The sequence below is a fragment of the Mya arenaria genome, chromosome 1 (assembly GCF_026914265.1).
Source record: "Mya arenaria isolate MELC-2E11 chromosome 1, ASM2691426v1".
NCBI lineage: Eukaryota > Metazoa > Mollusca > Bivalvia > Myida > Myidae > Mya > Mya arenaria.
In genome coordinates this window covers 44,174,502-44,246,590 of record NC_069122.1, presented here as the reverse complement: position 1 = coordinate 44,246,590, position 72,089 = coordinate 44,174,502, and the positions used below count along the sequence as shown (strand labels likewise).

Genomic DNA, 72,089 nt, shown 5'->3' with positions numbered 1-72,089 from the left:
CTTTTATAGACATGACTCCATTACGAAGTATACAATGAACAAATAAATTAAAAAAAAAATGAAATATGTGATGCTGCAGATACATGTTAACATTTCTTAAGGCTTAAATCAGTTGTTAAAACAAATAAATAATAAAGTAGGAATTTATCGGTAATTAATCGATCACCCAATAGGTATTGTGTGTAAATAATACAAGTAATCCAATAAATTTCCAAAACAAAACACTTTCCAAACGAATGAACACTGCGAAAAATGGCGTCGAAACAAAAACGAAACTGCCGAGTAATGTAGCTGCCATTATCGAGCTTAAAAATGAAAAACATTTTCAATGACATCACTCGTGACGTCACAGCTTACCTGTTATGGAAGTTATTTTGAACTGTTTGAACTATTTGTGCATGTTCGTGATATTAAACAGCTTTTTTTTAAACACAAACCTTTCTCATGGTGTATATTTTATGCAAAAAAAAACGGTAATTTACCCTTTTTTCGGTCCGAGCTACCATCTGCAAAGGCCCTTAAAATAGTTTAAAACCCTCGTGCTAAGCACACGGGCTGTAAACCATTTTACGGGCCTTTACAGATGGTAACGACCTTAAAAAAGTTTATTAACTCTATATTCACACTCTTTCCTTATATGCGCGCTAACATGGTATTTCTGTTGTATCAATATACCATTTTCACATATAAAATGTGAAACGAAAAACACATTCAATATTTTAGAAATGCGGTTCATGTGTGTATAAATACATTGTCAATGCTCAGATAATCGCGAAGCCGGAACCTCACTTAAATTGAAATGAAAAAAATGTTTTCATGCTACGCAAAGCCGTATAATTCTTCTGTCTGTAGTGGTAATAGTAATAAAAATAAATAACGAATGTTAATTTCCTACTTCTGTTTCTTTTGGTGATGGTTTCGTTTCGAGCATAAAACAACCTATAGGTTAGTTTTCGGATAACTTCATTTACTAATAAGTTAAATTAAAAAACTAGTTACTTACAACTCTAATAAACAACTTAATTGATAAAAAAGCGTTTTTCCTTTGCTCTATATTACTATAAATCGGACGTGCCATTTTTACCAGTTAAGAAGGCCTAGGAGGAGAAAGTAACGTGTTTGTGAAACGATTTACAGTATAATGTCTACATATACTTGCTGTAGATTAAAATCCCATTACAATGATACCATTTTAGGGGTCACTAGTCATCCAGAATCCGCGTATTTTTGTCTCGTATCCCTTAAGAAATTACATTCATAGTGAAAACATAATGTCATGTTGCTATGTATAGAAACTAGGAAGTATTCTATAATTTAAGGTGGGACAATAGATATTACCGTCCATGAAGTGTTGCAGTCGATGGAGGTAAAGGAACTGTACAAGGCGAGCGGCGGTGCTTGGGGTGGAACTAAGGTCGACGAAGCCTTCAAAGGGTTTATCAATGACATTGCAGGTAACATAATTAATGGTCATTAAACAACGCATATGGATTTTTTAACATACATTTATACTGAACATGCATAAATCATCGTCAGGGATTCAAAAGAAAGGTACTATTGAGTATAGTATGGTAATTCATTTTTTTGTATTTACGTATTATGGTTTCATATTACCTCAAGAAGACATCCTAAAAGTCTTAATACATGTGGTCAGTCCGTCTCGGAGAAATGTTGATTTTTATTTGACTGAACATAGTTGAAGATTGGCGTTATTGTTAATGAAAAATCGCTTTAAGAAATACTTTCCAAGAATAAATTCAAAAGGTTTCAACTCTAAACCCAAATTATATTTCTTGCCATTGGAATTGTGATCAAGTTTGATAAAGGTAAGACAATTTTGATGGCATTTCAATAAACATGAATAGAAAAATTCTTAACATATTTGTTCTACAGATCGTGAAACATACAATAGATATGTATTTGTATGTGCAGGGTTCGACGCCATGGCCGATTTAAAGCGTAAACACCTCGACGATTACATCGAATTGTTTCGTCGATTCGAAAACAAGAAGCGGTCCATTTCACCAGACATAGACAGCAAAACGGTTATTCCCCTTCCTCAGTCCCTGTGCTCCTTGATAGAGAAACGACAGGGACGAGCCTTGTGTGACCTCATCAAGAACACGTCTTATGCCAATTTGGTAAAATATTTCTACTTGTTCTACTGTTACATGGTATCTACTAATATATTTCGTCGGAAAATGAATGTTTAAGAATGGTTTGTTCTTTTAATTATGTATATATATGCAAGTCGTTATCATTCACGATCAGGCAATACATAGATATACCAATAAAAAAAAAATACAGTTTGCAATACTTACCAATACTTTATTTTAGAAGTCTCTGATTTCTTTACTCATAAATAGAAATAAATATACAAGACATCAACATCAACATCAAAATGGCATATACGTTCATTATGTTATACTATGATTTTTTTTAATAAGACAAGAAAACAATCACCGCATATAAATATCCTTAAACAAAATACCATAAACCTGAAAATCATGCATTTCCAGTAATATATAACATAGGCGATGTCTAGTCAATTAATGAAATAAGATTTGTTTTAAAATCCGTTTTACTGTTAATAGGTGTCAATGAAAAACGAGAAGGTTAACATCGACGCTAGCGTTGCTAGACAGTTTTTCGATACATCTGTTTCAAGCACAGTTGAGCACTTGAAGAACATTCTAAGCTTGCCAGTAAACAGGGGTGTAGAAGCTATTTTGATGGTAGGTGGATTTTCAGAGTCACCTATGCTTCAACACGCCGTTAGCACGGAGTTCGGAGCTGTGAAAAGAATTGTTCCACGGGAAGCAAGCCTGGCAGTACTGAAAGGGGCTGTAATATTTGGGCACAACACAAAAGCTATCAAAGAACGTATTAGCCAACGTACTTACGGTGTTGAAACGACTTCTCATTTCGATGCAACCAAACACGATGTGACCAAAAAGAAATATTATGAAGGAAAAGCCCGATGCCGCAATGTGTTTGAAAAACATGTAGAAATCGGACAGAAACTTACTGTTGGCAAAGCACAATCTAACATGATATATTATCCTCTATATGCTCACCAAACTTTTATCCGCCTGCCAATTTTCACAACGTGCGATAAGAATCCCATGTACACGACAGACCCGGGGTGTATTCAGGTTGGGAACCTTGAAATACCAATATGTGGCAGCGGAACAAACAGATGGGTAAACGTACGATTCATTTCTGGAGGGACGGAAATCGATGTCGAGGCAACAGAGAAAGCAACAGGAAAGGTTCACCACTTGAAGATAGACTTTCTGACATAAACTGGCCCTGGCAAAGAATGTATTTAGATTGGTCGCACAATTATGGATTGTTTTAAATAAAACAAGGTGTAAAGAGCATTTCATTACAGAAAAGAACATTGACATATTAATTTGTTAATGGTGCAGTGCTGTACTTTATTGTATGTATTCAATAATTATGATTTTCGACCCAAAGTGGCTTTCTGCCCCACAACTATTTTATTATTTTTTACATTTTGTATAACCAAGTCAAAATGCCTTCTCTAGTACTCAATATTTCTATGCCCAAAACTTAAAGAAACTGAGCAATATATAACTGCCCTAGTCCTTCCGTCTGTCTGTCCGTTCATCCGTACCGTCCAATCTATTGGTGAGTATGTTATACATGTAATATTATATTATCACTTATCAGATTTTAATTAAAAGAAACAAGGTTTGTCAGAAAGAAACTTTTGTTTTAAAGTTTGTGCAATTGTGTATGTTTTGTTGTGAACATTGTGTTCATGTTGGTTATAAATGCATTGTATATTGATAACTGATTTTACTAATTCATATTTACATTCACCAGTACTCTTCTTTTCATACTAAACCTTCATTTACTTTTTCCCTTACCGGCGTAATAATATCGATCGTTGAACAGAACTACTTGTCTTACTTTAACATTGAAATGTAAAAACCGCGCTTCATGGAAATCGACAGTTTGACCTAGGGCACTTAAGATCGCATAGATGCCCCCTAAATGAATTTCAACATTTAAATAGTTGTTCATATACCTTAAAAATAAAATGTATAAGCATATTTTATCCGAAATGAATGGTCAGTGAATAGGGATATCACAAATTAAAATAAGTTATAATAGAGAGACGGACTTTATAAACTGAATAGTGTATACATAGACAAATTTAGTTACATGTACATACATTACTGGTCAAAACAATGTTATTATCTGATTTGTACTTTGGACCGAGGGACTTGTTGCCCAAAACAAATGATTTGTTTATGTAATTAGTGATACAACACATACATATACAAGTGAACTATGATTGTATATGAATATAATAAATTGATTATCACATTTCTTATCAGATTATATCAGAGTTAGTCATCCGGTTACGGTTTACTTGAGAAAAAATTTAACATTCAAGTTTCAATCCAGGGCAAATTCATGTGATTTCGTTGACTGATCCTAGACGGAAACACAACAATAAATATTTTGATCAAGAATTTATTGGTACAATGCTTGTATTTACACCAACGAATGTATTTTTGTTCCTGTTCTCTATGTTTAGATATTCCAGTATTTACAATGAAAACTTCAGCGACGTTTTTTAAACCACTTTCTACTACAAAATTGTACAATGTAACATATTCAAGAAAAGATTTTGCTGATTAGAGACTGATGTCAATTGACTAGCAAAATGTATAGTATAGTCATGATCACAAACAAACTTGGCATTATCACAATATGAGAAATAAAGTAAAGAAAAAAGGAACAAAACAATTATAATATCAAGAGCTTTCATAGTTAATTCATCATATATCAATTTAAATTATATTGCTCGGTGTACCATTAATTATTTAACTTATAATTGTATGCACCAATAAAAGTCAAATAAAATTGTCTAGTTGTTTTGGAATGCCAAGCTATTTACGTCCATACAAAAGATGCGCACTCACCCTAAATAATATGTACCGCAATTTATACAAGTGTTTAAATAACCGAAATAGATTAATGAATATCGAAAACAATCGAGAACATTGATTCATGTGATACCATGTTTAATTTGAAAGAAGGGTGCAGACAAGACGGTATTTCTACGTAATGAGACTATAGTTGATCCTTATCAGGTCTAACAAGCAAATTTATTTATAAAATGTGCGTGTTCATCTATTAAACACACGGTTACAATCTTGCTAGAAGAATTTTTCATAAATGCATTATTTAGTAAGTATTTAAAAAAAATTATCTCATAATTTATGTTTGGTAAACATGTGCATGCATTAATTTTAAATACGTTTATCAATTTAGATAATAGACTCCTTAAATATATGTTAAAATGTGATAATAATAAGCCGTTTCGAGACTTAGCTTTTCGACAATATACATTATGTTTGAAGATGCCTTTATTGTATTTGTTTGTTTTCGAAAAAAAGTTGTTTTGTGCATGTATAGACCTGAAAGTCTCTTTCAATCATATAAATAGAAGTTTGCTATAGTTAGATGGGAACAATGTGGTATTAAGGACATTATGAATTAAAAGGTTTAAAGTTGTATTTTGAGTAAATAGAATAATTTCGTATTACTTATTATTTGATATTGGAGAAAGACAATGTTATCTCTCTTATTGTGTTCATGTTTTGTAAATATTTGCAAAACAGTACAATTGTTAATGACACAGTTATAAAACCATCATGATGACCAAAGATAAATAGATTTCTTTAAACGGATTATACTTCTGTATGCTTAAAATATAATAGTTATCACAGGAAGTGCTGTAGATCTATAAAATTCTTAAGATGTATATGAGCAAAAATATAACGATAACAATATATTTCATTGTTTTTTTGCAATGCCAAATTAAATGTAGTGTCGCTATTTAAAAAAGTTGCTGTTAATTTTGTAAGAAGTTGTTCATTTCGTAAAGCTCTAAATGATATTGCTAAATAAGCAGCAAAATCTTACTGTTAAAGAATAAAAGTTATTTGTATGTACAAACTAACGAAATATATCTTTTAAAAACAAAATGTTAAGGGTCTATGCGCCAGATGGTCCTAAAATCGGCAATACCACATCATATACATTATTACCTCAAAAAAGCCCATAATTATCAATATGAGCTTGTTTTTGACCGATATTACATCATTTTACATGAGTATATGAATATATACGGATCTTCGTGTCACCTCACAATCCGTCCTAGACGACTTTCCCCGTTTTAACAGTCAAGATGGCGTCTTCAACTTCAAATAACGAGAAAGAAGGTGTTTTTCGTAGTCCAAAAACTTTATTTTTGTGATTGTTTCTTATTACATTATGTACCAAGTGCTTTACATGGTGTACAAACATTGTTATGTTATGTCAGCATATCTTTATATGTTGTGGTTTTGTACTTATAGTATGACAGTTTTTATTATATTATGCGGATACATCTTTATATCATGTAGACATTTTAATACGTTATGTGAATATGTTATTATGTTATGTCCATACTTTACCATATTATGTGCAAATATCATTATATTATGTCCATACTTTATTATATTATGTGCAAATATAATTATATTATGTCCATACTTTATTATTTTATGTAGTTGATTATTTTACTTTTATTATGTCGTAACTTTATTACATCTTGTGCAAACTTTGTTATGTCGTAGTTATTTTTTATATTATGTGCAAGCTTTGTTATGTAGTGGTAACTTTATAATTACGTAGTGGATGCTTTCGCGGGCTGATATTTTGCCTCGACACCAAAAATGAAAGCGCATGAGTGATTGGGAGTATAGTGCATCGTGTTCAAAAGTAAATAAGTTACTACCGTGTGCAAAATGCATCGTGTGCAAAAGCATCGTGTGGAGAAAACTGGTTTGGTGTTGTCTCAGACTCAAGATCAACTTGCCAATGTGCTTAAATCGATAAGCATGGGAGAGCTACTCCCCAACTTTGAGAAAAACAAGGTTTTCTTAGAAGATTGCAACCATCTATCAGAAGAAAAACTTCGTCATTTGGGCATCCAGACAATTGGCGATCGCATCAGGTTCAAGGATGCAGTCCGGAAAGCCATTGAAGGTATGGTTTGTTGCTAGGTATTAAAACTATTATTCTGACTCCGGTAATGATTGCACAGTAATGCTTCCCTTTTAATTTAAAGGAATTTGCCTTGCTATGTTTCATCTTGTCCTAGCTACAATAATGAGTGATCATGGATACATTTCTCACATTTCATGTGTATCCCTGTAACGCTAGAATGCTCCACTATTAAACACCCGGCGAAATAAACTATATTAATATTATGCATCGATGTTAAAGCAAAATGATAAAATTATACCAAATGTACCTGACAGTGATCTAAACTGGATTAAATTTGTCGAAAGAGTCTTTATTTTCACAGAATCATATTCACGGTCACGAAAGAAAGTTTGAAGAAGATCCAACGAAAACTGTTTGACTTAAAGAGTGGGCAAGGCCAATTTGGTCGAAGTTTGGACTATTTAAGGGCCATAATTCAACAGTGTCTGTAGCGATCTGTCTGCATATCAAATTTGAGCGAAATATGATGCCCATTAAGATTGTCACCAAGTTTCGTAATGATCCGACGAAAACTGTCGGACAAGGCCAATTTGGTCAATTTTGAACCATTCAAGAGCCATAATGCATGAGTATCTGGAGCGATTTGCCTGGTTATCAAACTTGAGCGAAATATTATGCCAATAAACATGGTCACCAAGTTTCATGAAGATCCCACGAAAACTGTTTGACTTAAAGAGCAGACAAGGCTAATTTGGTCAATTTTGGACCATTCAAGGGCAATAATTCATAAGTGTCTGAAGCCATTTGCCTGGTTATCGAACTTGAGAGAGATATTATGCCAATAACTATTGTCACTAAGTTCCACGAAGATCCCACGAAAACTGTTTGACTTCGAGAGCGGACAAGGCCAATTTTGGACAATTCAAGGGCCATAATTCACAAGTGTCTGGAGCATATGTTTGGTTATTGAACTTGAGCGACATTATGCCCATTAACATTGACACTAAGTTTCATGAAGATCCAATGACTGTTTGACTTTACTTATAGAGCGCTGGTGATCCCATAATACGTCCCGTCTTAGGACGGGCGTATAAAAACCATTTGGTATATGCATAAAAAGCACCATTTCGGACCAGAAATGTTAAAAAATTTCCCAAACCCCTACCAACATATTACCAAATAAATTCCAGTTCTGTAAGGCCGGCATATGTCAAAAGTCAAACCTGGAACTGCCCATGTCAGGGGTCATAATTTGCATGATAGTCGGTTAGAATTGTCTCACTTGCATATTCCAATGGGTGTGATGGTTGGGAAACCCGGTATAAAGTTGCAATGCATAAAGTAGTTATAATGTAATTGGTAATTTGGTACTTGCACGAAAAAATTAACCAAGGTGTGACGCCGATGCCAACTATAGTTGTCCCTATTCACTTAATAGTCTATACAATAAGTGTTTTGCACATTTGCTTTTTATACTTGTATAAACACGCAACTAATATAGATTAGGCCTCTGAAAAAGATTTTTTTTATCATTTTGGTATTAAAAATGTTAAAAATGAGTGTATTTTATCTTTTTCTGCTTTAATTTTTCAATAAACATGCTAAAAGGGCACTGGTGTTTAGTTTTAGCATAAATTAATCACCATCTGAGATTATTTTGGTTCATTACAAATAAAAATATTTTCCAAAAAAAAAAAAAAAATTCCCGACCTACCTACCCTATTTTTTTCGGGCATGAAACCTGAAACAAACATTTTTTACGCATTACTGTATTGCGATTTGATAATCTCATTCCTTTAGGTAACAAAAGATGTTTGTTTTAATATGATAAGCAATATTTTTAAAACATTTCGTAGTGATTCAATCTTTATACAAAAGTGACAAAACGTCTGTTATGTCAATTTAGGTATAAAGCGAGTTATAATAATGTTGCTTTAATGCCATTCATGAATTTTCAATTAGCCTTTGTATAATAGCAACTGTTCTAAAGAGGATATAAACTCCAAAGTTTGATGATTCCCAATGTTTCGGAATCTCCAAGCGTAGCTTTTACAATTGTCATTTACAAATACTAATGGTGAACTGAATATTGGTCGGGGGCTTCCTTCCTCATCACGTGATTCCGTTTCTTTTGAAGCCACTTGAGGGATGCCTAACGCCATCTCAACAGGACTATTGAGCAATCCTGCAGTGAACAACCTGATTGGTGAGGACTTTACAGTTCGAATTCTGTGTCCTGCCCATGCCTGTTGCCAAACCTGTAATTTTTCATTGATCTTTGGCAGGAAGACATAGTGAAGAGCAATGATATGAATGTCATTCAATATATTAACAAGCATACTCTCATCTTCCATAAAATGAAATAGTGTATGATAAAAGCACAAAACCCCATCATATACATTTCTCCAAAGTCGTTATATTCTCTGATTATGTGTGCTTTTCCCAGTGAGCATGCTTTCAAAACCACGTGATTGAATCATAAAATATGCAATCCCCACATTTTCCCTTCCCATGTCTGTACGTACTCGAAGAGGTACACCAAACTCATGTACCCCTTCTTGAAAACACTTAAACACCGTATCAGCTTTGTTATTATCTGTGCATTTCAGAAAGGTCACAAGTCTGCTAAAGCCATCAATCCCACCAACTATAATTAAGTGCCATCTGATCAATTTATGGTTTGTGTCCACGTGCCACAAATGATTTGGTCCTGGTACTTCATACACTCTCCGATGAATTCTCCTGTGGCTTCGGTCCTTTACACCACTCACATCCACCCGATGTATACAATTTCGTAATTCTGATCTTGGAATCTGAAGGCAAATTGTACTATATTAATGATTATAACTAGAAAGCCAAATGGGGACATGTTGAGCCTTTTGCAGCGCCGTTAACAAAGACATGATGCTCTTTCATGCAATTGCAACACAGAATAACATGGACTTAAAAGAAAGAATAAGCAGAAAATCAACAGTACTCATTTAAATCTTTAACTTCTAAGTGTGACCTTGTTCAAACCTAGGTCTTGTGCGTTATATGCTGCCTCATCATACATGTAGTTCATATTTATGGCAAGTATTGAAAATCCTACAATGCATGGTCAAGATGCAGCCCGGCCAAGGTATAACGTACTCATTTCAATATATGACCTCTAAGTTTGACTATGACCTTTGAGGTACAGATCTAGGTCAAGTGTGTGACAGCCTACCTCATCATGGTGAACATTTATGGTCAGTTATTCGAGAATCCTACAATGCATAGTGAAGATATAACCTTTACAAGGAACAACCCATCATGGTGAACATTTATGAAAAGTTATTTGAAAATCCTACAATGCATATGTGAAGATACAGCCCGGACAAGGTACAACAATACTCATTTCAACCTTTGACCTCTAAATGTTACCTTGACATATGAGGTGCAGACCTGGGTCATGTGCGCGACACGCCGTCTCATCATGGTGAACATTTATAGCAAGTTATTTGAAAATCCTACAATGCATAGTAAAGATACATGTTCAGACTGCACAAGGTAAATCGGGACGGACGCACTGACGGACGCACACACGCACACAGATAAACGAGACCGCTATTGTGACAACCATGTCTCGCTCATCACAAGCAGCTCGACAAAAATGGTTATGTATCAAAAAATATGTGATTATTATTTTCCTTTTTCATTGAAATTCTTCCAAAATATCGTAATACGTGTCATGAACATCACAAAAAATATTCTCTCAACAGGTATAAGGCCTAAACAATTAGTCTCAGAGAAACAACGAATTTGGTTTTGGTTTATTCCATTGATTTTTTTCTACAAAATTCACATAACAACTGCGCCGCTACATATGCTGGACGCTCGTCTGATTTTTATTCATTTAAAAATGTACTTCGATCGTAAATATGTAGGCCGAGTGGTTGCTGAGTGATAGTTTACACTAAATAAAGACAACAAGAGCGTCGCAGAACGAATACCAACGCTTGACTGTTTTTAGTCTGCAAAGGGACATTTATAAATCAATTAACCTAGAGAATTAACTCTTGCTAAGCATACTTTTTTATGTGTATTGTGTCTGACAATGCACCAATTTTCACATAAATAACATGAATGTTGATTTATGGCTGAAAATAATAGATTTTGCATAAATTTCTAAGTTGAAAAAGGGACAGGACTAAAACAATAGTTAAGGCTAGAATAATGCAACTTTCTAAAAATTTGCAAATTGTATATGGTAACACGTGTGCGAAGTTTCATTGAAAAAGGTTGGGGTTAATGGTTTTGCACAAATGTCTACGTTTAAAAAAGAACATTTTTAAAAGATTATCAAGGCTAGGATAAAGCAATTTACTACAAATACCAACATTGTACATGGTGACATGTGTACTGTCGGTATTAAGTTTCGTTGGAATATTTTATATTTTGAATGCTATGTGAATTATGGCTGAATGTTGATTTTTACACAAATTTCTAATCTAAAAAAGGGACAGAACTCTAAAAAATATTAAAGCTAGAATTATGCAAATTACTACACATGTCATCTGGCATGGTATCTGGCAACATGTGTATGATGTTTATTTGGAATATCTTTAATGGTATTTCAGCTATGGTTGAAAGTTGAAGGTTTTGCTCAAATTTCTAATTTAAAAATGTGGCATTAATGAAAATTATTATTATAAGTTGGTTATAAAACTTGCTACACATGTGCACAATGTATCTAGCAACATGTGTTTAAAGTTTCATTGGAATATCCTGAATGGTTTTTAAGTTGTGGACTAAGTATGTTTTGCATCACGAGGAGACACCGCTGGACGCCGCCGCCAACACCGCCTCAAGGGTATTACAATAACTCGATTTTGTTTCTGATACTAAGTACTACGAAATACTAGCTTGATATAACCGTAACAACTGAACTTAGAAATACAAAATTTAAGTAATGACCCATCCAAATACATGAAAAGAATAAGATACTTTTCAGAATACTACTTATTTAATTAAGAAACTTAGCTGGCATGATTTTATACTATAATATAAAAGTTAAGTATATGTAACAGATAGACACAGGTTCATTTTGCGAAAAAGTTCAATCACTACGACCTACATCAATTTTCGGATAAAATAGCTAAAGAATGTTTAAAATCGGATAAATATCAACATAAACAAAAAGAATCTTTGAAATTCAGCTTTTCATTATACTCAAATACTGTAGAATAACGAAAGGACTACATTTTTTTAATAGTTTGAAATATAAAAAAGTAAATCATGATTGTCAGACATATTGAGTATGCGCATATCCAGTAAACGGTACTATTAAATGATGTTTCAAATTCCCCGCCATCAGTAAGAATAAAGATTTGGTGTGAAGAAAGAGGAAGTTTTTAAGATATCTGACCCATAACACAGTGATTGTTTTCTGCTTGGTGATTATCATTTTATCATTACTTGAAAGATTTAAACTGTTAAAGTGGGATTACCATCCGTATTGAGGTAAAATTAAAAATCATACACACAACAACAATAAAGTAAAACAAACAAACCTTTATATGTTGATGTCTTAAAAGTGGTTGAATCATCCTTTCTCCACAGCGTGGGAATTCTGAAACAATTTCTTTGACAGCCTTTTCTACCACATGACTGTCAACATCAGAATAGGTCATCTTACTAAGTTCAAATTGTCTCATTCGACGGTACACCGTACTTTCGGAGATGCTTAACATTTTGCTAATGTCACTTATTTTAAAGTCTGCATCAAGAAGATCTTCCAGTATTTGTTTTGAAATTTCAAATTGTCTGCACGGCATGCTTGATTGTCATCATCTGCATTTCCGTATAATACACATTCCATTCGCAACGCCATCATATCTGACCGGATTGATATGCCTAAACGATTCATGTCGTTAGCGGATAACTTACACACAATATCCGGTGTGATTTTTTCTTTAATAAAACATGGAATATTCTTATTTAACTTTAACTTTTGAAGAATCGCTTCCATTTTCTCCATTTTGTACTCGTTTCTGATGAGTCGCGCTTACTCAATAAACGCTTGCATTTTACCGGTGAATGTTGAAGAAAACATACCTTGTGAAATAGTCCCGGGCTAAGTAATCCATAAGCACAAGATGTAAAGATTAATCTACATAATATAACGATTATCCTTATAAGCACCATTGTACAGAATACAAATAAGGAAGTGCATAATATTAATAATAAACTACACAATATAATAAAGTATGAACATAATATAATGATATTTGCACATAATATAATAAAGTATGGACATAATATAATAAAGTATGGACATAATATAATAAAGTATGCACATAACGTAATAAAATGTCTACATGATATAAAGATATATCCGCATAATATAATAAAAACTGTCATAATATAAGAACAAAACCACAACAAATAAAGATAAACTGACATAACATAACTATGTTTGTACACCATGTAAAGTAATAAGAAACAAACACAGTAATAAAGTTTTTGGACTACGAAAGACAGTGCCGGCGTTCCATAGTTTTACGTGATATTTTCTAGTGTTTCTTTACTGCATGTGTGTTTGTTTTTCACCGTAATCGATACTAACAAAATTTTCCTTTTTTTTCTGGAAATCTTGTAACCGTATGCATTTTGGCCCATTTGTAACAATTTTAGCGTTATTCAAGTTAAGGGGCCAAAACATTTTGAAAACAACTGATCAATTTATCCCAGGATACTTAGATTCTGTGAACAAAAGACTTTTTATATTACAAACTATATATTCTTCCATGAAAATGTTTATCAATTACTTATAATATTGTTTATATATAATAAAAAGAAGAGCCAGTGTCTCCAAGGCAACTTAGAGGAAAACGTACTCGAGTATCATTGGCGTTGAAAGAATACGTAAATTAGGTTCAATTTCTCCAGTTCAAATTAACAATTTTGCAGACAAGTATAAAAATACAATGTTGTCATTTTGAATTTGACAAACAGTTTACTGTACAGTATATGAAATATTTGTATTTCAAATGAAGCACATAGAGATAGTGAATGAATTTTTAGTGGCTGATGAACAACTTTGATTCCGTATCGGTCATATGGTTTTAGAAACAAGATTTGGCATTGATCATTTCATAGTGGCCAAAGTTTTAGATCATTATTTAATCGATTTCTCTGTAAAATCAACCTAAAAGAATAACTATTTGTGCACTCCATATTTTATTATACATGTACTTGCAGTTGCCATATCTTATCAAACATGTACTTGCAGTTTTGATAGAACTATTGAAAACAACATGATGTCTGCAATCATAGACATAAAGGAAATCATATAAAAGAACTTGAAGACTTTATAAAACATATAAAACACTCAACAATGCTGAGCAGTTGTCCACATTGTCTTTAGTATTTGGAATTGCTTATGTGACTAGTATGTATTCTGGAAATACACTACAGAATTATTTTATTACAGGAATAACCAATCTCTGTGAGTGATGAGGAAGTGGCCGACGCTGGAAGAGAAAGGGGTGGAGGAAGGTGGCCGAGAGAAGAAGAGGTCCTGACAAGGAAGAGGTCAAAAAAGGAAACAAATATTGGGAGGGCGACATTTTGAAGAGGGACAGGAAGACAGACTTCAATGACTCTTCAAAGAAATAAAGGGAACGACAGATGTAAGGTTTTATGCTCCTTTCATGCACATGAGTTTGTACTCATAAGCCTTACATATGCCTAACATATAGGTACTTGATACAAACCCTTCCTTTCCTCACTTTAAAGAATTGTGCTGTATTAAAATGGGTAAACACCTTGTTTGTACCTAACATGATTGACAAGAATATAGTTCAACCAGTCCCCAGTTAGTTTTGAAAAATCTGTATAAGAATTTTAAAAAAGTTCGCCAAAGCATTTTAATCATAGTCATAAGAAGTGTTAATTTCCAGTAATTGCAGATATTGGTGAATATATATTTATATATTAACTGTTCGGAAAAAGAATTGTGTAGCTTGTTCAACATATAAATAATTCTTTTTTCTTCCATTTTAACAAGGCAGGCTAGTGAGTAAGATGTAAAATTAACTTAATGTGCATTGCAAAGTGAAGACTGTGAGTACACATGAAATGAATTTAAGGATGTGACTGAGCAGATGACAGACACAGAAAGGCACCCAGCCATCATTGCTGAACAATGTCCACCAGCCGAGCCAGGACCGTCAGTCTCTCTACCAACCTGGTTTGCATGCACCCATTGTCCCCAAAAGGACAGTGATGCCGATTGACTGTGTTGTGGGATGGTACCACAACACTGTAACAGTCTGCGACCGATAAGTTTTCCAGGTATTTAAAAAAAAACATGACTCTATCATGGTTAAACTCTATTCAGTCTTTTAATAATACCTATCATTTTAGTCATGAGCTTTGCAGTTAAGGTACAATCAGACAAAGTTATATGCCTTGTTTCATTTTTCACTACCAGTTTAATAGCTATAAGTAACTTATCATTCACTGATAGCAGTTTCTATGTTTTTTAATAAATAATTCTGAGACAAGTTGAATTTTACTTATATTATTTGAATCTGACAGATCAATTGACCCTACACCTGCAACAAACATTTCGAAATTATGTGTTTGCACACCAGGCAGAGAAAGTGGAGGTCACAAACAGGGCTTTCCGCCATGCAGCTTACCGGTAGTATGTTCTGTGGGTGTTTGCAAAAAGATGACGGGTGGAAAGTACCACCATGTTGTGTTAAACATATCAGGAAAGTTTCCCAGCTCAAGGGGAGTACACTGGCTTCGTGCCAGCCAGACAAGGTATCGGCTGGTAATTTTGTACTATCATTAGTATTGAGTGTTTAGTGTTTTACAGCATTTTGAATCAGTATCATGCAACATTCATCTTGTGTTACACTATTTTATGATATAGTTTGAATTTATTTCCTTTTCTGGTTTGCAAAATTAATGCATGTTGCAATAAGAAATGTCCGGTAAAATCGTCTTTCATTCATTGTGTGCATGAAGCAATCACTGTATGCCTTTTTATGTATTTAAAGGTAACTCCTTTATTTATCTTTATGTTTCTGGCCAAAAGTTGGTTGACAACCTGATTCTGCAAAGTGTTCTTACCTTAGAAGTTTGGTGGGTTTTTGACAGAATAAATTATATTTACCAATATAGGTGTAAACAGTAAAAAACATCAGTCAACATAATGATTATCAACTTAATAGCTAAGGAAATAAGTATTATAGTTGCTCTATGCTATATCTCTTCGATCCTTTTCCAGTATATGCGGACGTATTAACACCATATGAATACATAAATACTGTAAACAAATAACTAACGAGAAGATGAAATTTAAAGTCAATGTCAATTATTTTTATTTTTCTGTTTATGTCTTTCTTTTTTTATTTTATTTTAATATAATATAATCCTTGACTATCGAGTCACAGTGTCCCATTCATAAATTTCATTCTTATTGTAAAATAATGTTCTATTTAATGATATCTATTGTATAACTAAAATCCATATTTATTACGAAAAGACTCTTGTTAAGAACACAAATGTGGCCCTTTTGTCACTAAACATAACACTTGCATGACTTCTTCAATATAATACATCTGAAAAATTATAACTCACTAATAATAAGAGTAATTTGATAATACAATAGCACATGTGCCCATGATATGTTGTTGATTAGTTTATTGATGCTGCATAAATCTGTGTGTGTTTTTTTGGACACCCTCATTTGATTCCTAGTATAGTGTTGGAAACAAAATGATCACCTATGCAATAAAGATAATTGTTGTTGAAAGTATAAATATAGTAGTATATTTATCCAGTAAAAGATATACATGTAACATATGTATCTCGACTATTCGAAAAATAAAGAGGGCTTTACTACTCTCCCCAGCGACTGTGCCTTGTTATAGTTTAAGGGCAATATGGGATTTTCACTTACAACGCCAATACCCTTCATTCATTTTACTAAATAAATCATACAGTTGTTCAGGACCATCACATAATGAGGTTAGACAACTCCTTATTAGTATGCATACACATTATGGCCACTGATTGACTATGGAACTTAGGTTAAAGTTTCAGGGCAGGTTTGGATATTTATTAATAACTTCTATATCCTTCATTCAAATGACTTGATACTTCACATAGTTGTTAAGGATCAACTCAGGATGAGGTTATATAACTCCAAATTATCCTAAATACCTGAAGTTATGGTCCCTTATTGACTTAGAAACTTAAGTAAAGGTTTTAGGGCAGGTTAAAGTTTTTAGGGCAAGTTGAGCTTTTTACTTATAACTTCTATACCATTCATTTAATCGACTTAATACTTTGCAGAATTTATGACCACCATCTTTCAACAAGGTTACATAACTCCATTTTAACCCTTAATACAAATTATGGACTATAATTAACTTTGTTTCATTTATTGTTTTATTTTTTTTGACAGGCACATTCCTAACCAGGTGTTCACAATAGAAAAAGGGTTAGTATTGAATAACTTCGGAAGGGTAGACATATTGCGACCAAACTTAGTATATCTGAATATTTTTCCAAAGACCATTTAAGAAATTATGTTTTGCCATACCCTGAAAAAGTATTGCTATACTTGAATACACCTGCATTTATACTGAAATATGTAACATAGTTGTTGGCAATGGTCTCTTTATTGTTTTGTTGTTCATGTTGACATTAATGTTTAAATAAACGTGATTAAGTTTCTGTGTCTGTATTAAGTTAAAAGGTATCTTAGGCATTGATATCTTAATTGTACTTAAAGCTGTCCTACTAATTTGAATTTTGACTTGGTAAAATGCAAATGCCGTAGACGTTCAATTTGATCTGTAACATAATAGCACTGCCCTCTTTTAAAGTATTAAAGCGTTTTGTATGCAGTCACAATGAAATAAATCTGAATAATTGTAACATGATTTTGTTGAATCTGCTCTTGTAAAAACTGACAAACAAATCATTTTATTGTCACATTGCCCTTGGCCTAAGCATTCATACGAAACATCAGGAACCGTTATTCGTGCCTAATTCATGGAATATGGCATTGCCAATAACTTTAATATAGGGGTGTTTAATAAGAACTCATGATAAGGTCAGGTCATTGTGATCTTAACATTAATAGGTGTCATTGTATGCATAGACCCAAACCCCGTTTGCTCGAACCTCTTTGGCTCGAATTACTCGTTTGCTATAACGGAATTTTACGAAGGTTGAAGTTATAGGTTTGGAAAAAAAATGAATTTTAACGTTCTAATATTTGGCCTAGTGTGATGAAAGACCAAAGGTAATTTAAATATTCAATATAAAATGTGCATGACATCGAATTTGAATACCTTCGTGCAAACATCTTTATATTATTCAGCAGATAATTTGGCAAAATCATATCTTTGTACCTTCCATGCCAAGCATGCATGTAACAAGAGAATGAACAACCTTAAGTGCTTCGAACAGCTTTATTATTGAATATAATTGATCAATGACAAGCCAATTGAAACAAAATTATGTTCAGGTTTTAGTTATATTTCAACAATAACAAAAAGGACATTATTAACTGTGGTTAACGTCAATGATATGACACAGTATCTTCCACTTTTCATTATTGTAAAAAAGGAGAAAATTATCAACTACATTTCAGTTTTTTTTCTTAAATGGGCCACAGATCTATTGTTGTGGGCCTAAATTGTTAAAAGTGGGTATATCTTCAAGTGCAACTTAATATTTATGTTATGCCAATAAATTAATAAAAAGCTTGTTACGATCCTACATAGCACGTATTCTTGGGATCAAGTGAAGAGTCAAAACTGTGTTGCCAACTGACATCTTTAATTCACGTTGAAAAAGTACCGTAAATGACTGGGTAACAGACGATAGCGGGTATTAGACGCAGGCCAAAATCCGTGAACAATCTGAGAAAAAACTTTTAATCATGTTTTGGGTTAAAGGACGCATAGAAAATATGTCAAAATCGTCTGCCAATGTTGGCCACCATGTTTGTTGACAGTGACGAAAAAAAGTTCTTTCGTGAAAATGGCGATGGTTATCTTTAAAACCATACAATGATAATGCAAAATATGTTTCATTTTTATTCGTTTCATGTGAGATACTATATAAATGTTTGTATTTTTTTTTGGTTTTGTCAAGTGCCAAAACTCTGACATAAATATTCATCATGTATTCCTACAAACATATATATGCCATGATATATATTTATAAGGTCCAATGGCTGATACCATTTCAGGTAGGAATCTATAAAACAAATATTAATACAACTCCAACCGTAATTGTATTTCAATTATTAGTTTTTCATGTTGTACAACACACAAAACAGGTTTGATAGGTTTGTATAAAATAATTTAATGAACAAAAGTTTATGTTATTGAACTCATACTAGTAACATACTATATTGGTATGTCGGATGTTTGAGACATGTTTAATTAAGGATTAAAAATCATTGCGGAGGCATTCATGCGATCTTAAATGTCCCGCTGAAAATGACAATTGTGGTGAAGCGTAAACTGTGTATACTTTTCTTTTTTGTAAGCTTGCTGTGCAGTATAGTTTTTAAAGTTTACCCCCACTTCAGTTGTATTCCTGTCACATTCAAACTTCACGACGCTGAGGTCAGGTCTATCCGAATTTGTTCAGAACGAATCACCGACAGTGACTTTTTCTTTTCATGACTTGAATTTTACAATTCAGTTTAAAAACAGTGAAATCGTATCAAGTAAAACAACATTATGTTCCAACTAAACAAATACCTTGTATTCTTGATGTTGAAAAGTATGAACAGTGAAAAAAATGTAAGGAAAAAATTTGCCGCTTTGTTTATAATGTCCACGTTGAATAAAAAAACGCCACCCTAAAGTCTTCACTGGTTATAGCATACTAGCAAATGCCTCAACTGTGTTCGCGTTTGCCTCCCTTTCAATTTTAAAAATTATACTGTTCGAATGGATCAATAAATTGTGATTATGAAGTAAATACTGAAATCCGTCCATTTTGATTCAAAGCAAAACTTGAATTCACACGCGAACGTTCCACTTCGCGCATGCGCTATACTAACATATGCATAATAAGTAGGTCACCTAAACTACTGCACCTGTGATTCGTCGGGGCATTCATGCGTAAATGGACGTCACTTCATTTGTACAGAAAAGTATTAGATAGTGTTAATATTTAAACTTAAATTATGGTTCAATTATAAAACAATGAATGTCTTCTATTCAATAGTTTTAACACAGGCGGAGAGAAAACATTTACTTGTTGAACAGTGCAGAGAATTAACATCTGCACTATGAATCTCTGCACTTCAATTTACTTATAAAAAAACATATAGTTGAATATGGCTCTCAGTATTTTGATTTCATTAAAAAATTGCAGAGTTATCTTTAAAACCGTTATTGGCTCACTAGTAATGTTTAAGCTTGTGACGTCAATTTGTTTCAAAATTTTACAAATAATAATAATCATTTGGAAGAAGATTTTAGCAAATATATATTGAGTTTTTTTTTTATTTTTAATATTTTTTCTTTGTTCGTTCCCAGTTAAGTACACTGATGCTTTTCATTACGGAACTCTTTGATCACACATTTTTAAACCTTTTATTTGCTAAAGCAAACTGTGTTGGATTTTTATAATTTCAAACAATAACTGCATCATAAAATTTTGCATCAGGTACTGTACTGGCTGTTGCAGGATAAACCATCTGAACACCAGTATAGAATTAACCATTTATTCATGTTTCTTGTGCACATCATAAGTTTGGTAAGAAGCTGAAAAAATAAAAACAAATTTTGAGTGTCTAAGTTATTAACATAGAGCAAAAACACAAAGGTACGAAAGGTATTAGTACGAATCTCGACCCAAAAATAAATTCAACGAGGGATTTCTTATGCAAGCTTAAATTTTATACAGTATACTACGGGAAATGAATCACTAGGTGTAAGGGAACAATAGAAATGCATAAACTTACACCGTGGGGAACTACATGACAGAAACAAGTAGAACATTGACAAGACGCCAGGATAACACGTTTGGCGAGTAAGTACTATGAGCAAAAACAATGAACCTAAAGAAAATAATGAACCTGAAGATCCAAACAATCAGTAGGCAGAGTTACTTCCCTTGTATTACAACACAGGTACTCCCACTTGTATTCCTTCGTCTGAAGAAAGAGTCGGGATAAATAATCATAGATATACTTGAGGTTTACTTATTAGTGCATTATTATTTGTTCTATTATTTAGTTTCCCAAGTTAATGCATACCATTTACTTTTTTACTTTATTCGGGATTATTGGGACAGGAGTGAGATTGTACACACAAACTAGTTTCAACCCCCAGTAAATTTACATTTTAATGACTGTTCCAAGGCGGTTCCTAACAATCCTTGATAAACTACTCCAGTTGTTTATAGAGTATTTATGAACTGTGTTGTTTGTCGAGTTTTGTGCTGTTGTACCATGATTCTGGTGTGACGTTGGCGTTGATTCTGTGCCATTAAATGCGGTTTATGTTCAAACTTTCGACTACTGTGCTTGGTTCGGTAGTTTTTCATAAAAATGTTAATGTACATACTCCAGGAGACAGAGATCAATGTAGCAGAAGTTGTTGATACATTTGCCAATATAAAAAGTCGATGAGTGTATGGTAAAATAGTGGTGTATTTGTGTATGTGTTTATACGTTTGTGTCTCTAGTTCAGTGATGTTAACCCTACGCCCCCTTGCATTGTTCCTCTAATCAGGGTGTATGTTTTCATGTTTGACTATTTGGCTTGTCCTGTAGTTTCCATTGCACTATTAAGAGACAATCAACACCAAGAGTTAGGTACAAACCATCCTGCATCATCGATAGCTCTGAGAATTTTGTGCTCGTCAGGTATCCCTGGACACCAAGGCCCACCAGGCAGAATTGGATCTAGAGGTCAGAAAGGCCACAAAGGCACCAGTGGAAACCCAGGATAACGCGGACCACCAGGTATTGGAGCCGATTTGTTACTTTAAGTTTATGAATGTATGATATGACTACAACCTTAACCTGTATATACATAGTTATATCAACTAACAAGGTTCAACGAAGTTCCCGATGGCCAATTGTTCCTGTCCTTGACATGTCGTTGCTGTTAAGTATTCGTCATTTTATTGAGGTAGTTCTGTTTCCTTAGTATATTTCTTGTATATGGATACACTCAAAATAATAGCCTTTAAATCAGACACAGGAACGATTACTTTAGAAGTTATTCCTTTCCTAAGTGTTTTTCTTTTATAATTGTGCAATCTCATTTCGTGTGTATTCATTACTTACAGATTTTTTCGGCTTCCCGGGTGAGATAGGTGAGAAGGGTTTCCCTGGATACGACGGAATCCCTGGGATTATCGGTGACGTAGGCTGGGCTGGTGTAAATGGCAAACATGGTTTTAGAGGCCCTCCTGGGTAACTTGGTCATGTGGGTTTTATTGGTATGCCCGGGCCTCCAGGCATCAAAGGTGATGTGGGGATGACTGGAGACTGGGGGATACCAGGTATGCTTGATTGTTTTGCGTTTGTAGTATCCAGAATTCATTGTTACATCTAAACCGGATCAAAACCGACTGAAAGCAACCAAATATGTCAAATGATTCAGGAGTACCTTATATAGATTCAAAATATGTAGCAACTAACATAACCCTCTACTTAAGTTTTGCCAGTGGATATAATTAGTTACAATGACTAACTTACGAATTTTTTAGTCCAAAATTTGACACTTCTGTGCTATATAGCAGCTGTTTATGATGACAACATAGTTCAGTTATATACAATAGCTATAGCTTTTAACTGTATGTATTTGCTTAAACACACATCGGATGAGTGCAAATTTCATAACAATCTTGTAATGGCTTAGAAGGCTATCATAAATGTTATTTTGCGAAACACTGAGCTTGTTCAAATCTTAATCAAATCAAAATATTAAAATAAGTTTATCTCATTTGTAACATACTTATAGCTTTATATAAATGTTGTATTGTTTACATTTATCTCGTGTCTATTTTCTAAGGCATTCAGGGAATCGCCGGCGTTCCAGGTGACGTGAGATTTTATGGAGAAGCTGGTCCGATGGATGAACCTGGCTTTCAAGGACCAGAAGGGGAAATGGGTCAAAAGGGGCCAAATGGTGAAAGAGGAGAACAGGGAGACATCGGACCATGGGGACCTGTTGAAAGTCCGACACCCATGTATGACCCATACGGATGGACGGATGATGGCCAATCAAATTGCTCCTTCGAAAGTGGACCACTAGCTGAAAACATCAGGAAGTCCAGCAAGATGGCACTTCCGGTATACATGCACCCCCAACCCGTTGCGCAAGTAGCTCCGGTAGCAGCTGGTCCTATGATTGGAAAGGCGCCTTTAATATATGGATCACCACCACCGGGGACAAAAGTTCAAGATCAAAGTCGTGTTGACATATCTAATGACGATCTTTTACGAGATATGAGCTACGATTCTGAAGATGGAGATATCTTGACGGAGGAAGAGTATATTAAACTGTTGAAGAAAGAGGAAGACGGTTTTATTAACGATCAGTTCAACAATGGAGCCATAACATCTACACCGGTAATATTTTAAGATCAATTCAACAATGAGACCACGACATCTGCACCTGAGATGTATGAAGATAGTTCAGAGGAATATTCTGATGAACATTCCGAAGATTGATCTGATGAGAGTTCGTTTTCGTTAACATACTGTTCACTTATTCAGTGTTTGATATCAAGCATATTCAAACTAATGTTCTTTTATTTTTGTCAAAATGCAACTTACGATTTTAAAAAGATGCAGTTGCAAACACATACATTTAGCTTAAATCTAACAAACCTATTTATATTATATAATAAATAGTAAGAGAAATAAACACATTCATCGTCAGTTTACCTTTAATTTGCAATATAGAAATAAAGAAATATTGAAATATTTAAGAAGACAATAGAAGTCAAGAACTACAGATTATATTAATTATTTGTATTTTTTTATTTATTTTACCTACAGTCTAGAAGGTCTAAATGATTATGAAAATTTGTGAAAAAATAATCATCTCACATATTCAAACACTTATAAATGGCCGGTATTCTTAAAAAATTTAAAGGCATTTCCTAACTTAAGTCATATTATTTTTTTCAGATTTTGTCAAAAATACGTTTATACATTTTTAACATAAACAGTGAGTAGTTTAAATAAAGTGAATGAAAAAATACTGTCTAAGCAAATATACAAAGATATATTATATGAAAAGCGAGAAACTTAAATTAGAGAATGGCTTAAGTTGTGAAACCCCTTTAAGATATCGCGTGAATACTGGGTCTGCTCTATATCACTGGAAGCTGTAAAAGCTTGTTTAGTTTGAACCGTTGTTTAGTCACAGCACCTGATGAATATTGTGATATGTTGTTGCCTAAAACTACACAAAGCTGGACCAAGTTCGCGTGAATAATGTCCTCCAAAAGCCAAGAATGCAAACATGCGAGTTACATGATTGAATAGTCAGTCAGCCAGTTTAAATATCCTAGTATTGGTTTCCACCGTCGGTGTTGATAATTTTGGCTTTCATGCCCTGAAAACAAAATACAATATAATTGTACTTCTAAGCGTGATTGTGAAGATATCTACAAATGATAGGTTTACCCTTATCATTTTGTTAGAAGGATAATTATCACCAGCTACATTATTGAGCTGAAGTAATGCACTATTGTGAACTGAAAATTAGGCAGAGTTATTAGGATAGTGACCGAGGTGCTTTATATATAATATGTGCTTGTTGTGTGTATCTCGTTTAATATTATGCATTAAACACTTTGCCTCTGAACAGGGTCATCGTGAAACTTGGCATTTGATTTACCCAAAAAGTTACCATTGTTTAATTAATATAAAGCACACCAATGTTTGATTCAAAACTCTACCATTGTGTTATAAGCCGAGCGAATATTGCTTTGTCTATGACAGCCACTAGACACTACCTTATCATTTTATCCGTTTACCATGAGTTTAATGTTCGTTTACAGTTTATCTGCTGACGTCCGTCGACATGTATTGCATTTGATCTCTTTAAAGGCCGCAATTAATCATAGTGGTCTTGATAAATAGTTTGATACGGAAACAATTGTTGTCAATACCTAAGTTATAAGGTCAAACTAAACAACAGCAACTGTGTACAGTAAGGTGCCACACGTATGACATATCGCTGTCAAACTTGATCAGAATGTTTGTCTCGACATAAGGTCGAACAGGATCAATACTGTGTCATATTGGTCAACAGTATTGCCACTATGTTCAATCAAAGTCCTGTAAACATACTTGAGGTCCATTCGGGATAAAAATGTGCATACCAAAATTAAAGGCAAATTAAATTCTATATCACTATTGGTCAAGACCAATCTTATAAAGTAACAATATAGTGAACACTCGTGAACACGAGAGTCCAAACTTATTCAAACATGGCTTGCATGTGTATTGTCAAGACAACTTAATGCTAAGTTATTTTAAGTCTGAAACTGGGTCAGTGGAACAAACCATACCATGGTATACACTTAACGCGCAACAAACATGCCTCGTTTGTTAAATAACGGAAGGTCATAATGTTTGTTGAGGTGACATCTGGAACGTGTTTGTTATTTGATAGCCTATGATTAAACCAAACCTGGACTCCAAGTGCCACTTTGTGTTATAATCTAAACAAATGTAAGACAAAACCATAGGCAGAAACATATCTTCAAAACGTTTTGATTTAACATAGTTGTTTTTTACTCTGATAAAGGGTAAGCAGATTTACGTTATAGCCGATCATGAAACAAAAGTGTTTGCATCAAAGACTTTAAGCATTTCGTTTAACTTTGAAGAATTGTTTCCTAACATTCAAGCTATCGTAGCCTTCAACAAGTTGATGACCAGTGAAGGCTTCATACACATTGCAAGCATAGTTATTAAATTTACTCACTAACATTTTATTTTAGGATCAAAAATATATTACTCCCTAATACATTGAATGACACAATATATCACAAACATACGTATCCTTGCATCTGAAATTGAGCACCAGAACTGGTGGTTAAGACACAGCCGCATACCAGATTTCTTATTGGTTTTCAAACATCTCTTCGTTGTCCTCTCCTGAAGTATATACGTAAAGACGGTTTCAGCTAAAATTTCGGCTACGACGTATTGTTAATAAGGCAGCTCGGTCTTCGAATATGACTTGCTAGACTTCGAAAAAGAATAATGTGTGGTTTGAAGAACTCCAAGGAATACGATATTCCTCTTTTATATTAAGTTTCGGTTCCAGATGAAGTCACACGGCTGTTGTAGACTATGGCCCTATTGAGACCGTAACATTACCTTAATGTGGCTCATTAATTTGCGTTTTTTCTTTACTTTAAAAAGGTTCAAGGGACTTGATGGCTCAGACAACTCTAAACATACCGTGTGTATACATTATTCAGTCTTATATCAATATTAAATACGTGTTTAAATCTCAAACATATGTATGTTTTAAGTTTTCTCATCCAAATATACATATGTGTATTAAAAAAGCTAAACAATTAGAGTAATAGTACTATTGCAATTCAAATTTGAAATTGTTTATTCTGGCAGTTCAAGAGAACAACTTCCGAAAGTAAAATATTAAACTAACCACGAAATGTCAATCAAGTGTCCATGTATACCAAATATTTTTTTTCCAGTTACGTTAGCGGATTAACGAATATCTTTCCTGGGTTACATTTAGGACAGTTTCATTTAACGCCTTTGGGACCATCTATCAACAAAGGTATGGTATGGTCCAAGATGACCCATATCTGAAAAGCGGAATTCTAGATTGAGTTAGCATATAAACTCGTATCTGACACTCGCTGTAGTTCCTTGTCTTAAACTTATAGGTCGTATGCTCCTTAAAACTTTGAATTCAAATGTCCTAACCAAAACTAAAGTTGAATCAATCATGCAACAATGTTTAGAAATAAAACAAATCAATCACGGAATGTCTGATGTGTCTGTTGCATTTATCTCCATAACAAGGTTATTCAGTTCTGAGATTTATATCCATTTTGAAGGAAAACATGTTCATGTTTTATTTCCAATTGCACTGAACATCCTGTCGTATCTGAAAGTACATATTGTCAACTCAATGCCACAATTTAATCAAACCATTTAGAATTGCAATTTACTGCTGGGATGGTAAAACGATGTTTTATTATTTATCAATATCAGTTTAAGGTTGGATACTGAATTTGTCGACAATTAAAACTTGTATCATAATCGAAGACAAAAACCAATTAACGGCCAAGGAGACTATTTTTGTATATGCCTTACAGAAAACAAATTGCGTAGGTGAAGAAAAATAACTCAAAAGTCTGATCATCATCTTTCATTTAATAATACTAAAGAGAAAAAGAATGTGGTTCTAAAATTAAACAAAAATGATGTACATGAGCGGATCCAGGATTCGAAGGCAGTGGGGGCGTAGCTTAAGGGTATAACCCTTTATACTTGAGCCACTCCTTCAGAATCGAACTTATTTGGTTAAAAGTGTTGGCAGTGGGGTTAGTGGGTAACCCCCAAGAAAATGTTAACAATTTCTTATCCGAAATCGTACATTTTGGGTGTATTTTATTACTTTTTACTCCTATATTGAAATATACATTTAATTTGGACGATTTGGTTGGGGGTGCGCCGGGTGTGCCAACCCCCGGAACCAAAAGGGATGTAAACAAACCAATAAAAGATAAACACATGATAATTCAATGGTTAGCCTTCATAAATAGATAACAGAAAGTCGCTTGTGTAGTATCAGCTATAAGATTAGAGGCCACGAAGATAATATTTCAGCAGCTGTGTGTTTCATTTTATGCGTTACAACGTACCGCCCCGGTATTTAAAGCATAAAGTGCAAGTTTGGACGCATACCTTTAAACTCAGACAGACCTTTTTCAAGAAATCGTCAACAGGTACTTTCAACCAATTCGGTAGGTATTTCAAAACTACTTCCAGTTAAGATAAGTGGAACTTGAAATAACCGGACTGATGGAGTTTAAATAAAGGATCGCTTAAGGTAAATTTAGCAGTTTACATATAACAATTTAGATTTATGTTTAAAAAAATGGTAATATAAAATAAGAGCTTGTGAAAGAAAATGGGCCGTATTGCATTGCAAGAAAATTGTATATCGAAAGAGGAAGTATGAAAAAATACGCGTCGTGTATCTGCATGTTATCATCAAATCGTGAAGGACTGAGGGATTTAACCAAAATAGGAAGTAAAGTAAAATGTCATTGTTTTCAAACATCATATCCATTTTAATTTCCGTATTGTATTTGGTTCCAGTCGACGACAATAACGAAAGAGGGATTCCGATATGTCTCTTGTAAGTACACATTCGAATCACTCTAATGAAATATGCTTTATACCAAATAACATATTTATATCTGTACATGTTTATTGCATTACATTTTTTAGAAGTTCCTATACTTATTTATACAAGTTTTAAGTGGTGAGACGGTGAGAGTGGTCGTGTAGTTAGGGGGCCGCCTCTAAGGTTCTCATGGCCTAAAATTGGACAACAGTACTGGATTCTACCCAGGGAAAGTACTCGAGTGTTTCTGTAAACTGTCGCTACAATCGATATAAATGAAATTAGTAAAGAAAAGTTCTTAATACATGAATTTTAGCAATATTTATTTAATGATTCATGTGCTGCACTCTATTACTTTTAGTGTGGTATATTTCAAAGAGCTTGTTGCCAAAATTGGTAATATTATTGTGTTACGAATACACTAGAATGCAACATTTCAGACAAAAATTATATGTGCCGTAAAACCCGACCTCAAGTGACATAGGATACCAATATTTTTAATGCCGATGTGGTAAGGGTACGTCTTAAGGTATGCCGCGGTCTCCATCCCCTCTTCTCTAGTGTGAAATGCTGGAACCACCTCAGCTTATTGCCAAATAGACTCGATATTATTTATTTGGTTAGGCCATTTTTATACTATATTAGAGATTGTTTTGTACGATTCGATGCAGATTTCTCAATTCTTCTATTTTGAAACAGTCGAAACCATTGCTGGTTGCAGCCATAGATTTTCGGTACGACGTACTCGAGTTGGGCGTTCTCCTTTCGTCATGAATACGAAAGTGATCCAACACAGATATCAGCAAAACAGTGGCTGGAACATGAATCGACGAAGGGTTTGTAATGATAATTATATAAAAAAATCTAATTGCTTGCGTTTTAAGATTGCATTTACTGCTAGACGGCGTTTTTTTTTATGAATTTACTTAAGAATTGAACATAATTTTACTGCGTTTCATTGATTCCGACACTTCATACATCAATGAAACGCAGAAAACTAATGTTCAATACTTATAATAACAACCATAAAAATAAAAGATCATTTTCATTTTGCTATTATCCAAGAACCGCAATTCATCACTCGATAATTCCACGTAGTTTGTAGCCTTCCCACGTGTATGGATACATCATCGTCTTGGAGACACGAGGAGCTAAATTTAGTAACGATGTGACCAGTAATGGCTGCCGACTCCTCATTTTATCCCATTTCGAAGCGGATTTACAACACCTTTCGTGTAAGATATTTACATAAAGGCGACTTTTTTAAACTCTGAAATGTATCTTCCATTATTCCTTACCTAAGACAATAGTTTTACCATTAAATCTACTGCCCTGTTGTTTATATTCCTGAATTGTCGGCATGTCATTACTTTCGTTAAGCTGTTGACTTAGATCTTACTTTCATTTTCACCTTCATTTTTATTTGTAACTTCAGGCAAATCATCAAATGAAATGTTCATCAGTTCTTCAATTTCTGGAAAACTCTCAGTAGCAGCAGCAGTTTCCTCACTCAATTCCGGCACAAACAACTCAAAACTACCAAAAATATCTTTAAGCAAGTCGAAATCTAACAGATCATCCGCCATGTTTACTCTGTGCTGTAGACGAACTTTCAGCTTCCAGTGATCCGCAATCAATTTTTTGTCATTTATAATAAAAAATAAAACAAAAGCAATATTTCTTAAAAGGTTTATTGTTCAGTTGTTGCTTTTTTAATCCCCAGATTTTTTTAAGAAGGAAAATGCACATGTAAGCAACTTCCTACTATGACGTGACGCCATAGGTTGTAAATAGAAAGTAGCCCGGTTATGAAGATTAACAAGCTGATTTGCATACACGAATGCTCATTGGGAAATGAATGAATATCACATGGGTTGTGTTATCCAATAAGATTTAAGAATTTACTCGCACCTGCTCAAAGTAGTTATTATAGGCAGTTTCTTTTCAATTATTTGAGTCTTTTAAGAGATATATATACATGACTTTGAGCCGCTGCACTTAATTTGAAATATATTAAAAGAAATGAAAGGAGATAAACATATGACGAAGTACAGACTTGGTTCAATATTATTATTTTCATCAATTTCTCCATAACATAGAGTGAACATAATCTAACTTAATCGTACTGTATTTTGTTTTAATTATCAAACACACATATACATTCTTTTGGTAAGGACCAACAACGGTTTTGATAAAACCCGATGGAAGAACCCTGGAGGCATTTGGCTATGAGGCGGAGACAAGATACGCAGAACTGATAGACGAAGAGGCGCATGAATCGTACTACTTCTTCAAAAGGTTTAAAATGAAGTTATGGAACCAGGCAAGTACATGCCAAAGGTTAGAGGGAAAATTCAATTTATGGAATTCATCTGCTTTCACATCATGTTGTTTGTATTTCCTAACCCATTTTACTGTGCTGTTAATAATAAATATATTCATATTTTTAGTCTGTGGGCCGTTCCAATATTTATACATAAAGTTTATTCATGACTTACTTTATAGAAATCGCCATACGTAAATAACTTGATCATGTTGATTACAATCAATATTAGGCAAAACTTAATGGGTAATTTGATATCAGGCATTTGACGTTTTACCATTCAATGATTGTGTCATATCGTAATGTATTAATTTGAAGTTTGTCCACTTGTTTTGAGTACAATAAATTTAAAACTTGAAATGATTTTTTTATAAATTTGTAAAATATATCGATGAAACAAACACTGACATAGAATGCTAGTATTTCGCATCAACATGTCGGCAACATGGCTGATTGAAATAGCTGTATCCAAAAACAATCAAAGTTTCAACACGAATCGAAAGCGTTTGAAAAATTCTGATTTAACAAAATGTATCACTTAAAATATTTCCAAGCGACTCGTTAAAACAAACTACCTATCTATGTTAATTTGATGTACTCTCATTTTGTTTCAGAAAATCGAACGGGATATGGTCATTCAAGACGAAAATAGTCGTTATCTATCTGCAAAAACTGTGTTTGCACTATCGATCAAGTAAGCCAAATAGTTGCACAGACATATTAAATGTGGGTGCCTCTATATCAAATAACACTGTAACCTGAATATATGCATTAAAAATTCACTACTTAATGGTTAATATACTGGGTCTTATCTGTAAAGTCAGCTAGATTCATTAAAATAAAAATAGTATGTTTTCTCCTCTGCTACTTTTAGCATGTTTTTTTTTTTTTTCTTCAGAAAGTTTTAGATTTTTCTATTTATTAAATGTATAGAAAACATAGAATTAAAATGATTCTTATAGAGTCTTAGAGAAAGTTATTGATGATGTTCTCGCATTTATTTTGTATGTAAGGAAAATATTTCTAACTTTAACCTTTGGAAAAATAAACGTTCATTAAAATGTTAACAAGTCTTTATAAAAGTTTTACCGGTGCTAGAACATGTAAACAATTATATTGCATTAAATTAATGTATCATGTAAGCATTACGTTTTAATTTTTTGGGGGGAATTATATTGAGCGATGTTTAAATGTACAGGGGATATTATGAAAGGATGCTTTTCTGGTGGCTGCAAGGATCATGGTTCTTATTCTTTAAAATTGTAAAACAACTAGTATATAAATGTTGTTGTTGTTTTAAGTTTCTCGCTAGTTTCTCTTTCTCTATTGTGTACGGTCGTCGTAACTATATAAAACATATTATTAGTTTTTTTTACTACACATATCTGCCCTTCATTGAATGACTGCACTTTCAATTGATCTTAAGATTTCGGGGTGTTGATAGAACAGATTAATAGCAGTGATATATAAGATAAATATGTCAAAAATAAACGGTTGATATCTGTCAAGAATATACGGTTTATATTTGTCCAGAATATACGGTTTATATATGTCAAGGGTTTATGGTTTATATCTGTTCGTATATGTAGAACACGTACGATGTATATCTAACAAAACATATGGTGTATATCTGTCAAGAACATTAGACGAGTCGTAATAAATCTTTATATTTAAAGTAGAATTGTTTAATGCAGGTTAACATTTTTGAATATGTTAATAACTAGAACAAAACAATACTACTTTTAATGAATTGAAGATGGCTCAAGGACGACCTTTGGCGAATTTCAAACGACAAAATTTCTGGCACAATACGAGAGAATGAGATACACTGGGTGTTGACTGTGCCAGCAATCTGGGACTAATGCTGCCAAACAGTTTATGAGAGAAGCCGCTAAACAGGTATTCAAAAGCCATAAACGATAAATAGACAAATGATAAAGAGCTTTTAACACAATTTGAGTATTTTTAGAACTTTTAATCGATTATCAAAAACACTCAATACAATGTGGTATGGAGGGGACATGAGAGGAGATATGTATTTATAAGCATTTCGTTAAGAAAGGAAAAAATTCCTAAATAATTTGTAAATATAGATCGAAAATACACTGTATTCTTTCATTGATCAATTTTGAAAACATCTGATTTATCGTCGTCCTTTATCTTTTCGATAGGGCAATGCGGTATATTGTACGAATATATTGAATGATAAACATTTTTATCTAATATTATTATCAACGTTGAGCAACGCATTAATTTTGAATATAAGTACAATGCGTGCAGAATTGTATTATGTTTAGTGCTTTAGCACATTCACTAATATGCGTTTTTCCTGAAGGCTGGTATCGAAGAAACAAGTCTCACTGTTGCTCTAGAACCAGAGGCAGCGTCATTGTTTTGTCGCCACCTACCGGTTGAACGAAGCGGAAATAAAACGTCGCTCGGCATACCGAAAGCTGGACAGAGATATCTGGTGTTGGATGCGGGAGGTATAACAGGCAGATGCCATAAAAACAGTAGCCCCGGACCTGCACATACTGTTCCAACATGACTCAGTATCGTTTTCGTACAACCAAATGTGTCTTTTGTCTTAGCTTCGCTTTAATCCGTTCTAATATGAATCCTAGAGTAAATATTTCTTTCTTATGCCCCAATTTGTCCTTTCCTTGCTCTCAACTTGGAGAGATTACGAAACGTTACTTAAATATGAACGTTTAGGCGATAACTTGTTTTTAACACCCATGTGTACAGTGTACAAATTTAAAACGTCCTGCCGATACCAAAGGCATGGGAACTTTAAACACCGGTTTGAATAGGCTCGTACAAAGTGAGTTTTTATTTAAGCATAAATACAACGTGTTAAGCAATTGCAATTTCTATCTGTACTGGTAGCTGAATGGAGAGTTAAGCAATATGAGTAATATTATGAAGTATCTTCGAGTATACGTGAGGACATTTTAAATACCTTTTCATGAATTAATATTTGATCAAATAATGAAATGTAACGCACCTTATCATAAGGAGTTAGTCGAACACTGCTCATACGTACCGATTTCAGTATAATTGGATGTTGGCATTTAAAGTCATTTGCAAACCCTCTCTTTTTTACGCAAAGGGATGGCTGACATAATTTTTCTTTCTTGGGATTGTGTTGATGCCATTGCAGTTCACCTTGCACAAGCATATTTGTACCAATAGGATGTGCATCAAATAATTCACATGTTTTCTAGGTACAAAATACACGCTGGTATGTTTTTGGATAATGTACGTAGCAATCAGGTAGATCGTACTCGTAACAGCAGGTTCCGTAACCCCTCTATTCAAACGGAGCTTACAAAACTGATCTAAGGAGAACGCGAAAGAGTCTGTTAGCATACTATATGCATTGTTTAAATAAAATTTAAACATTTTTGCTGGAATAAAAGCAGTGGTAATGGTAGATGTACTTGAACATGTTGTAGAAGTTATAGTAATATTTGTGTAATATTTACACTCCTTTTTTTCGTTCCTTATATGCGTGCATGGTATTTCAGTTGTAAACATTAAATATTTTTAAAAGGCGGTTCATGTGTGTATAAATACATTTGTCAATGCTCAGATAATCGCGAAGCCGGAACCTCATTTACCTTGAATTGACAAAATGTTTTCATGCTACGCAAAGCCATATAATCCTTTAGCAGTAGTAATAGTAATAAAAATAAATAACGAGTATAAGATTTTTTTATTAATGTGGTTCAATTTCCTACTTCTGTTCCGTTTGGTGGTGGTTTCGTTTAAAGCATCCGGCCAACAAATAAGTTAGTTTTCGGATAGCTCCATTCACTAATAAGTTAAATTAAAAACTAATTCCTTACATCTTAAATAAACAACTTTATTGATAATTTTGGTTAAAGTTTTTTTTTCTTTTGCTCTTAATAACAACAATAAAATCGGACGTGCAATGACCAGTTTTGAAGCCCTTAGAGGTGAAAGTAACGTGTTTGTAAAACGATGTACAGTATAATGTCTACATATACTTGCTGTACATTAAAATCCCATTAGAATGATACCACTTTTTGGGGTCACTAGGCATCCAGAATCCGCGTATTTGTGTCTCGTATACCTTAAGGAGCTACATTCTTAAGTGAAAACATAATGGCATGTTGCAATGTATAGAAATTAGGAAATATTCTATAACTTAAGGTGGGACAATAGATATCACCGTCCATGGAGTGTTGCGTTCGATGGAGGTAAAGGAACTGTACAAGGCGAGCGGCGGTGCGTGGGGTGGAACTAAGGTCGACGAAGCCTTCAAAGGTTTCATCAATGACATTGCAGGTAACATAGATGATGTTTTTAAACAACGCATATGGTATTTTAGAACATACATTTATACTGAACCAGCATAAATCATCGTCAGTGATTCAGAAGAAAGGTTCTATTGAGAACAGTATGGTAATTCATTCAATAACAAAAACTTATTTATTTGTATTTACGTATTTTGGTTTCATATAAACTGAAGAAGACATCCTAAAAGTCTTAATATATTTGGTCATTCTGTCTTGGAGAAAAGTTGATTTTTATTTTGCTTAACATAAATGAAGATTGACTTTATTGTTAATAAAAAAATCGATTCAAGAAATACTTTCCAAGAATAAATTCAACTCTTAACCCAAAAGTTTGTTGCCATTTGAAGTGTGATCAAGTTTGATAAAGCTCAGACCACAATTTTGATAGCATTTCAATAAAAATGAATAGAAATATTCTTAATATCATTGTTTTACAGTTCGTAAATCATACAAAAAATATTATTTTCGTGTGCAGGGTTCGACGCCATGGCCGATTTAAAGCGAAACCACTTGTACGATTTCATTGATTTGTTTCGTCGATTCGAAAACAAGAAGCGGTCCATTTCTCCAGACAAGGACAGCAAGATGATTATACCCCTTCTTCTGTCCCTGTGTACCTTGATAGAGAAACGACAGGGACGAGCCTTGTGTGACCTCATCAAGAACACGTATTACGCCTCTTCGGTAAATCCTTGATACTTGTTCTACTGTTACATGGTGTCTACTTATATATTTTGTCGTAAAATGAATTTGTAAGAATTGTTTGTTCTTTTCAATTATGTATTAATATGCAAGTCATTATCATTCACGATCAGGCAATACATAAATATAACAATGAAAAAGAAAATACAGTTTCCAATACTTACCAATACTTTTTTTAGAAGTCTGATTTTTTGACTCAAATATTAAACAAATTATACTAGACAATTATTAATTAAACATGATTTCTTCAAAAATCTGTTTTACTGTTATAAGGTGTCAATGACAAACGAAAAGGTCAAGATCGACGCTAGCGTTGCCAGACGGTTTTTCGAAACATGTGTTTCAAGCACTGTTGGGCACTTGAAGAACATTCTAAGCTTGCCAGTAAACAGGGGTGTAGAAGCTATTTTGATGGTAGGTGGATTTTCCGAATCGCCTATGCTTCAACACGCTGTGAGCAAAGAGTTCGGAGTTCTAAAAAGAATTGTTCCACGGGAAGCAAGCCTGGCAGTACTGAAAGGGGCTGTAATATTTGGGCACAACACAAAAGCTATCAAAGAACGTATTAGCCAACGGACTTACGGTGTTGAAACGACCTCTCCTTTCGATGCAACCAAACACGATGTGACCAAAAAGAAATATTATGAAGGAAAAGCCCGATGCACCGATATTTTTTTGAAGCATATAGAAATTGGACAGAAACTAAAGGTTGGTGAGACCCAATTTAAACGGCGTTATGTTAGTATAGGAATCAGACCAAAGCTCAATTGTCTTTCCCATTTTTATTACATATGAGAAGAACCCCATGTATACAATAGATCCAGGGTGTACTTGTGTTGGGAATCTTACCATCCCTCTATCCCGCAGCGGAAAAGACAGAGAGGTAATTGTAAGGTTCATCTTTGGAGGAACAGAAATTGACGTTGAGGCAACAGAAAAATCAACAAGAAAGGTTCATCACTTGAAGATCGATTTCCTGGTTTAAACTGAATTTTGTTGTGTTTGATTGCATTTTGAGCTTTAGGCGGCAGTGAATTATCTGTGTTATGAAGTATAGACTGTGTGTTCCACATACTGTATAGCTGATGTGTTTCGAAAGTGTTTACCTAGTTATTAACATGGCTAAGATTATGTAAACTTAAGACTACCGTTCTCAGTCTCTGTGAAACTGGAAATTATGAAAACAAACTCACATAGATAATAATTTACTTTGATTTACCTTCACAAAATTGATGAAATGTCTAAATTTAAATGTTAAGGTTATATTTTTTTGTAAAGCTAAAGATCGTATTGTTTACAAGCAACAAAAACTATATTTTGTTCAGTAAAAAGGAAGACATATATGTTTATCTACTGACTACTGTAAAATCAATTGTATTTTTTTCTGTAATAAGAGGATGGGTTATGGTGGTAATTATGTATTAGAAAAAGAACAAAACAATGGAACATGTACACAAAATGTTAAAAGAAGTGATTGTGTGGATTATAGAGAAGTGGTATTCAACCATTGTAAATAGATATCGACACACAATGATCAGTTTATGGTCAAAACTTATAATCCAGACTTGTATAAAACTTCCAGTGTCTGTGTTGAATGCGATGCTTCGTAGATATATGTATATGTTAATAAAATTAGAAAGAATAAACTCCAATGGTTAAAACAAATCACATCTATATTTACTAAAAATGATATGATTTATATCAGAGAAAGTCATGAATTTCCAAATACTGAATGGCTAAAGATGTAGATTTTGCGATGAAAACTGTATTGGTGATGTATAACACCAGGTTTTTATATTTGTCCACATGGGCTATGGCCTTCTGGATATTTTGTAAATAAATCTTGAATCTTGAATCTTGAATCTTGTATTACACCAGGTTTTAAATGTAACTATTTTGCTGAGTATAGAAAACATATTTATTGAAAGACGATTATATCGTTATACAAATGTATAAAACTTCAGAACTATTTCGGACCAAACCTGATGATAATAATATCAAATTGATTATATCATGTAGATTCCTGAAGCATATTGTTGTTAATTTTAGTTTGAGAAATGTAAAATAATGTGTTCCACCCTTGGTAAATATTTGATTGACTCTTTATTCTGCATAAAAGTAAGCTGACGTTTGTAATTATCTAAATGTTACTCATATAATGAAACATAAAATGTTTACTGATTTATTTTTTATCTTTCATGTATATAGTGTTTGCAATGACTTAATGTGTTTATATGTTCTCATGTTTTTGTCATGTACTTGTGACATGAGTTTAGATGAATAAAAGTGTAGATGTGTCGAACGTTTTACATACTGTCCATACGTTCTATGTTGAAGGCTGTCAATAAAGTTATTGATTATATATATCCCGACCAATGTTGCCATAGAGCGAACAATAAAAAAGTGTTATTACATTAGTGTATATAAAGGTTAAGACAACACAACTTCAAAGTTAAATTTCCACATACGCTCAATTTAAGAATGGGATAATTCCTCGCAGATTCACATCGAATTAGTTCCCTAAGATACCGATCGCCTCTCCGTTAAACGCCACATCAAAGCATCTATATTCCCATATAAATTTAACCGACTTATTTATTTCAGCAATTTAGTTTACTTGTTCTCTTTCGCTGGATCAAACGCAAGCACTCAGTATGGATATATGTAGTGTGTTGTTAGCCGTTTAGTTTGTTTTCGTTTTATTTATGCGGGAGTTTTTCATTGAATATCGAAAATGCTAATACAGTATCGACAGGGTTTGAAGCAAAGACTACAGCTTTAGTAGAAAAACTATCAGAAGAAGAGCATGAGATTCAGGAATGGAAACTGAAAATAGAAACACCTGAACAACATATGGTGGAAGTAAAACGGAATAAGGAAAAAGGTAGAACGTTATAGTTGTTTTTCTTTCTTGTATCAAATGTACAACATATCTTACTATCAGTTATGGAAGTGATATCCTTTTGAAGCGAAGCATGAAACGAAATCTTAGTAATAAACACAGAAGCCTCGGTTTGAAAAAACAGTTCATTTACGGCAATAAAAGGTGGACATTGCCTCCTGGAATATCTTTTGAAAGGCGGTTATTTATTTTCATGAGTCTGTTGCGTATGTTTATGGATTTAGGGGAATGCTTTGATAAAGGCGAAAAAATGACACTACCGCAATTGTTTATTCTTACCTTGATTAAGACGTATTGCGACAAACGTGCGTTGAACTAATTTTACCGGAATTGAAAGTAATTATATCGTGTGTTTTTTTCATTAAACTGTCATGGTCACAAAAAAGTGAACTGTTCCAAAGTGTGCTTATTTTTTTCTAAAAAATATTGCTTTTATTATATTTATACGTAATGAGTTTTACGACCAATGGAATTTGAATTGCGTGTTCGTGCACTGATATTTATGTGTACAACCCGCTTCATGGATAAAAGATTCACAGAGACGATTTCGAAGTGATAGCACTGTTGTTCAAAACCGGAGTCAACAACGATATCTCATGTTTTTACTTTATTCACGTTTTTTCTTATTTCGCTTAGTTCATGATGACGTCATTTCCAGTTACACAGGTCAACCGGGTCAGTCATGGATATGCCATGCCTCAGTCTTTGATGGAATTTCTTTTTGATAATCCACTTATCAAATATGCACAGTTCATCAGTTTAACTAATCGAAACTTTCGATACCAGAAATAATAGCAATCGTTACTGATAAAAGACAAAGACGTTTAATGACGGGACATAACACCTATGTGACGAGAATCTGTTTATTCGTCCCATTCGGAGCTCCTCGGCCAATTTTCTCGAAACTAACATTCGGAGCTCCTCGGCCATTTTTATCGAAAACAACCTCGGATGTATGTGGACGGTTTACATAGTCAGAAACTGGTATGTGTAAGTCCGCTGCAGGTAGATCGCGTAGTAACTTAAACTAATGTACCGGCATACATCCGAGGTTGTTTTCGCGAAAATGGCCGAGGAGTTCCGAATGCATTCGTCCTATTATCGATTTTTATGATAATTTATTTAAATCAAGCGTTAAGATATGTTTTCAAGGTACAATTGTGTGCACATATGATGCTTGCGTATGTGAGGTGGAGCGTTCGTTGTTCATGTCTGCAATTAACAACAGAAACTACATTCTCTATGACTTTAAATCAACCGGTTAATGAGATAATGAAACGGAATTTTAATGCCCAGTGCGTTATACTGCTGTATGTTTGTGAAGCAATGGATAAAGGGGATGGGGGAAGGCATATGGAGTGTGTATTAATATAAATATAATGAACAGAACATTCCATTGAATCAGATACTCGCACACAAATTCAAGATTGGATAACGCACACCTTCCAAAACTGTTAAAAAAACTACATCATTGTGTCTTTCTTTAAAAAAAACATCACCACCATCAATATGATTGTGTTCTACCGCAGGCTCTCGTCAAGAATATGTCCTCATTTCACTTCAACTGGCCTTAAGTGCTATGTACAAAATCAATCCTTACTTTGTAAGTTCGTACCCGGTCCGTAGTTCACTTATTTTTGTCTTTGTCCTACGAGATCCTTGTCATAATGATTACCGTTTTAAAGGCCGATGCTAGGTGGCATTGGCGATGCTCTATATTTAGTTAATGGCAATGAACAGTATCTATCAAATCGAGACTTTTTTATTTTGAAAGGAGTTAGTGCTTCCACGCGGAGGACCTCCCATCCAGGATTTACTTTTAGTAGTTAATGCTCTATGTTGTTTTTCATTTACCAATAAATTTGAGGGAGGCGCACTGAACAGCTAACGGTAGAGCTAAGATAATGCTATGGTTTTAAATCAGATTAATCTACCATTCGACTAACTTTTGCTTCGCTTTTTCAGTTCTTAGCCGACGTAAGAGAGGGGTAGTTGATCATAGACTTGGACTTCTTGTTGGCAAGCCGGGCCCCCAGGTAAAAACTACTGTTTTAGAGGAACCCAACTATCAAATACAATAATATCAATAAAACGTTTTTATATAGCTCACTGATTTCAATGTATCCTAAAGTCTACCATTATCATATGTGCATTAAGTTTCGTTAAGTATGATGCACTCGCGGTCTTTCATCATCATATGTGCATTAAGATTTGCTAAATATGATGTACTCGCGGTATTCCATCATCCTATGCGCATTAAGTTTCGCTAAATATGATGTACTCGCGGTATTCCATCATCATATGTGCATTAAGTTTCCCTAAATATGATGTACTCGCGGTATTCCATCATTCTATGCGCATTAAGTTTCGCTAAATATGGTGTACTCGTTGTATTTCATCATCATATGTGCATAAAGTTTCGCTAAATATGATGTACTCGTGGTATTTCCTCATCATATGTGCATAAAGTTTCGCTAAATATGATGTACTCGTGGTATTTTATCATCATTTGTTCATTAAGATTCGTTAATATGATGTACTCGCGGTCTTTCATAATCATATGCGCATTAAGTTTCGCTAAATATGATGTAATCGCGGTCTTTAATCATCATATGTGCATTAAGTTTCGCTAAATATGATGTACTCGCGGTCTTCCATCATCATATGTGCATTAATTTTCGCTAAATATGATGTAATGTACTCGCGGTATTCCATCATCATATGTGCATTAAGTTTCGTGAAATATGATGTTCTTGCAATCTTTCATCATTATATGTGCATTAAGTTTCGCTAAATATAATGTACTCGCGATCTTGCATCATCATATGTGCATTAAGATTCGCTAAATATGATGTACTCGCGGTATTCTATCATCCTTTGCGCATTAAGTTTCGCTTAATATGATGTACTCGTTGTATTTCATCATCATATGATTCATTAAGATTCGTTAAATATGATGTTCTCGCGGTCTTCCATCATTCTATGCGCATTAAATTTCGTTGAATATGATGTACTCGCGGTCTTTCATAATCATATGTGCATTAAGTTTCGTTAAATATGATGTTCTTGCGATCTTTCATCATCATATGTGCATTAAATATCGTTAAATATGATGTACTCGCGATCTTCCATCATCATATGAGCATTAAATTTCATTTAATATTATGTACTCGCGATCTTCCATCATCATATGTGCATTAAATTTTTCTTTTAATATGATGTACTCGCGATCTTCCATCATAATATGCGCATTAAATTTCGTTAAAAATGATATACTCGCGGATTTCCATCATCATATGTGCATTAAGTTTCGCTAAATAAGATGTTCTCGCGATCTTTCATCATCATATGTGCATAAAGAATCGCTAAATATGATGTACTCGCTGACTTACATCATCATCTGTGCATAAAGTATCGCTTAATATGATGTACTCGCGGACTTCCATCATCATATGTGCATAAAGTATCGCTTAATATGATGTACTCGCGGACTTCCATCATCATATGTGCATAAAGTATCGCTTAATATGATGATCTCGCGGACTTCCATCATCATATGTGCATAAAGTATCGCTAAATAGTATGTTCTCGCGGTCTTCCATCGTGATATGTGCATTCAATTTCGTTAAATAGTATGTGCTCGCGGTCTTACATCGTTAAAATGGCTTTAAATTAAATTTAACCATCCTGCATCATCGATAGCTCTGACTATTTTGTGCTCGTCAGGTACCCCTGGACACCAAGGTCCACCAGGCAGAATCGGATCTAGAGGTCAGAAAGGTAACAAAGGCACCAGTGGAAACCCAGGCTTACGCGGCCCACCAGGTCCATACGGGCATCCTGGCTGGCCCGGACCACCAGGTATTGGAGCCGATTTGTTACTTTAAATCTTGAGTAAAGTTTTATGAATGTATGATACCACTACAACCTAAAACTGTATATAAATAGTTATATCAACTAAAAAGGTTCAACGAAGTTCTGGATGGCCAATTGTTCCTGTTCTTGACATGTCGTTGCTGTTAAGTGTTCGTCTTTTTATTAAGGTAGTTATGTTTCCTTAGTATTCCTTGTATATGGAAACACTCAAAATAATAGCCTTTAAACCAGACACAGGAACGATTATTATAGAAGTTATTCCTTTCCTAATTGTTTTTGTCTTTTATAATTGTGCAATCTTATTTCGTGTATATTCATTACTTACAGGTTTTGTCGGCTTCCCGGGCGAGATAGGTGAGAAAGGTTTCCCTGGATACGACGGAATCCCTGGGATTATCGGTGACGTAAGCTGGGCTGGTGTTAATGGCAAACATGGTTTTAGAGGCCCTCCTGGGTATCTTGGTCATGTGGGTTTTATTGGTATGCCCGGGCCTCCAGGCATCAAAGGTAATGTGGGGATGACTGGAGACTGGGGGATGCCAGGTATGCTTAATTAAATTATGTTTGTAGTATACAGAATTCATTGTTACATCTAAACTGGATCAAAACCGACTGAAAGCAACCAAAAATGTCAAATGATTCAGGAGTACCTTATATAGATTTAAAATATGTAGCAAGTAACATACCCCACTAGTTAAGTTTTGCCATTGGATATAATTAGTTACAATGACTAACTTTCTTATTTTTTAGTTCAAAATTTTACACTTCTGTGCTATATAGCAGCTGTTTATGATGACAACATATTTCAGTTATTTACAATAGCTATAGCTTTTAACTGTACGTATTTGCTTAATCACACATCGGATGAGTGCAAATTGCATAACAATCTTGTAATGGCTTAGTTGGCTATCATAAATGTTATTTTGCGAAACACTGAGCTTGTTCAAATCTTAATCAAATCAAAATATTGAAATAAGTTTATCTCATTTGTATCATACTTATAGCTCTAGATAAATGTTGTATTGTTTATATTTATCTCGTGTCTATTTCTAAGGCATCCAGGGAATCGCCGGCGTTCCAGGTGACGTGGGATTTTATGGAGAAGCTGGTCCGATGGGTGAACCTGGCTTTCGAGGACCAGAAGGGGAAATGGGTCTAAAGGGGCCAAATGGTGAAAGAGGAGAACAAGGAGACATCGGACAATGGGGATCTGTTGGAAGTCCGGGATCCATGTATGACCCATACGCCGCCATGTTTGGTGCTGCATCGGCTGCATTTGATTACGATCCTTTTAAAGATGTAAACTGCTCGGAGACAGATGATGGCCAATCAACTTGCTCCTTCGAAAGTGGACCACCAGCTGAAGCCATCGGGAAGTCAAGCAAGATGGCATTTCCGGTATACATGCACCCTCCACCCGGTGCGCAAGTAGTTACGGTAGCAGCCGGTCCTATGATTGGAAAGGCGCCTTTTATATATGGACCACCATCATTGGGTACAAAAGTTCAAGGTCAAAGCCGCGTTGACATATCTGATGAAGATCTTGTACGAGATATGGGCTACGATTCTGAAGATGGAGATATTTTGACGGAGAAAGATTATATTAAACTGTTGAAGAAAGAGGAGGGCGGTTTGATTGACGATCAATTTAACAATGGAACCATAACATCAACACCGGTAATGTTTAAAGATCAATTCAACAACGAGACCACGAAATCTGCACCTGACATGTTTGAAGATCAATTCAACAACGAGACCACGACATCTGCACCTGAGATGTTTGAAGATCAATTTAACAACGAGACCACGACACATGCACCTGAGATGTTTGAAGATCAATTAAACAACGGGACCACAACGATCGCTCCCGATATGTATGAAGATAGTTCAGAAGAATATTCTGATAAACATTCCGAAGAGTGATCAAAAAAGAGTTCAGAGAAGGATGTTCATGATCACGTTTTTCGCTTATATACCGTTCACTTATTCAGTGTGTGATATCAAACATATTAAAACTAATGTTCTTTCATTTTTGTCAAAATGCAACTAACGATTAAAACATATACAGTTGCATACACATGCATGTAGCTTTAATCTAACAAACATTTTATATTATATTTTATTATATTATATTATATTATAAATAGTACGAGAAATAAACACGTTCAACACACTTACAAGGTCATTTTACCTTTATATACAATATGAAATATTGAAATATTTAAGAAAGACAAAATAAGTCAGGAACTACAGATTATAAAAATTATTTGTTTTTTTTTTAATTATTTTACCTAAAGTGTATAAGGTCTAAATGATTATAAAGGTTTGTGAAAAGTAATCATCTATCATATTCAAACCCTCACAAATGGTATTTTAACATAGTTTTATTCAAACATGACATATTATACTAATTTCATAAAACAACAAAGTCAGAAGAACACTCGTGATACATGATCATTCGATGTTTATTTAGCTTTGAAAAAAATACTCGGGTCAGTATTCATAAAAACGTTTAAGGCATTTTCTAACTTATGTCATTTTTTTCAGATTTTGTCAAAAATACGTTTATACATTTTTAACATAAACAGTGAGTAGTTTAAATAAAGTAAATGAATAAATAATTTATAAGAAAATATGCAAAGACATATTATATGAAAAATGAGAAACTTAACTTAGAAAATGACATAAGTTATAAAAAAAACCTTAAGAGATTGTGTGAATACTGGCTCTGTATTACTGGAAGCTGCAATAGCTGGTGTAGTTTGAACCGTTGTTTAGTCACATCATTTAAAGAATATGGCGACATGTCGATGCCTAGAACTACACAATGCTGGAGCAAGTTCGCGTGGACAATGTCCCCCAAAATCCAAGAATGAAAACATGTGAGTTAATTGATTGAATAGTCAGTCAGTTTAAATACTCTTGTATGTGTTACCGCCGTCGGTGTTGATCACATTGGATTTCTTGCCCTAAAAACCAGAAAAAAAAGGTATCGATACTAACTAATAAAGATTTTTATAAAGAAACTCGACCACTATCTAAACTTATTGCACTATTCGGGGCTTAAAGTTAGGCAGATTCATTTAGATATTGACCGAGGTTCTTTTTATGTTATCTGTGTTCGGTGTGTGAATCTCTTCAAATGTATGCTATGCATTAAACAATTTGCCTCTGAACAGGGTAATCGTAAAATTTGGTATTGGATATGTCCCTATAGTTTCCATTGATATAAATCACACCGATGTTTGTTTCAAAAATTAAAACCAGTACCATTATATGAAGCCGAAATTGTACCGAATATCTTTTGCCTATGACAACCACTTCACACAGTTTATTCGTTTAGAGTTTTTTTCTTCTGACGACAATCGAGACGTGTGAGCTTTCATTCCTTGAAAGGCCGCAATTTAGCCTAGTTATCTTGATTGATTGTTGACAAAAGTTTGTTACAGAGTTAATTCTGGTCAATACATAAGTCATAAAGTCAAAACAGTAACTGTGTTCTTTTAGATGCCACAGGTAATGACAATCGTGGTCAGAATGTTTGTCTCGACATTAAGTCGGACAAGTTCAAGAATGTGTCATTTTTGTCAACAGTGTTTTACTATGATAACTCTTATAAGACCCTTTTAACGCTATAAATTCTACATAACTATTGGTCTAGAAGTATCTCATAAAGTCACAATATAAAATACGAGAGTCCAAACTTAATCAAGTGGCCTGAATGTTTATCCTCTAGACAAATTGGTGCTAGGTAAGTTTAACCCAGAAACAGGGTCATTGTGCCGGGTCAAACCATATACACTTAACGAATATTAGACATGATTCGTATGTTGGCAAAAAATAAATTAAAGTAGGTCAAAATATCTGTTGAAATGGTATCTGAAACGTGTTTGTTATTTAATAGACTCAGATTAAACCGAACTTGGATAACACAGAATACTTATACAGCACCATGCGAACTCCAGATGCCAATTTGTGTTTTAATCTAAACGAAAGTAAGACAAAAGCAAACCCATAGGCAAAAACATATCTTCAAAACATTTTGAATTGACATATTGTTTCAATATGATACAGGGTAAGCAGATTAACGTTTTAGCCGATCATAAAACAAAAGTGTTTGCATCACAAACGTATGTAAATGCATTTAGAAAGGTCTAACTTGAACCACGTTGTTTGACTTTAAGAATTGTAACCTGACGTTCAAGCTATCGTAGCCTTCATCATGGTGGTCATCTTCATACATATTGCAAGCAAAGTTATGGCTTTTACTCATTGACATTTTATTTTAAGATAAAAAATATATATGACTCCCTAATACAGTGAGTTACACAACATACCACAAACATACAACCCTGAAGGCATCTGGAATGGAGCATTAGATCTGGTGGTTAGGACACAGACGCATACCTGATTCCTTATTGTTTTTCAAATATCTATTCGTCGTCCTCTCCTGAAGTATATACGTAAAGATGTTTTGAGTTAAAACTTCGGCTACGACGTATTGTTAATGAGGCAACTCGATCTTCAAATATGGCTTGCTGGACTTCTTAGAAGAAGAATGTGTGGTTTGAAGAACTCCAATGAATAAGATATCCCTCTTCTAATATATTAAGTTTCTGTTCCAGATAAAGTCACACGGCTGTTGTAGACTAAGGCGCTATTGAGACCATAACATTACCTTAATTTGACTCATTAATTGGCTTTTTTTCTTCTACTTTACTTCAAAGCGGATCTGATGGCTCAGACAACTCTAAACATACCGTAATATGTATACATTATTCAGTCTTATATCAATGTTAAATACGCGTTTAAATGTCATACATATGTAAATTATTTTCATCAAAATATACACATGTGTATTACAATTTTTAACAATTAAAGTAATAGACAATAGTTTTAGATATTTCCAAAAGCAACAAATATAGGATCTTCATCACAATTTTGAACAGAAAAGACTCCAAAAGGTCACCCAGTATACAGTATGCATGCTGCAAACCTAAAACACCAGACATATTAAATTATCCGTTTAACCGTGGATTACTAGTAGTACAGTCCCTAGATATATTCGTGTGCAATTTTTGTCCAGAGCGTTTCTTTGTATATCTGTGTTGGGGGTTGTCTGAAGTTCATTTTCAGCGAGGGTGGACAGCTGGCATCTTCAAGGTTACCATGGTGACCAAGACAACAGCCAAGATGGCCACCGTTTTCTTAGCCCATGACTTGTCTTACAATATTTACTTTAACTATCTAACACAAATATTTATTGACTTTAATGTTTGAAGTAAGTTATGTACATATGCTAAGCTGTCGAGCATACTGACTATCTACGGTTTAAAATATCGATCAAATATATCAAACTTCATATCACACTGTTACGTGATAATCAGGGGAAATGAATTCGTTTTATGTTCAGCTGCTAGAGGGGTCTACCAAGTCTAAAATAGTATTTTGAAATCATTTATATCCACATATTATATACATGTCGTTAAAACAGCCTTGTTACAATTCAATATGGTCATTGTAATTCGAATTTGAATTAGTATATTCTGGCAGTTCAAGAGAACAACTTTCGAAAGTAAAATATTAAACTAACCACGAAATGTCAATCAAGTGTCCATGTATACAAAATATTTTTCCAGTGACGTTAGCAGATTACCAAATATCTGTCCTGGGCTAATATTTAAGACCGTTTCATTTTACGCCTTTTGCACCATCTATCAACGAAAGTATATTTGGTCGCTATGAATCATATATGCACTGAAATAGATATTCAGATTGGAAATGTTTGACAATGACTTATTCTGCTGCTTAACATGGCAGACACAGGGACTATTTTGTTCGACTTCATCTTTGTCAACGTCTTTAGATACATTACGGTATTTTAATTTCGTATGTCTACGTCATTAGCTGCATCGCGCTTCGCTTCCGACAGAATAGACGTTTTATTGACCTATTTTGCATGGTATTTAATTTTAACGTGGTATGTACATTTAGTATGGTCCGAAGATTACCCATATTTGAAAAGCGGAATTCTAGTTTGAGTTAGCATATAAACTCGTGTCTGACACTTGCTGTTGTGCCTTTGTCGTAAGCTTTTAGGTCATACGCTCGTTAAAAATTTGAATTCAAATGTCCTAACCAAACTAAAGTTGAATCAATCATGCAACAATGTTTAGAAATAAAACAAATCAATCACGGAATGTCTGATGTGTCTGTTGCATTTATCTTCATAACAAGGTTATTCAGTTCTGAGATTTATATCCATTTTGAAAGAAAAATGTTTATGTTTAATTCCCGAAACCCACCTCACACTGCGCTTGATGTTATGCCGGAAATACACCGCAAATTACGCCTGATGTAACCTTTTCCGACGGCACGAGCCAATAAACACGAGAAGGACATGTTGATCGACTTTCCGCAGCCACGTGATAATGTTGTACCATTACTCTTTAAAGATAAGGAAACACGGGAAGCCCCTAAACAAAATGGTAGAAAACTCACAACTGGTAAGTCTAAAACCCAACCGAAGAGTAAGGATGGTTCCCATACTCCTGGATCAACGACCCGGGGTAAGCCGGGTCCACGTCGGACACAGTCAGTTTCAGCGCGCCATGAAAACCTTCAACATACTCCGGATTAAAACATTAACTCTGCCCCTGGTGGTGAATCTGTGGCTTGACCATGGCTAGGAATGGCTGGAGAATGTTAACCTTAAAATAGCCGTCCTTAATGTACAGTGTTTAGTGTCTAAATATTGCGACAAACTGCATTGTCCTGAAATCATTTCCATGTTTGATAACAATGGCATAGTTATGCTTACTGAGACATGGTCTAATGAATCTATTGATTTAAATGTACAAAACTTTCAGCATTTTTGTTTACAGATGGAAAAAAGTAAAAACTCTGAACGTGATCCGGTGGAATAATTATTTATGTAAAAGATATATGTGTGAATGATAAAAGTTTGTTTTCCAAAGTGAAGATGATACGGCTGGACGGCAGTATTTTTTTCTTTCTAGATTATTTTTTTTATTTATCGGTTTATTTTATGTTGTACCAGAGAGTAGCGGTAGATTTAACTTACAGTTAGAAAATGTTTTTACAGATTAATAAACTTTCACTAATAATAAACTTATACTGCAAATTAATCTTACGAATAATTTAATAAATGCAATAAGCACCGATGTGTTTGTTGATGAACTAAATGCACTGACTCTTTTTATGAATAATTGTTCGACGGGTAGTGACGTAGATTCTAGTTAATCACAATCTTTCAAGCTTATAAACAATGTTACTATTATTTATCATAATGCAACTCGAATAAAACACAGCCTGGAAATAATCCTTTGTTTGCTGAAGAACGCTGTCAAAAAAGAAGCCTATTTTTAACATCTTTAATCAAATATCTCAATTTTCCTTCAAATGAAAATAGATTGTTACTTATTAAAGCTCTGTCGGAATACAAATGTACTATACAATCCTGTAAGAAAACATACCTTGGCGACAGAATAAAAACTTTAAAGCAATATAGACATAATAACGCTCAACTTTACTGGATAAAGTTTACAAAGATAAACGACCTTTCCTTTTCTTTTTCTGTTATAATAGGTTGCCTTACATTTCATTTAATGTATTGGTAAATTTGTTCTTTTAATTGTATGTATTGAAGATCGATATTTTTGTGTTTGAAACATGTAAATGTATAATATGTGAAAAGTTTATTTTTCTCAGATTTCTATGTTGCGCTATGTTGGCATTTTATGTAGTAATTTAGGTATATGAACACCTTCTCCGTATTTGATGTCGACTTGCACCTTTAAGTATAGCGTTTTCTCTAATCATGTCCTTCGTTAGCTGTAAAATCTTTCGTAAAATTTAAACAATACTTACGTGCTCCAGGAGTTATGTCATTTTTAAATGTTAAATCGTGTGTTTTTTTACTCACGGGTCATGTGGCTTATTAAACATGTATTCAAATTAAACTATCTATCTATATTTCCAATTGCACTGAACATCATGTCGTATCTGAAAGTTGTACATCGTGTCAAATCAATGCCATAATTAAATCGAAGCATTTCAAATCGCATTTAACTGGTGGGCTGTAATTTTAAAACAATGTTGTATTCTTTAGTAATATCAGTGTACGGTTGGATGCTGAAATTGTCGACAAAAATGTACGTGAAGTTGGCGGCCTAGTGGCCTAGCGGCCTAGCGGCGAGAAGTTAGCGGTCTAGCGGCCTAGCGGCGTGAAGTTAGCGGCCTGGCGGCTTAGCGACCTAGCGGTGTGAAGTTGGCGGCCTAGCGGCCTAGCGGCCTGGCGACCTAATTATTTTTTTCAATTTCCAAGCAATTGTTAATGCGTTTTTTTAAAACAATGATAAATCAAAGTTTTTTATTTATATAGATACATAGCGGCCTTAGATTGTTATCTATTCGGAAAAAAAAATTATTTACCTTTTATTCTAAAACAATTTTAAATTAACTGTTTTATGCACAAATTATCACTCTGAAGCGTTTTTCAACTTTTTTTCAAAAAAGTCGATCAAGCACTTCAGCGACCTTGCGGCCTGACGGCGTGAAATTAGCGGCCTGGCAGCCTAGCGGCCTAAATTGAATCCTATTTCAAAGCATGTATACATGCATTTTCTTCGAAAACAATGACATATTAACTGTTTTATTCACACATTAACAAATTGAAGCGATAATTTTTTTTTTTTTCAAAAACGTCGATAAAGCAGTCAGCTAATTCAAAGCATTAAACATGCCTGTTCTTCTAAAACAGTGATGTATGTAATGACATATTAACTGTTTGAATGCACAAATTAACACTTTGAAGCTATTAGCGATTATCAACATATTTTTTTTTCAAAAAAGTCGATTAAGCAGTCAGCTATTTCAAAGCATTAAACATGCCTGATCTTCTAAAACAATGATATATTTACTGTTTTTATGCACAAATTATCACTCTGAAGCGTTTTTGTTTTGTTTGTTGTTTTCAAAAAGTCGATCGAACACTTCAGCGGCCTAGCTGCCTAGCGGCGGAAAGTTAGCGGCCTCGCGGCCTACCGGCCTAGCGGCCTAAAATGGTTTCCTATTTCAAAGCATGTATACATGCATTTTCTTCTAAAACAATGACATATTAACTGTTTGAATGCACAAATGAACACTTTGAAGCTATTAGCGATAATCAACATATTTTTTTCAAAAGCATCGATTAAGTAGTCAGCTATTTCAAAGCATTAAACATGCCTGATCTTCTTAAACAATGATATATTTACAGTTTATTGCAGAAATTATCACTCTGAAGCTTTTTTTTATTTTATTTTCAAAAAAGTCGATCGAGCACTTCAGCGGCCTAGCGGCGTGAAGTTAGCGGCCTGGCTGCCTAGCGGCATAGCGGCCTAAAATTGTGTCCTATTTCAAAGCTTGTATACATGCATTTTCTTCTAAAACAATGATATATTAACTGTTTTAAGCACACACTATCACTCTGAGGCGATTATCAACCTTTTTTTCAAAAAGTCGAACAAGCAGTCAGCTTTTCAAAGCATGTGCACATGCCTCTCCTTCTCAAAAATATGTTGATAATCGCCTCAGAGTGATAGTCTGTGCATGAAAACAGTTAATATATCATTGTTTTAGAAGAAAATGCATGTATACATGCTTTGAAATAGGATAGCATTTTAGGCCGCCAGGCCGCTAACTTCACGCTGCTAGGCAGCTAGGCCGCTGAAGTGCTTGATCGACTTTTTTGAAAAAAGTTAAAAAACAATTATTCAGAGTGATAATTTGTGCATAAAAACAGTAAATATAACATTATTTTAGAAGATCAGGCATGTTTAATGCTTTGAAATAGCTGACTGCTTAATCGACGCTTTTGAAAAAAAACTGTTGATAATCGCTCATAGTTTCAAAGTGTTAATTTGTGCATAAAAACAGTTAATATGTCATTGTTTTAGAAAAAAATGCATGTATACATGGTTTGAAATAGGATACCTATTTAGCCGCTAGGCCGCCAGGCCGCTAACTACACGCCGCTAGGCCGCTGAAGTGTTCGATCGACTTTTTTGAAAAATAATTGAAAACGCTTCAGAGTGATAATTTGTGCATAAAAACAGTAAATAAATCATTGTTTTAGAAGATCAGGCATGTTTAATGCTTTGAAATAACTGACTGCTATATCGATTTTTTTGAAAAAAATATGTTGATTATCGTTAATAGCTCCAAAGTGTTCATTTGTGCATTCAAACAGTTAATATTTCATTGTTAAGAAGAAAATGCATGTATACATATTTTGAAATAGGATTCAATTTAGGCCGCTAGGCCGCCAGGCCGCTTATTTTACGCCGCTAGGCCGCTAGGTCGCTGAAGTGCTTGATCGACATTTTGAAAAAAAGTTGAAAAACGCTTCAGAGTGATAATTTGTGCATAAAACAGTTCATTTAAGTTCATTTACAATTGTTTTAGTATAAAAGGTAAAGCAAAATATTCTGAAAAGATAACAATTTAAGGCCGTTATGTAACTATATGAATATAAAACTTTGATGTATCAGTGTTTTTAAAAAAACGCATTAACAATTGCTTGGAAATAGAAAAAAATAATTAGGCCGCCAGGCCGCTAGGCCGCCAACTTCACGCCGCTAGGCCGCTAGGCCGCTAAGCCGCCAGGCCGCTAGGCCGCCAGGCCGCTAACTTCACGCCGCTAGGCCGCTAGGCCGCTAGGCCGCTAACTTCACGCCGCTAGGCCGCTAACTTGACGTACATACAAATAAAACTTATATTCCTTTTTTTAACGAAATAATATATTATCAGAATGCCATAAGCAAACTATACTCCTGAATATTCCTTACAGAAAACAAACTTCGTAGGTGAAATGGAATCTCTCAAAAGTCTGATTATCATCTATCATTTAATGGTACTTAAGAGAAAACGTATGTGATTCTAAAATTGAACAAAAATAATGTACATGAGCGGATCCAGGATATGACGTTAAGGGTGTAGCTTAAAGCTGCACTCTCACAGATTTAACGCTTTGACAACTTTTTATTTTTTGTCTTGGAACGATCAATCTTTTGGGAAAAACACATGGAAACCAGTTAAATAAGACTTCTGGCAAAAATTAGATCGCAGAATTTTAAAGTTTAAAAAAATGATGTTTTATGCATTTTTCTTAAACCATTTGTACGGTTTAAGCCTTAAAATATTAATTTTCTAATGAAAATGTGAAAATGTACGATCTGATCTTTTGTCAGCAATTTTTAATTATGGGTTTGCAGATATTTACGCAAAAATTTGCTCTTTCCATAACAAAAAATAAAAAAAGTTGTAAAAAAGGTATATCTGTGAGAGTGCAGCTTTAAGGGTGTAACCCTTTTTATTTGAGCCCCTCCTTCAGAATCGAACTGATTTGGTTAAAAGTGTTGGCAGTGGGGTTTTTGTGTAACCTCCAAGAACATTATAACAATTTCTGTTCCGAATTGGTGCATTTTGGGTGTATTGTATTACTTTTTTCCTCCTTTATGAAAGAAAAGTTAATTTGGACGAGTTGGTGGGGTGCGCCGGGTGCAGTGATGTAAACAAACTAATAAAAGATAAAAAGATAAACACATGATAATTCATTGGTTAGCCTTCATAAATAGATAACAGAAAGTCGCTTGGCTAGTATCAGCTATAAGATTAGAGGCCATAATGATAATATTTCAGCAGCTTCTTCTTCCATTTTATACGTTAAAACGTTCCGCGCCAGTATTTAAAGCATAAAGTGCAAGTCTGGACGCATACCTTTATACTCATACTTTTTGTCAAGAAATCTTCAACAGGTACTTTCAACGAATTCGGTATGTATTTAAAAACTACTTCCTATTTTGATAGGTGGAACTAGAAAGTGATGGAGTTTAGATAAAGGATCGCTTAAGGTAAATTGAGCAGTTAACAGAAAAAAAAACAATTAAAATTACAATGTTTGAAAATTGGTCATCAATAATATAGTACGTGCTTGTGAAAGAAAATGTGCCGTATTGCCTATAAAGTATAGTGTATACCGAAAGAGGAAGAATAAAACAAATGAAATCATCAAACAGTAAAGGGCTGAACGACTTAACAAAAAATAAAAAGTGATTCGAATCAGGAATATCATCAAACATTTTTTTCCATTTACATGTTCGCATTATATTTGATTCCAGTCAACGACAATAACGACAAAGGGATCCCGACATGTTTCGTGTAAGTTAACTTTCGATTGTATCGAAGAAACTTGATATTAAAACAAAAAATGACATCAATAGTAGAATTAAATGTTGTCAGTCTCTGGCTGAAGAGGATGTGGGTCAAATCACATTATCAGTCCGTTTTCATAACCTCATGATGGACACACGTGCCGGTGTCTACCCAGGAATGGACTCAAACGTGCTTTTATAAGCTGTCGTTACAATCGTGCGAAAAGAAATTAGTAATAAATAACACTTTTTACACGAAATATGACATTGATGTTTGAGGATTGTGCTGCCCCTTTATTGCTCTTTGTGTGCTCTATTTCAAAGATCCTGTTGCTAAAACTTTGTAATACTCATGTGTAAAGTATGCGCTAGAATGCAACACTTCAGACAAACATTCTCTGTGCCGTAAAACCCGACATTGGAAACCTATATTATGCAATGCCAATGTGGAAAGGGTCCAAAGGTACGCCGCGGTCTCCATCCTTTTTTCTCTAGCATCAAATTCTTGATCCGCCTCAGCTTATTGTCAAATGGACTCTATATTATTTATTTGGTAGGCCATTTACTCACAAGAATGGAGATTGCTTTGTACGATTCGATGCAGATTTCTCAAAATATCTCTATTTGAAACAGTCGAAACCAATGCTGGTTGCTGCCATAGATTTCGGTACGATGTACTCAAGTTGGGCGTACTCTTTGCTTCATGAGTTCAAAAATGATCCAACACAGATATCAGCAAAACAGTGGCAGGGACAAGAATCGACGAAGGGTTTGTAATGTCTAATTATATAACAATTTAATTGCGTGCGTTTAAACAATGTATTCACTGCTAGACGGCATGCATGCAGTCAATTACACACAGGTTGTTTTAGTTATGTGTATCCTGTCAGAGATAATTTGACATAGCACCGAAAGGCTTCACTTATTTGAAAATGAGATGAAATTATGACGAATTTAAATAACTTCCTTACGGAAAGCGGACAGAATTCAACTTCAGCGGTTTTTTTTGTTAAAATATTAAACGAACATATATGTTCTTTTGGTAAGGACCAACAACGGTTTTGATAAAACCCGATGGGAAAACCCTAGAGGCATTTGGCTTTGAGGCGGAGACAAGATATACAGAACTGATAGACGAAGACGAGCATGAATCGTACTACTTCTTCAAAAGATTTAAAATGAAGTTATGGAACCAGGCAAGTACATGTCAGAGTAGGAGGGAAAATTTAATTTATGGAATATATCCGCCTTTAAATCGTGTTGTTTTTATTTTCTAACACAATTTACTGCGCTGATTGCATTAATCTATTCATAACTTTACCCAGTGTGCTGTTCCAATATTTATACATACAGTTTATTCATGACTTACTTTATAGAAATCTCCATATATATTAACTTGATCATGTCGATCAACAATCCTTTTTGGCAACAACAATTTGGCAATCCTTTGGGTAATTCGATATCAGGCATTTTACGATTTACCATTCAATGATGTATCATTTCGTATCGTACTGAAATGAAGTTTGTGCTCTCGTTTTGAGTACAATCAATTTAAAACTTCAAATGTTTTTGTTTGTTTTTAATTTGTAAAATATATGGATGAAACAAACACTGACATAGAATGCTAGTATTTAGCGGCGACCTTTTGGCCACATGGCTGATTGAAATAGCTGTATCTAAAAACTTTCATAGCTTCAAAACAATCAAAAGCGTTTGAAAAATTCTGATTTAACCCTATATATCACTTGATATCACTTGAAACTTTATATACAACTCGTTACAAACAAACTTTCAACCTGTGTTAATTTGATGTACTCATAATATCAATTTGTTTCAGAAAATAGAACGAGATATGCTTATTGAGGACGAAAACAGTCGTTATCTTTCTGCACAAACTGTATTTGCACTATCAATTAAGTAAGCCAAATACGTGCACAGAAAAATGTGTGCGCTTACTTTATCAAATAACACTGCAACATGTATATATATATATATATGCATTTAAACTTCACTACTCCATGGTTAATATATTGGGTCTTATCTGTAAGGTGAGCTAGATTCATTAAAATAGTATGTTTTCTCCTTTGCTACCTTGAGCATGTTTTTTAAGATTTCTTCAGAACGTTCTAGATTATTCTATGTATTAAATGTATAGACTATATAGAATTAACTTGATTCTAATAGAGTCTTAAAGAAAGTTATTAATGATGTTCTGGCACTAATTTTGAATATAGGGCCTAAAAAATAAGTTTTGTGGTCCAGGTCACCCGACCCTACCTGGATAGAACCGCCGACCCTACTGTTTTTTGGTGGGACTTGCGAAAAAAACCCACTCTATATCCGAGATTGACATGTAACCATCCGACAAGGGACCATGGACCTGTTTGTATGAAGAACAAATGTACGACATTCCTGTCGATTGAATGTCGTCTAATTTTAATATACCCAACCCACCACTGCAGGACAAGACATGACCCTTTTCACTTGTCATGTTTTTATCCAATGATGCAATCATAAAAGAAATAGTTTAAATAAAATATCAGCTGGGCAAACATACTACTACCATAAAACGGAAATATAAAATGAGTTCTGACACAGGCAGGTGCCTGACAAAATTTGACTTTATTTCAAACTGGAACTGAAACCTGGGTCTGTTGCCATTTGTAAAGTTTATAAAATATACTTTACTTTACTTCTTGGGGGATGGCAGAGAAATGTTTTTGAGATGCTGAACCAAGGCAATATTGCCATTTTATTATCAATGTGTTTTGCTTTCGGAAGGAGTGTAGCGAATGACAACGAAACTCTGCTAGCTCAGTTGGGAGAGCCCCGGTCTATCAATCTAAGGGTTTGTTTATCAAGGAAAACCATTGTTACCGAATCGTTAGCCCCAAAATTATCCTAATGTAACTGAAATACTGTTAAAATGGGACAAAAACAAAGCAAACGAACCTGTACCAAACTAAAAACCTAAAAATATCCCTACCTACCCTACCTATTATTGGGGGCTATGTTACCCTAACCACACATTTTTTTGTAGGCTTAAGGGCAAAATTCTCTAATTTTAGCCTTTGGAAAAATGACCTAATGAACATGTCTTTATAAAACTTTGCCGGTGCTTGCTAGAACATGTGTACGATAATTTTGGATTTAATTAATGTATTATGTAATGATAACGCTTTAACCTTTTGTGGAATTATTCTGCGTGTTATTAGATTTAGAGCGTTATCATATAGTGAGTTCAATATTCCATGGGATTTAATTCTGTCCAGATTCAAAACTGCAAAGACCAATGAAGATATTTTGTGTACTTTTGGACATAATTTATTTTTTTTAAATTGTAAAACAATTAGTAAATAAATTATGTTGTTGTATGTCAATAATATACGATTTATATCTGTTAATAATATATGGTTTGTATCTGTCAAGAATATACGGTTTACATATGTCAAGAATTATATATGGTTTATATCTGTCAAGAATAAAAGGCTTATATCTGTCAATAATATGCTGTGTATATCTGTCAATAATATACTGTTTATATATGCCTCGAATTTACGGTTTATATCTCTCAAGAATATACGTTTTATACATCGGACGAGTGGTAATAAATCTTTATAATTAAAGTAGGAGTGTTAACTACCAGTTAACATTATTGAACATGAAACAAATTCTATTTTTTGTACTTGAAGATGGCTAAAGGACGACCTTTGGCGTGTTTCAAACGACAGAATTTCTGGCACAATACGAGAGAATGAGATACACTGGGTGTTGACTGTGCCAGCAATCTGGGATAATGCTGCCAAACAGTTTATGAGAGAAGCCGCTAAACAGGTATTCGAATGCCATAAACGATCAATAGACAAACGATAAAGAGCTTTTAACACAATGTCAGTATTTTTAGAACTGTTATTCGATTATTAAATACTCAATACAATGTGGTGTGCAGAGGAAATAAATTGAAATGTATTTATAAGCATTTTGTTAAGAAAGGAAATGTCATCTTAAGATTGAGTGAATATAGATCGCAGATACCCTGTATTCTTTTATTGATCAATTTAAAAAAAAACGTCTGATATATCGTCGTTCTTTATCTTTTTCGATACGACAATGTATCATATTGTATGAATATATTGATTGATTAACAATCTTATCTTATATTATCATCAACTTTGAACAAAGCATTCAATTTGGAGAAATGTACAATGCGTGCAGAATTGTATTATGTTTAGTGCTTTAGCACATTCACTAATATGCGTTTTTCCTGAAGGCTGGTATCGAAGAAACAAATCTCACTGTTGCTCTAGAACCAGAGGCAGCGTCATTGTTTTGTCGCCTCCTACCGGTCGAACGAAGTGGAAATAAAACGTCGCTCGGCAAACTGAAAGCTAAACAGAAATATCTGGTGTTGGACGCGGGAGGTATAACTGGCAGTTGCGATAGTAACCCCGGACCTGCGCATAATGTTCCAACATGATTCATTAACATTTTTTCCTAAACAAATGTGTCTCAGCTTTGCCTCATTCCGTTCCTATGTGTATTCTAGAATATATATTTATTTTTTGTTTGCCCCAAGTTGTCCGTGACTTGCCCTCAAATTTGAGAGATTGCGAAACGCTACTTGAACGTTAACGTATATGGGATAACTCCTTTTTAAAGGTCATGTGTACAATGTACAAGTTTAAAATTGTTTGCCAATAGGACTTAATAATTGCTTAAACTTTTACACAGGCTTGAGTAATCTCGTGCGAATCTAGTATTTCTGTCTGTACTGGTTGCAGTGCACCTTGCACAAGCACTTTCATACCTAAAGAATGTGCATACAATATTTTACATCATTACTAGGTACAAACTACACTTAGTTATGCGTTTGCATAATACATGTAACTGGATAACGTAGCACTCAGGTAGATCGTACTCGTACAAGCTGGTTCGGTAACCCCTCTATTTAAACTGAGCATGCATCATTTATCTAACGAGTACGAGAAAGAAACGAACGTCTGTAAGCATTCTATTGGAACTGTTTTAAATAATTTTACAATATTTTTGCAGGAAAAATATTATTGGTAGTTGTAGTAGAACAAGTTATAGTAGTTAAAGTAATATTGTTGCATAAAATGTGTGTTTTCGGTCCCTTATCGTGGTGTGTTAAAACGAAAAGACCCGGTCTTTTAAGAAAAAGTGCATTATATAGTAAATTCACGTGCCGTTAATGACCGGCTTTTTGTTTTACATTAGCGCTTTTAACGCTAGCATTATAACAATGCCCACTGAGCACCGTTTTCACCGTTTTAAAACACGGTTATTGACCTAAAGTGGGTCAACGATTCCGTCTTTTGCACAAAAATAAATTTTAGCATTTATAGCTGTATACAAATATCAACAAATGAAATACACCGCATTTAGATTACATATTTTCTTTCGAGTTGTTTTCGTCCTGGCAAAGTGATATGTGTTTACTAGATAGTACTTTCTGAAGTTGTTTTGACTATTCGTTTCCTTTAAAAACAAAACCTCCGAATTTGACCTATTTCTTTCGTTTTTATTTAGAACAAACTACTTTTATAGACATGACTCCATTACGAAGTATACAATGAACAAATAAATTTTTAAAAAACATGAAATATGTGATGCTGCAGATACATGTTAACATTTCTTAACGCTTAAATCAGTTGTTAAAACAAATAAATGTTAAAGTAGGAATTTATCGGTAATTAATCGATTACCCAATAGGTATTGTGTGTAAATAATACAAGTAATCCAATAAATTTCCAAAACAAAACACTTTCCAAACGAATGAACACTGCGAAAAATGGCGTCGAAACAAAAACGAAACTGCCGAGTAATGTAGCTGCCATTATCGAGCTTAAAAATGAAAAACATTTTCAATGACATCACTCGTGACGTCACAGTTTACCTGTTATGGAAGTTATTTTGAACTGTTTGAACTATTTGTGCATGTTCGTGATATTAAACAGCTTTTTTTAAACACAAACCTTTCTCATGGTGTATATTTTATGCAAAAAAACGGTAATTTACCCTTTTTTTCGGTCTGAGCTACCATCTGCAAAGGCCCTTAAAATAGTTTAAAACCCTCGTGCTAAGCACACAGGCTGTAAACCATTTTACGGGCCTTTACAGATGGTAACGACCTTAAAAAAGTTTATTAACTCTATATTCACACTCTTTCCTTATATGCGCGCTAACATGGTATTTCTGTTGTATCAATATACCATTTTCACATATAAAATGTGAAACGAAAAACACATTCAATATTTTAGAAATGCGGTTCATGTGTGTATAAATACATTGTCAATGCTCAGATGATCGCGAAGCCGGAACCTCACTTAAATTGAAATGAAAAAAATGTTTTCATGCTACGCAAAGCCGTATAATTCTTCTGTCTGTAGTGGTAATAGTAATAAAAATAAATAACGAATGTTAATTTCCTACTTCTGTTTCTTTTGGTGGTGGTTTCGTTTCGAGCATAAAACAACCTATAGGTTAGTTTTCGGATAACTTCATTTACTAATAAGTTAAATTAAAAAACTAATTACGTACAACTCTAATAAACAACTTAATTGATAAAAAAGTGTTTTTCCTTTGCTCTATATTACAACTATAAATCGGACGTGCCATTTTTACCAGTTTAGAAGGCCTAGGAGGAGAAAGTAACGTGTTTGTGAAACGATTTACAGTATAATGTCTACATACACTTGCTGTAGATTAAAATCCCATTACAATGATACCATTTTAGGGGTCACTAGTCATCCAGAATCCGCGTATTTTTGTCTCGTATCCCTTAAGAAATTACATTCATAGTGAAAACATAATGTCATGTTGCTATGTATAGAAACTAGGAAGTATTCTATAATTTAAGGTGGGACAATAGATATTACCGTCCATGAAGTGTTGCAGTCGATGGAGGTAAAGGAACTGTACAAGGCGAGCGGCGGTGCTTGGGGTGGAACTAAGGTTGACGAAGCCTTCAAAGGGTTTATCAATGACATTGCAGGTAACATAATTAATGGTCATTAAACAACGCATATGGATTTTTTAACATACATTTATACTGAACATGCATAAATCATCGTCAGGGATTCAAAAGAAAGGTACTATTGAGTATAGTATGGTAATTCATTTTTTTGTATTTACGTATTATGGTTTCATATTACCTCAAGAAGACATCCTAAAAGTCTTAATACATGTGGTCAGTCCGTCTCGGAAAATGTTGATTTTTATTTGACTGAACATAGTTGAAGATTGGCGTTATTGTTAATGAAAAATCGCTTTAAGAAATACTTTCCAAGAATAAATTCAAAAGGTTTCAACTCTAAACCCAAATTATATTTCTTGCCATTGGAATTGTGATCAAGTTTGATAAAGGTAAGACAATTTTGATGGCATTTCAATAAACATGAATAGAAAAATCTTGACATATTTGTTCTACAGATCGTGAAACATACAATAGATATGTATTTTTATGTGCAGGGTTCGACGCCATGGCCGATTTAAAGCGTAAACACCTCGACGATTACATCGAATTGTTTCGTCGATTCGAAAACAAGAAGCGGTCCATTTCACCAGACATAGACAGCAAAACGGTTATTCCCCTTCCTCAGTCCCTGTGCTCATTGATAGAGAAACGACAGGGACGAGCCTTGTGTGACCTCATCAAGAACACGTCTTATGCCAATTTGGTAAAATATTTCTACTTGTTCTACTGTTACATGGTATCTACTAATATATTTCGTCGGAAAATGAATGTTTAAGAATGGTTTGTTCTTTTAATTATGTATATATATGCAAGTCGTTATCATTCACGATCAGGCAATACATAGATATACTAATAAAAAAGAAAATACAGTTTGCAATACTTACCAATACTTTATTTTAGAAGTCTCTGATTTCTTTACTCATAAATAGAAATAAATATACAAGACATCAACATCAACATCAAAATGGCATATACGTTCATTATGTTATACTATGATTTTTTTTAATAAGACAAGAAAACAATCACCGCATATAAATATCCTTAAACAAAATACCATAAACCTGAAAATCATGCATTTCCAGTAATATATAACATAGGCGATGTCTAGTCAATTAATGAAATAAGATTTGTTTTAAAATCCGTTTTACTGTTAATAGGTGTCAATGAAAAACGAGAAGGTCAACATCGACGCTAGCGTTGCTAGACAGTTTTTCGATACATCTGTTTCAAGCACAGTTGAGCACTTGAAGAACATTCTAAGCTTGCCAGTAAACAGGGGTGTAGAAGCTATTTTGATGGTAGGTGGATTTTCAGAGTCACCTATGCTTCAACACGCCGTTAGCACGGAGTTCGGAGCTGTGAAAAGAATTGTTCCACGGGAAGCAAGCCTGGCAGTACTGAAAGGGGCTGTAATATTTGGGCACAACACAAAAGCTATCAAAGAACGTATTAGCCAACGTACTTACGGTGTTGAAACGACTTCTCCTTTCGATGCAACCAAACACGTTGTGACCAAAAAGAAATATTATGAAGGAAAAGCCCGATGCCGCAATGTGTTTGAAAAACATGTAGAAATCGGACAGAAACTTACTGTTGGCAAAGCACAATCTAACATAATATATCATCCTCTATATGCTCACCAAACTTTTATCAGCCTGCCAATTTTCACAACGTGCGATAAGAATCCCATGTACACGACAGACCCGGGGTGTATTCAGGTTGGGAACCTTGAAATACCAATATGTGGCAGCGGAACAAACAGATGGGTAAACGTACGATTCATTTCTGGAGGGACGGAAATCGATGTCGAGGCAACAGAGAAAGCAACAGGAAAGGTTCACCACTTGAAGATAGACTTTCTGACATAAACTGGCCCTGGCAAAGAATGCATTTACATTGGTCGCACAATTATGGATTCTTTTAAATAAAACAAGGTGTAAAGAGCATTTCATTACAGAAAAGAACATTGACATATTAATTTGTTAATGGTGCAGTGCTGTACTTTATTGTATGTATTCAATAATTATGATTTTCGACCCAAAGTGGCTTTCTGCCCCACAACTATTTTATTATTTTTTACATTTTGTATAACCAAGTCAAAATGCCTTCTCTAGTACTCAATATTTCTATGCCCAAAACTTAAAGAAACTGAGCAATATATAACTGCCCTAGTCCTTCCGTCTGTCTGTCCGTTCATCCGTACCGTCCAATCTATTGGTGAGTATGTTATACATGTAATATTATATTATCACTTATCAGATTTTAATTAAAAGAAACAAGGTTTGTCAGAAAGAAACTTTTGTTTTAAAGTTTGTGCAATTGTGTATGTTTTGTTGTGAACATTGTGTTCATGTTGGTTATAAATGCAATTGTATATTGATAACTGATTTTACTAATTCATATTTACATTCACCAGTACTCTTCTTTACATACTAAACCTTCATTTACTTTTTCCTTTAATATCGATCGTTGAACAGAACTACTTGTCTTACTTTAACATTGAAATGTAAAACCCGCGCTTCATGGAAATCGACAGTTTGACCTAGGGCACTTAAGATCGCATAGATGCCCCCTAAATGAATTTCAACATTTAAATAGTTGTTCATATACCTTAAAAATAAAATGTATAAGCATATTTTATCCGAAATGAATGGTCAGTGAATAGGGATAGTCACAAATTAAAATAAGTTATAATATAGAGACGGACTTTATAAACTGAATAGTGTATACATAGACAAATTTAGTTACGTGTACATACATTACTGGTCAAAACAATGTTATTATCTGATTTGTACTTTGGACCGGGGGACTTGTTTCCCAAAACAAATGATTTGTTTATGTAATTAGTGATACAACACATACATATACAAGTGAACTATGATTGTATATGAATATAATAAATTGATTATCACATTTCTTATCAGATTACATCAGAGTTAGTCATCCGGTTACGGTTTACTTGAGAAACAATTTAACATTCAAGTTTCAATCCAGGGCAAATTCATGTGATTTCGTTGACTGATCCTAGACAAAAACACAACAATAAATATTTTGATCAAGAATTTATTGGTACAATGCTTGTATTTACACCAACGAATGTATTTTTGTTCCTGTTCTCTATGTTTAGATATTCCAGTATTTATAATACAATGAAAACTTCAGCGACGTTTTTTAAACCACTTTCTACTATAAAATTGTACAATGTAACATATTCAAGAAAATATTTTGCTGATTAGAGACTGATGTCAATTGACGTACAAAATGTATAGTATAGTCATGATCACAAAAAAACTTGGCATTATCACAATATGAGAAATAAAGTAAAGAAAAAAGGAACAAAACAATTATAATATCAAGAGCTTCTAAGTTAATTCATCATATATCAATTTAAATTATATTGCTCGGTGTACCATTAATTATTTAACTTATAATTGTATGCACCAATAAAAGTCAAATAAAATTGTCTAGTTGTTTTGGAATGCCAAGCTATTTACGTCCATACAAAAGATGCGCACTCACCCTAAATAATATGTACCGCAATTTATACAAGTGTTTAAATAACCGAAATGAATATCGAAAACAATCGAGAACATTGATTCATGTGATTCCATGTTTAATTTGAAAGAAGGGTGCAGACAAGACGGTATTTCTACGTAATGAGACTATAGTTGATCCTTATCAGGTCCAACAAGCAAATTTATTTATAAAATGTGCGTGTTCATCTATTAAACACACGGTTACAATCTTGCTAGTAGAATTTTTCATAAATGCATTTTTTAGTAAGTATTTAAAAATTTATCTCTCATAATTTATGTTTGGTAAACATGTGCATGCATTAATTTTGAATACGTTTATCAATTTAGATAATAGACTCCTTAAATATATGTTAAAATGTGATAATAATAAGCAAATTTCAAGGCGTTTCGAGACTAAGCTTTTCGACAATATACATTATGTTTGAAGATGTCTTTATTGTATTTGTTTGTTTTCGAAAAAAAGTTGTTTTGTGCATGTATAGACCTGAAAGTCTCTTTCAATCATATAAATAGAAGTTTGCTATAGTTAGATGGGAACAATGTGGTATTAAGGACATTATGAATTAAAAGGTTTAAATTTGTATTTTGAGTAAATAGAATAATTTCGTATTACTTACTATTTGATATTGGAGAAAGACAAGGTTATCTCTCTTATTGTGTTCATGTTTTGTAAATATTTGCAAAACAGTACAATTGTTAATGACACAGTTATAAAACCATCATGATGACCAAAGATAAATAGATTTCTTTAAACGGATTATACTTCTGTATGCTTAAAATATAATAGTTATCACAGGAAGTGCTGTAGATCTATAAAATTCTTAAGATGTATATGAGCAAAAATATAACGATAACAATATATTTCATTGTTTTTTTGCAATGCCAAATTTAATATAGTGTCGCTATTTAAAAAAGTTGCTGTTAATTTTGTAAGAAGTTGTTCATTTCGTAAAGCTCTAAATGATATTGCTAAATAAGCAGCAAAATCTTACTGTTAAAGCATAAAAGTTATTTGTATGTACAAACTAACGAAATATATCTTTTAAAAACAAAATGTTAAGGGTCTATGCGCCAGATGGTCCTAAAATCGGCAATACCACATCATATACATTATTACCTCAAAAAAGCCCATAATTATCAATATGAGCTTGTTTTTGACCGATATTACATCATTTTACCTGAGTATATGAATATATACGGATCTTCGTGTCACCTCACAATCCGTACTAGACGACTTTCCCAGTTTTAACGGTCAAGATGGCGTCTTTAACTTCAAATAACGAGAAAGAAGGTGTTTTTCGTAGTCCAAAAACTTTATTTTTGTGTTTGTTTCTTATTACATTATGTACCAAGTGCTTTACATGGTGTACAAACATTGTTATGATATGTCAGTTTATCTTTATATGTTGTGGTTTTGTACTTATAGTATGACAGTTTTTATTATATCATGCGGATACATCTTTATATCATGTAGACATTTTAATACGTTATGTGAATATGTTATTATGTTATGTCCATACTTTACCATATTATGTGCAAATATCATTATATTATGTCCATACTTTATTATTTTATGTAGTTGATTATTTTACATTTATTATGTCGTAACTTTATTACATCTTGTGCAAACTTTGTTATGTCGTAGTTATTTTTTATATTATGTACAAGCTTTGTTATGTAGTGGTAACTTTATTATTACGTAGTGGATGCTTTCGCGGGCTGATATTTTGCCTCGACACCAAAAATGAAAGCGCATGAGTGATTGGGAGTATAGTGCATCGTGTTCAAAAGTAAATAAGTTACTACTGTGTGCAAAATGCATCGTGTGCAAAAGCATCGTGTGGAGAAAACTGGTTTGGTGTTGTCTCAGACTCAAGATCAACTTGCCAATGTGCTTAAATCGATAAGCATGGGAGAGCTACTCCCCAACTTTGAGAAAAACAAGGTTTTCTTAGAAGATTGCAACCATCTATCAGAAGAAAAACTTCGTCATTTGGGCATCCAGACAATTGGCGATCGCATCAGGTTCAAGGATGCAGTCCGGAAAGCCATTGAAGGTATGGTTTGTTGCTAGGTATTAAAACTATTATTCTGACTCCGGTAATGATTGCACAGTAATGCTTCCCTTTTAATTTAAGGAAATGTGCCTTGCTATGTTTCATCTTGTCCTAACTACAATAATGAGTGATCATGGATACATTTCTGACATTTCATGTGTATCCCTGTAACGCTAGAATGCTCCACTATTAAACACCGGGCGAAATAAACTATATTAATATTATGCATCGATGTTAAAGCATAATGATAAAATTATACCAAATGTACCTGACAGTGATCTAAACTGGATTGAATTTGTCGAAAGAGTCTTTATTTTTACAGAATCATATTCACGGTCACGAAAGAAAGTTTTAAGATGATCCAACGAAAACTGTTTGACTTAAAGAGTGGGCAAGGCCAATTTGGTCGAAGTTTGGACTATTTAAGGGCCATAATTCAACAGTGTCTGGAGCGATCTGTCTGCATATCAAATTTGAGCGAAATATGATGCCCATTAAGATTGTCACCAAGTTTCGTAATGATCCGACGAAAACTGTTGGACTTAGAGAGCGGACAAGGCCAATTTGGTCAATTTTGAACCATTCAAGAGCCATAATGCATGAGTATCTGGAGCGATTTGCCTGGTTATCAAACTTGAGCGAAATATTATGCCAATAAACATGGTCACCAAGTTTCATGAAGATCCCACGAAAACTGTTTGACTTAGAGAGCGGACAAGGCTAGTTTGGTCAATTTTGGACCATTCAAGGGCAATAATTCATGAGTGTATGAAGCCATTTGCCTGGTTATCCAACTTGAGAGAGATATTATGCCAATAACTATTGTCACTAAGTTTCATGAAGATCCCACGAAAACTGTTTGACTTCGAGAGCGGACAAGGCCAATTTTGGACAATTCAAGGGCCATAATTTACAAGTGTCTGGAGCATATGTTTGGTTATTGAACTTGAGCGAGACATTATGCCCATTAACATTGACACTAAGTTTCATGAAGATCCAATGACTGTTTGACTTTACTTATAGAGCGCTGGTGATCCCATAATACGTCCCGTCTTAGGACGGGCGTATAAAAACCATTTGGTATATGCATAAAAAGCACCATTTCGGACCAGAAATGTTAAAATTTTCCTAAACACCCCTCCCAACATATTACCAAATAAATTCCAGTTCTGTAAGAGCGGCATATGTCAAAAGTCAAACTGGAATTGCCCATGTTAGGGGTCATAATTTGCATGATAGTCGGTTAGAATTGTCTCACTTGCATATTCCAATAGGTGCAATGGTTGGGAAACCCGGTATAAAGTTGCAATACATAAATTAGTTATAAAGTAATTGGTAATTTGGTACTTGCACGAAACAAAATAACCAAGGTGTGACGCCGATGCCAACTATAGTTGTCCCTATTCACTTAATAGTCTATACAATAAGTGTTTTGCACATTTGTTTTTTATACTTGTATAAACACGCAACTTTGAAATATAGATTAGGCCTCTGAAAAAGATTTTTTTATCATTTTGGTATTAAAATGAGTGTATTTCATCTTTTTCTGCTTTAATTTTTCAATAAACATGCTAAAAGGTGTTCAGTTTTAGCATAAATTAATCACCATCTGAGATTATTTTGGTTCATTACAAATAAAAATATTTTCCAAAAAAAAAAATATTTCCCGACCTACCTACCCTATTTTTTTCGGGCATGAAACCTGAAACAAATATTTTTTTACGCATTACTGTATTGCGATTTGATAATCTCATTCCTTTAGGTAACAAAAGATGTTTGTTTTAATATGATAAGCAATATTTTTAAAACATTTCGTAGTGATTCAATCTTTATACAAAAGTGACAAAACGTCTGTTATGTCAATTTAGGTATAAAGCGAGTTATAATAATGTTGCTTTAATGCCATTCATGAATTTTCAATTAGCCTTTGTATAATTGCAACTGTTCTAAAGAGGATATCAACTCCAAAGTTTGATGATTCCCAATGTATCGGAATCTCCAAGTGTAGCTTTTACAATTGTCATTTACAAATACTAATGGTGAACTGAATATTGGTCGGGGGCTTCCTTCCTCATCACGTGATTCTGTTTCTTTTGAAGCCACTTGAGGGATGTCTAACGCCATCTCAACAGGACTATTGAGCAATCCTGCAGTGAACAACCTGATTGGTGAGGACTTTACAGTTCGAATTCTGTGTCCTGCCCATGCCTGTTGCCAAACCTGTAATTTTTCATTGATCTTTGGCAGGAAGACATAGTGAAGAGCAATGATATGAATGTCATTCAATATATTAACAAGCATACTCTCATCTTCCATAAAATGAAATAGTGTATGATAAAAGCACAAGACCCCATCATATACATTTCTCCAAAGTCGTTCTATTCTTTGATTATGTGTGCTTTTCCCAGTGAGCATGCTTTCAAAACCACGTGATTGAATCATAAAATATGCAATCCCCACATTTTCCCTTCCCATGTCTGTACGTACTTGAAGAGGTACACCAAACTCATGTACCCCTTCTTGAAAACACTTAAACACCGTATCAGCTTTGTTATTATCTGTGCATTTCAGAAAGGTCGCAAGTCTGCTAAAGCCATCAATCCCACCAACTATAATTAAGTGCCATCTGATCAATTTATGGTTTGTGTCCACGTGCCACAAATGATTTGGTCCTGGTACTTCATAAACTCTCCGATGAATTATATTGTGGCTTCGGTCCTTTACACCACTCACATCCACTCGATGTATACAATTTCGTAATTCTGATCTTGGAATCTGAAGGCAAATTGTACTATATTAATGATTATAACTAGAAAGCCAAATGGGGACATGTTGAGCCTGTTGCAGCGCCGTTAACAAAGACATGATGCTCTTTCATGCAATTGCAACACAGAATAACATGGACTTAAAAGAAAGAATAAGCAGAAAATCAGTACTCATTTAAATCTTTAACCTCTAAGTGTGACCTTGTTCAAACCTAGGTCTTGTGCGTTATATGCTGCCTCATCATACATGTAGTTCATATTTATGGCAAGCATCATTGAAAATCCTACAATGCATGGTCAAGATGCAGCCCGGACAAGGTATAACGTACTCATTTCAATATATGACCTCTAAGTGTGACTATGACCTTTGAGGTACAGACCTAGGTCAAGTGTGTGACAGCCTACCTCATCATGGTGAACATTTATGGTCAGTTATTCGAGAATCCTACAATGCATAGTGAAGATATAGCCTTTACAAGGAACAACTCATCATGGTGAGCATTTATGAAAAGTTATTTGAAAATCCTACAATGCATATGTGAAGATACAGCCCGGACAAGGTACAACAGTACTCATTTCAAACTTTGACCTCTAAATGTGACCTTGACATATAAGGTGCAGACCTGGGTCATGTGCGCGACACGCCGTCTCATCATGGTGAACATTTATAGCAAGTTATTTGAAAATCCTACAATGCACAGTAAAGATACATGTACAGACTGCACAAGGTGAATCGGGACGGACGCACTGACGGACGCACACACGCACACAGATAAACGAGACCGCTATTGTGACAACCATGTCTCGCTCATCACAAGCAGCTCGACAAAAGTGGTTATGTATCAAAAAAATATGTGATTATTATTTTCGTAATACGTGTCATGAACATCACAAAAAAAATATTCTCTCAACAGGTATAAGGCCTAAACAATTAGTCTCAGAGAAACAACGAATTTGGTTTTGGTTTATTCCATTGATTTTTTTCTACAACATTCACATAACAACTGCGCCGCTACATATGCTGGACGCTCGTCTGATTTTTATTCATTTAAAAATGTACTTCGATCGTAAATATGTAGGCCAAGTGGTTGCTGAGTGATAGTTTACACTAAATAAAGACAACAAGAGCGTCGCAGAACGAATACCAACGCTTGACTGTTTTTAGTCTGCAAAGGGACATTTATAAATCAATTAACCTAGAGAATTAACTCTTGCTAAGCATACTTTTTTATGTGTATTGTGTCTGGCAATGCACCAATTTTCACATACATAACATGAATGTTGATTTATGGCTGAAAATAATAGATTTTGCATAAATTTCTAAGTTGAAAAAGGGACAGGAATAAAAAAATAGTTAAGGCTAGAATAATGCAACTTTCTAAAAATTTGCAAATTGTATATGGTAACACGTGTGCGAAGTTTCATTGAAAAAGGTTGGGGTTAATGGTTTTGCACAAATGTCTACGTTTAAAAAAGAACATTTTTAAAAGATTATCAAGGCTAGAATAAAGCAACTTACTACAAATACCAACATTGTACATGGTGACATGTGTACTGTCGGTATTAAGTTTCGTTGGAATATTTTATATTTTGAATGCTATGTGAATTATGGCTGAATGTTGATTTTTACACAAATTTCTAGTCTAAAAAAGGGACAGAACTCTAAAAAATATTAAAGCTAGAATTATGCAAATTACTACACATGTCATCTGGCATGGTATCTGGCAACATGTGTATGATGTTTATTTGGAATATCTTTAATGGTATTTCAGCTATGGTTGAAAGTTGAAGGTTTTGCTCAAATTTCTAATTTAAAAATGTGGCATTAATGAAAATTATTATTATAAGTTGGTTATAAAACTTGCTACACATGTGCACAATGTATCTAGCAACATGTGTTTAAAGTTTCATTGGAATATCCTGAATGGTTTTTAAGTTGTGGACTAAGTATGTTTTGCCTCACGAGGAGA

The 72,089-nt window shown here is 34.1% G+C and overlaps 3 protein-coding genes across 3 annotated transcripts in view; all 3 read left to right on the top strand.

Annotated features, from left to right (window-relative positions):
* Positions 1-3,305, top strand: part of LOC128227456 (heat shock 70 kDa protein 12A-like) — an 8,198-nt gene extending 4,893 nt beyond the window's left edge. The window contains exons 5-7 of the mRNA XM_052938017.1: positions 1,320-1,454; positions 1,933-2,141; positions 2,595-3,305. Coding sequence (XP_052793977.1) covers positions 1,320-1,454; positions 1,933-2,141; positions 2,595-3,305 — 1,055 coding nt within the window. The remainder of the gene's footprint in view (positions 1-1,319; positions 1,455-1,932; positions 2,142-2,594) is intronic.
* A 27,873-nt stretch (positions 3,306-31,178) lies between these two features.
* LOC128227448 (heat shock 70 kDa protein 12A-like) lies at positions 31,179-42,903 on the top strand. The gene is made up of 10 exons (XM_052938004.1): positions 31,179-31,208; positions 32,593-32,643; positions 33,080-33,230; positions 34,924-35,058; positions 35,545-35,753; positions 36,045-36,483; positions 38,518-38,655; positions 40,639-40,709; positions 42,400-42,534; positions 42,877-42,903. Exons 1-10 carry the CDS (start codon positions 31,179-31,181, stop codon positions 42,901-42,903), a joined length of 1,386 nt encoding a protein of 461 aa, XP_052793964.1.
* Positions 42,904-55,436: 12,533 nt separating this feature from the next.
* On the top strand, positions 55,437-63,629 carry LOC128227444 (heat shock 70 kDa protein 12A-like). The gene is made up of 7 exons (XM_052937992.1): positions 55,437-55,533; positions 55,812-55,917; positions 58,457-58,598; positions 59,035-59,185; positions 61,645-61,779; positions 62,256-62,464; positions 62,919-63,629. Exons 1-7 carry the CDS (start codon positions 55,437-55,439, stop codon positions 63,627-63,629), a joined length of 1,551 nt encoding a protein of 516 aa, XP_052793952.1.
* Positions 63,630-72,089: the final 8,460 nt, after the last annotated feature.

What these genes read in the sequence shown, in the direction of transcription:
- LOC128227448 (XM_052938004.1), top strand. Translation starts at nt 31,179, where the DNA reads ATGTCGGCAACATGGCTGATTGAAATAGCT. An exon ending in TCTGGTGTTGGATGCGGGAG is followed by an intron (nt 33,231 to 34,923) that starts GTATAACAGGCA and finishes CTATAACTTAAG; the next exon opens with GTGGGACAATAGATATCACC. An exon ending in TGGCTGGCCCGGACCACCAG is followed by an intron (nt 42,535 to 42,876) that starts GTATTGGAGCCG and finishes CATTACTTACAG; the next exon opens with GTTTTGTCGGCTTCCCGGGC.
- LOC128227444 (XM_052937992.1), top strand. Translation starts at nt 55,437, where the DNA reads ATGTACTCAAGTTGGGCGTACTCTTTGCTTCATGAGTTCAAAAATGAT. An exon ending in GGGACAAGAATCGACGAAGG is followed by an intron (nt 55,534 to 55,811) that starts GTTTGTAATGTC and finishes TCTTTTGGTAAG; the next exon opens with GACCAACAACGGTTTTGATA. An exon ending in ACACGTCTTATGCCAATTTG is followed by an intron (nt 62,465 to 62,918) that starts GTAAAATATTTC and finishes TACTGTTAATAG; the next exon opens with GTGTCAATGAAAAACGAGAA.